We start from the raw sequence: 72,089 nt of genomic DNA on the forward strand, positions 1-72,089 counted from the left end.
TAAAGGGAGAAAAGATAAAAAAAAAAAATCAAGAGATTCTAACCATCTAAATGAGTGGTGGCCAACATCTGAAACATTGTTTACATAAAGGAATCCATAAAATGGTTAAACAAAAAAATTATTAAGTCTAGTAGCCAATAGGAATCTTCCATAATGTGAAAAATATATAACATACAAATTTGAGATTCTATTAAGTGAGAATCACTTTTTTGGGTCACAGGTAACCTTTAAGCTGATTTTTTCCCAATTAATAAAATCACTGGACTACCCCAACACAAGTCAGACAGACAATATTCCAAAGTAGAATAGAGAAAAAAATTAGAGAGCAGGTTGTATGGTAGCATCAGTTCTTGTTAAGTAGATGCAGCTCTTGACATTTTGCAAAAGATTTTGAAGTGAAGTTCTTTAAATTTAGCATTTCCTAGATCTGCAAAATTTGGAAGAGCAACATGTATATCTAAAAGGAATTAAAATTACAGAACATTCTTCAGACATGGAAGCAGAATTCCTTGAAAATTGTACTATAAGTCCAAATGCAGAGATTTGATTATCATAACACAGATTTATCACAATATTCTCAAATAGAATCAATGAATACCAAAAAACATAAATTTATTTGGTAAGATTCATTCATTCCAAACTGAGGAGAGGCTGTAAATTAGTACCATATAATGGCAGACACTGAGATCACAATGACTGAAAGGGCTTAGGTGACTTTTACAATGACTGAGGAAGAGCTTAGCAAGTCCTGTTTCAAAAAAAAAAACGAAAAAAACTGGACATAATTATTCAAACATCTATTCAAAGACTGGAAACTGAAGAAATATATATGGTAAATATATAATATACCACGTATTCAAAATATAAAAGCACGTATTCAAAAAAGTGTATTGTATCACAGTAAGAAAAATGGGAGTCTGTAGTGTTTTGTTCTGGAACGACTTCTGCAATTCTTCTCCCTAGTACAAAAGTTCTACTAGGTTGGGACAGGCAGAGCAGACTAGTAGAGCAAGACGACTTTACTGGAAGCAAAGCAAGAAAAATTATTATATACCCAGAATTGTCAAAGATTATAGCAGTACCAATGTCAATCAGGAAAGACCAACTTTATAACTAGCCATTACACCAGTTCAGTCAAAAAGTACCATTGCAGAAAAGTCAAATATTTAGAATGTAAATGAAAGGAAAGAGACAAAGATTGTCTTAACATTCTACTTATCCCAGCCTTCTATAAAACCTGTGGACACACAAAGCTAATAACCTTAAGAGAGACCAGAAGGGACCTTTGTAATCTACTCTTCCATGGATAAACATGTACCCTTTTGAACAAAGAAAGTAATATGTGTGAAACACTTCTAAAGTCTGAGTTTTTAATAAATTCTCCAACCTAGTCATAACTCAATTGGCCGATGATGAAAGCCATTGTTGACTAGGCAGTGTTTAAGCTCCAAGTGTTAAAGCACAACTTATAACTAATCATAGGCTAAAAAACAAGCTATGCCAATCCAGAAGCAACCCTAAGAAGGCTGGCTAAAATCTAATAACACGACTAAAAAGATAAATAAGGAATAGAGCCAAATTGTGAGATTCACAGATGTCACACAATTAGGCAAAGCAAGTCACTAAACATACAAACACAAAAATAGCAATAACAAACACCACCATGAAATGGAAAATTAGATTCCAGGTGTTTTAGAATATATTACCTAAGATATCCAGTTTTTAACAATGACAATGGAAAAAATGTGCAAAAAAATTATAACCCATGCACCGGGGAAAAAACAAACCCAAAATAAGTCCCATACATTGGACTTAGCAAGATGTTATAACTGTCTTCAAAACCCCGGGGAAACTATTATTAAATAATCAAAGGTATGTCTAACAATGACTCATCAAGTAGAAAATACGAATACAGCGAGTAGAATTTAAAAAAAAAAACAGAACCAAATGGAAACACTGGATTTAAAAATACAATAACTTAAATGTAAATGTACTAGACAGACTCAACAGAAAATATGGGCTTTAAGAATAATGAATCAACAAACTTGAAGATCAATAAGGAAAATAAAAATCCCTAAATTTAATGAAAAAGTATTTATCTGTACTTTTAGCAAGCTCAATAAACTCCAAGTGAGATAAACTTAGGGTATCCCTAACTGGCTGGCCGTGGTGGCTCACGCCTGTATTCCCAGCAGTTTGAGAGACCGAGGCAGGCAGATGAGGTTAAGAGATTGAGACCATCCTGGCCAACATGGTGAAACCCTGTCTCTGCTAAAAATACAAAAATTCGCTGGGCGTGGTGGTGCACGCCTGTAGTCCCAGCTACTCGAGAGCTGAGGCAAGAGAACTGCTCGAACTCTGGAGGCAGAGGTTGCAGTGAGCCGAGATCATGCCACTGCACTCCAGCCTGGTGGTAAAGTGAGACTCTGTCTCAAAGAAAAAAAAAAAAAAGATACCACCAACTAAACATAAACACATCATAGTGTGTCCGGAATTGGTGAGTTCTTGGTCTCACTGACTTGAAGAATGAAGCCGCAGACCCTCACGGTGAGTGTTACAGTTCTTAAAGTTGGCGTGTCCAGGGTTTGTTCCTTCTGATGTTCGGATGCGTTCAGAGTTTCTTCCTTCTGGTGGGTTTGTGGTCTTGCTGGCTTCAGGAGTGAAGCCGCCAACGTTTGCGGTGAGTGTTACAGCTTTTAAAGCGGTGCCTCTGGAGTTGTTCATTCCTCCTAGTGGTTTGTGGTCTAGCTGGCCTCAGGAGAGAAGCTGCAGACCTTCGCAGTGACTGTTACAGCTCATAAAAGCAGTGTGGACCCAAAGAATGAACAGCAGCAAGATTTATTGCAAAAAACAAAAAAACATAGCTTCCACAAGGTGGAAGGAGACCCCAGCGGGTTGCCACTGCTGGCTTGGGCAGCCTGCTTTTATTCCCTTATCTGGCCCCACCCATATCCTGCTGATTGGTCCATTTTACAGAGAGCTGATTGGTCCATTTTACAGAGAGCTGAGTGGTCTGTTTTGACAGGGTGCTGATTGGTGTGTTTACAATCCCTGAGCTAGACGCAAAAGATCTCCAAGTACCCACTAGATTAGCTAGATACAGAGTGCTGATTGGTATATTTACAAACCCTGAGCTAGACACAGAGTACTGACTGGTGCATTTACAAACCTTGAGCTAGATACAGAGTGATGATTGGTGCATTTACAAACCTTGAGCTAGAAACAGAGTGCTGATTGGTGTATTCACAAGCCCTTAGCTAGACATAAAAATTCTGCAAGTCCCCACCAGATCAGCTAGATAGAGAGTGCTGATTGGTGCATCCACAAACCCTGAGCTAGACACAGGGTGCTGATTGGTATATTTACAAACCTTGAGCTAGATACAGAGTGCTGATTGGTGTATTTACAATTCCTTAGCGAGACATAAATGTTCATCCAAGTCCCCACTAGACTCAGGAGCCCAGCTGGCTTTACCCAGTGGATCCTGCACCCAGGTTGCAGGTGGAGCTGCCTACCAGTCCCGTGCTTTGTGCCTGCACTCCTTATCCCTTGGGTGCTGGAAGGGACCGCTGTGGAGCAGGGAGCGGTGCTCGTGGTGGAGGCTCTGGCCGTGCAGGAGCCTACAGCGGGGTGGGCCAGGGGGAGGCTCAGGCATGGTGGGCTGCAGGTCTGGAGCCCTGCCCCGCGGGAAGGCAGCTAAGGCCCCATGAGAAATTGAGTGCAGCGCTGGTGGGCCAGCACTGCTGGGGGACCCTGCGCACCCTCTGCAGCTGCTGGCCCGGGTGATAAGCCCCTCACTGCCTGGGGCCTGTGGGGCCTGCCAAGACCACACCCACCTGGAATTCGCGCTGGCCCGCAAGCGCCCCGTGCAGCCCAGGTTCCCACCCACGCCTCTCCCTCCACACCTCCCAGCAAGGTGAGGGAGCCGGCTCCGGCCTCAACCAGCCCAGAAAGGGGCCCCCACAGTACAGCGGCAGGCTGAAGTGCTGCTCAAGCGCGGCCAGAGCAGGCACGGAGGCTGAGGAGGCGCCGAGAACGAGCAAGGGCTGCAAGGGCTGCCAGCACACTGTCACCTCTCAATAGTTGTGTTATAAGTCAAATAACTAAAAAAAAAAAGAGGCTGGGTGTGGTGGCTCACGCCTGTAATCCCAGCACTTTGGGAGGCCCAGGCGGGCAGATCACAAGGTCAGGAGATCTAGACCATCCTGGCTAACATGATGAAACAAAAAATTAGCTGGGCGTGGTGGCGGGTGCCTGTAGTCCCAGCTACTCAGGAGGCTGAGGCAGGAGAATGGAGTGAACCCGAGAGGCGGAGCTTGCAGTGAGCCGAGATTGCGCCACTGCACTCCAGCCTGGGTGGCAGAGCGAGACTCCGTCTCAAAAAAAAAAAGAAAGGGAAAACAAAAATGAAATCAGGAGAAAAGTAAAATCCTCACATGCAAGGGAAACATCATAAGATTATCTGCATCCTGCCGAGGTGGCTCACACCTGTAATCCCAGCACTTTGGGAAGCCAAGATGGGTGGATCACAAGGTCAGGAGTTTGAGACCAGTCTGGGCAACATAGTGAAACCCCCATCTCTTCTAAAATATAAAATAAATAAATAAATAAATATTAGCCAGGTGTGTTGGTGTGTGCCTGTAATCCCAGCTACACAGGAGGCTGAGGCAGGATAGTCGAGTGAACCCAGGAGGTGGAGGTTGCAGTGCGCCAAGATCTCACCATTGTACTCCAGGCCGGGCAACAGTGAGAGACTCTGTCTCAAAAAAAAAAAAAAAAAAAAAAAAATTGATTATCTGCTAAGTAGAAACAGAAGTAGATGCCAAAAGACAGTGAAATAGAATATTTTAAATGCGTAAAGAAAATAATGTTAGCCAAAAATCTATATTGAGCATACTATCCTTCAAAAAGATGCACAAGGTGAAATAAAGACGTCCCAGATAAACACCGATAGCAGCCTGTTTCACAAGAAATATTGCAGAAAATCATTTGAAATGTGAGAAAGTGACACCAGACGACAAGTCAAATCCACCCAAATAAAGATCATTGATAAAGGTAATTAATTATATACATAAATATAAAGCAGTGGAATTAGTGTTCTCTCTTTTTTGTTATAACTAATTTTTTAAAAATGTGTAAACAATAATTATAAAACATTTATTTACATTCCAAAGGATTAGAAGAACTCAGAATCATATTCATGAAGTTTTCAAGGATCTGAAAAACAGAGAGTGAAGAAAGTTCCCTCTGTCCTACATCAACACCCAGATTCATTTTATGGGGTTTCTTATAAATAATAAACCCCCCTTAACATGTCAGATAAAGCTAGCTGTCACCATATGACAAGAATAAGGATTAATGCAAAGAGGAACTATCGAGTTATTATTTGCTCTATGATACACTGAAAATATGCTCTACTTCAAAAGTCTCATGTGCACATTCAAGAAAATATTAATAAAATATTTTAACATGTTAGAAAAATAATATATAAATGCCCAATAAGCACGTGAAAAGATACTCAACAAATTTAATCAATAGAAAAATATAAATCATAATCAGGTATTATTTTACATCCACTAGAATTGTTACAATCTAAAATTCCGAGAATACCAGGTGTTAGTGAAATCAGCCCAACCATCCTGTAGAACTGATGTTTTATGTTTCTTTTGAATAAATGTGGAAATTGACCCTTTGGTCAATTAGTTGTCATTATTGTATCTAGAAACCCGTGTTGGAAATGTGTGATGATGTTCTGTTAAAATAGCTAAAAAGAAGTTATTCTGTGACTTTTTTTCACTTTGCCCTCATTTTGTTGTATAGTCTTTAAATGAAAGGAGATCATTTATCCTCATATTGAATTTTCAAAACTGATGTTTTTATTTGTCATTTTTTAAATGATGGGGGAAAAGTTAATTGTATTACTTTGATAAGTCTGGCATAACATCTATCACATTTGTGATGTTAGGGTCACAGTTCTGTCACTAAAATGCTAGCAATTAGATATACACGGTAAGTAACTTAACTACTTCAATTTGGTTGTTTGAAGTACTGTGGACAGCGACTACTAGACACTAAATCACACTGTTTTAATTTGTGACATGATAGAGAGAATGAAAAGACTTTATGCAGTATGAATATCCTGCTAACTAATCCTTGTGCTGTTAAGTTGGGCTTTGACTTCCGGGTCTCAAAAAGTCACTGAATCCTGCTAAATATTGAACACTGATACCAGTCAAAGCCTTGTCTTCAGCCACTGGAGAAGGTGACTGTGAAAATGGACTGTTTTCATGAGACACAGTGCCAGATATTCAAACTATTTAATCCCTGTAGGCCCAGGGACTATTGTAAAAAATGTGGGCATGTGAGATTATGAGGGCTGACTTTGAGGGATAAAATTATTTTAAAGTTTTTTTTATAAATTAAACTTTATTATAAAAAGCACATCAGTACAAGAAGAGCATCTGGGCCTCTGTGTCAAAATAACATGGTTTGTGTGGAGCATTGATCTGCTCTTTAATAGAAAATTACAAAAGTTACAAAATGTTTAAAGTAGTATTACCTTATGGCAAAACTGAAAAAATTAAATAGATCTGTTTATAAGGCTTTATTAAAACTAGACATCATTTATAATACAACCTACAAAGGTAAAATTTGTTTTTCTTTTTTGAACAAAATGTGTAATATTAATAAAAGATTATAAAATATTTGTGTTTACCTTTTGAGTAAATTGCAGGGAATAAAAGTCAGAGGAAGAGACAGATTTATTTGGCCTCATATGTCTACTAGGTCTTATTGTTTGGGAAACTGTCTCTTCTATGTCAAAGGGTAAACGTTTTGTTTTATCATTTGAGCTAAATAATTATTTTATAGTGACTTGTGATCCTATTTTGTGATATCAAGTATCCTAAAACTTTGATATTTGACAAGCTTTCCAAGAGCAAATATTCAAGTTCTAAAATCAGCCTTTCTGACCTCAAACTAACTTTTTTTGGATATTGAATTCCCTGAAGTCCAAGAAAGATATTTTAGTCTTATTTGTATGTTAGAATTATAAAGGAAGCATTGTCAAATCTGTGGTGGTGTTTAACTTCCTTTGGGTTATATTTATATAGATATGTTATTAACATGTGTTTCAGGATTGTATGAGTTTCCTAAAATTCTGATATTTTGTAAGGTACATTGTCAGCAATAACTATGATTATAATGTAAAATTGTTATATGCTACAGAAATAACCAAGTTTTCTTGTCAATTATGTCTTTAACTACATCTATCCCAAGACATTTTTCATCCACAATTGTTGTGTTGCTTTGATCCTTCTCAAAAAGTAACATAATCTTGGATACAGGTGTCTGATAACTTTGGAGGTTGTACCATTGGATTAAAGATAAAACTTCCAGGGCACTTGTTGAAAGTCTGATTTATTCATAAAGATTACCAACCCAATATGAAGCAGAGCAGGAGTTTATTGCATGAACTAAAATAATGGAGGAATAAAATACATTTTTATGGCTTTTTTGTTTAAAACATTACTGATTCTTCAGAATCTGGAGAATTGTTTTTCCTTTGGAGCTATTTATAGCCTTTAAAAATTGACTTGTAAACAATTTGAGGCATATTTCTCTCTCACTGCCTAATTTATCCAGAATTCTTAAACTATTTGTGAATATTTTTAATTCATGGCAATGTGGTTGTTTACATAAGTTCAATAAGAATTTTTCTTTTAAAAAGGGACAGATTTGGAAGAATTGGTTATTTTATTAGGACTTTGACTGAAATGGCCTTGTGAGAGATTTCAGCAAACCTAATTTTGGAGAGCCTATATGAACAATGAGTCTTTCTATATTTTGTGTGGGTAAACAGGCCAAGTATATGGGACTGAAGCTTATTTTTAGGTAGGTTGGTCCTGCTGTGATTTGTCTTTGATCAAAGTAGGGGACTGGAAAGATAAAAAAAAGTGTTTCAGAAGAAAACTATAGTATTTGATTAGCCTTTGACCCCTGGGTAGTCATGTGGTCACTGATGGTATGGAGCTGCCCATGATGCCCCTCCTCAGCATGAAGCAGCCAGGAAGATTGATGAACAGATCCTTCATGATTGAGAACTGATAAATGAAAACGGGGTAGAGGGCTGAAACTGACCAAATTTTCTCGTATAACTGATGTGTCAGGTTTCTTTTGAATAAACATAGAAATTGAACCTTCCAATCTTGAAACCTTAGAAAGGTACATGTGTCTTATCTTAGTTTCTTTCTCACGAAACCAACCATCAGGCCTCCCATATTACCACATCTGGACAATGAGCAATCAAGACCCCTCACCCATCATGATTGCCTAAGTGACCACCTCCTTTCTGTTGAGCAACTTATCTTCCTTACCCCTTCCTAATTCCTGTTTTGCTGAATGCAGTTGCAGTTCTTCCCTGCTATATAAACCCATAATTTTAGTCAATCAGGGAGATGGATTTGAGACTGATCCCCATTTCCTTGGGTACAGCACCCAATTAAAGCCTTTTTCCCTGGAAATACTCACTGTCTCAGTGATTGGCCTTTTTCTGTTCAGTGAGCAGCAGAACCTAGACTGAACTCCTGTAGTTTCAGTAATATTAGTGATGATTTGGAGAAAATGGAGCCATCATATTGATTGCTATGCTGTTACATAATAACTATGTAAAATGCTGTAGCCATTTGAAAACAATGCTGATTTTTAAACAATTTAATATTATATTATTATATAAAATATTAATATTATACAACCTAGTAATCTCTACTCCTAAGATACTACACAAGTAAATTGAAAACATATTTCTGTACAATAATGTGTATGCCTCCAGAATCAGAACAGGAACAGAGACTTATATTATGCAAGAAACCCAGGGCCAGAAAATGCTTTTGAATTCTATCTCTGTTCCATCACTATTTAGCTTTTAGTATTGCCAGATTTATAAATTTGATTAATGTAAGAGCACTGGAGTCCAGAAGATCTTTCTAAATAACCACATTTATTGAGCAGCAATTATTTCATTAAAATATTATTTTTTCAGTTTGTGTAAATTAATTGAACACCTTCATACAAAAAATTTATTTTAATATTATAAGAATTTGGTATTAACCACTTCAGAAACTTGGATTTCTGATTAGTGTATTTTAAATACTAATTATTTTATAAATAGTATAAACATATATCATACCCTTTGTATAAAGTATTTTGTAGTAAATTATTATACAGAAGCATGTAATTGTATGCACTATGAAAGTATCCCATATTTATAAATTAATATTTAATTATATTTAATTTGATAATTCAGGGACCAAAGTAAAACATCCTATGTGTCTTCATTTTTCTACCAGGAGAAGTTGTCTTAAATCCCTTGTTCTTGACTTTGATGAAATTATGGCCTTGAACACTCTTTAAAATGGTTTATAGAATGGATCAGAAATATAAGACTGTGAGTCTGGAGTTCAGGGATAGAATGATAAGCACTTCAAATTCAGCACCACTATCAAGAATCCATAGTCTTTCGCTCTTCCTCCCAGCCATTTCTCACAAATACCCCGAACCCTCCCACCACACACACACAGAGTATCTCATTACATGGTCAAAGGTTTACTGAAATGAGGTTTCTACTCAATTTTTACAAGTTTAATTGTTAGATTGTAGCTTACAAATCATATTAACTCCCTGATCCACAAGGAAATGTTTTAAATGCAAAAATAATTACTACTACCGTAGGTTGTAAACATAAGCTTGAAATAAGATAGTATTTAAAAGTCTAAGACACACAGTTTACAGTTATAAGTAATTTATATATTTATATGTGAGTATATATATGTGTATATATTTGTGTGTGTGTGTGTATATATATATATGCATGACTAGACTTAGATTTGCCTAACAACAATTTAAAGTACAAGGCCATCACTTGATAAAATTAAAATATTATATTTTTGAAAAAATGCTGTCCCAGCACTTCCAATAATTTTGTCCAGCCTATTTTTAACTGAAAGTTGGAAATCATAATATTAGCTGTTCAAATCAGGAATTGCATTAAATGCTTGTTTGTTCTGCTATGAAAATATTTAAAACCATGAAAAATGTTTGAAACAAGTTCAATTGTGTTTATTCATTATTCTTCTGAGTCTGTAGGGCTCACAAGTGATTTTCAACAGTAGTTGTGGGGATATTTCAAGATCAGGTTTGTTCTTTGATGATTATGCCTTTGTACATAGCCCACTTCCTAAAGGAGAAGTTGATATTAGTAGGCCAGCTGACATGGAAATGCCATTAAAGTAACACAGTAAAAGATGATTTGTAGCTTACAAATCATATTACCTCCCTGATCCACAAGGAAATGTTTTAAATGCGAAAATAATTACTACTACAGTAGGTTGTAAACATAAGCTTGAAATAAGATAGTATTTAAAAGTCTAAGATATACAGTTATAAGTGAGCAATTTATATATATTTATATGTGCGTGTTTATATATATACACGCACATATAAATATATATATATACATACGTATGTTTTGAGGGGAGATTGAAAGAAAACTCTGAGCTTAATTAAAATCTTCTCAGAAATAAACTATGAAGAAGGGAAAAGGTTTGAATAGGTATATGATATTGATTTGCAAATCATTATACAAAATTTATAACAGATTTTTAATGATATAAAAATTAATATTTATATGAAAATACAAATTTCAACTGAAAATAGATCTGTTAACTACCAATTTAAAAAAAAAAACAGGTAATGAGAGGGAAGGTTCAAAATGGCCTGTTAGAAACTTTGGAAACCAGTTCTCCTCAAAAAAATGAACCAAAAGTACAAAATAGATAATCGTAACTTGAAATAGATGATCAAGAACAGAATACTAAAACTCAGTAGAAAACTCATGGGCAAAAACAAAGGCACAGAAAAAGAAGTAAGTAAGAGGCAAAATCAGCTGACAAATTGGCTAGGAAACCAGAGGGACTTGGCATTGTGTGGAAAAGTTAAGTGGGAGTGTTTTGGCTCCCCACATCCCTGCCGCAGACTGCCAGTGTCCAAACTGTGAGAGATCCTCCTCTGCCATTTTGAATCCTGACTCTAGTGTGGGTTGTGATTTGGAAACTTCTTGAGGGCATTACAACAGATTGCAAACTCATGGTGGGTTGCTCACCCTCTCCCCAGATGCATGCAGCTGCAGCAGGGTACTATTGGAGGGTGCAGCCATCAGGGGACTACATTCCTCTTGGGAACATCAATCCTTTTGTTTCCATATATCAGTATCACCCACTGATATTTCCTACTCCCCACTCAGAGGATTGTGTTGGCACAGTGTTAGCTAGTTCCAAAGAAGCTGCAGCATTCCTAGTAACATAGCCCTCAGGGAGTGCTACCCCTATTGAAGGGAAACTACAGTAAACCAGCGGATAGACCCTGAAACAAAGGAAACCAAGGCACATGCTTTCAAGTACCAAAGAACTCCCTATTTCGTGCTGTGAGAGGTGACTCTGCATCCAACAGGACAAAAACTCTTTGCTTGGATAAAAAGGAGAGGCATGACATCCCATCCCACCAACCTCTGTGCTAGAGCCCAGGCATGTAGAAAAGAACTTTTACACTTCCTCCACACACTGCTGCAAATACAGCCACTACTGCTGGTCACAAGAAATTGATACAAGTGATTCAGAGATCATCCTATCTGGAGCTGTGAATTATGACTGTAACCCCACTCTAGGGGTGTTGCCTCTGGGCCTGTACTTATGCAAAGGGTGGGGCTCTCCCCATTTCTGCACAGAGCTGCAATGTTTTTGCCAAAGAGATCTAGAGAGCAATGTTGTTTGGGGAAATGGGGACAGACTCCATGCTGAAGCCACTACCAGGTGACACAGAGGTTTGGTGCTGAGCTGCAGAGCTGGTGTTCCCTGTGACTCTGAGCTACATTGCATCCTAGAAGTAAACACTAATGTCTAACTGAACTGAATGTCCTGAATGCTGACCCATTGCATGGGATACCAGAGGGCTTACTCTGGTAAATAAAGATCAAATATTAACCCTGGTGCTAAGACAACAATCAGCTCTTACATGCAAGTGCCACCTACTGACCTGGAGGTTAGCCTATACAATCTAATACAAAATTTGTTGACAAAAATGCACAGTGCTTGGGGACAAGATAAGCTTCTCATGACTTTTATCCCCTCAGCTTCTCAGAAGGCCATGAGTCTACTCACTTGCTCACTCCGCTACTACTACAATCAGCACTTGAGAAAAGCACCACACTAAGCCTATCTATAACCAAGGGAATTATACAGACACTATGCCAGTGAACAAACTCAGAAGCAAATCCAAGTGGCCCTTCTCAACGTATGTTATAGTCACATTCTCTAGACGCAAGGAAAAAAAGTCTTATTGAAATAAAATTAAATTCCAGATACAAAGAAACTACTATAGCAACACTGGAAGTAAGCAAAATCAGATTGATATGACAGCCCTCTAAAATGCCACTAACTTTTTAGCAATGGATTCTACAAATATGAAATTTGTAAAATGCCAAATAAAGAATTAAAAATATTATCAATAATTTTAAAGAAGCTCAATGAAATCCAAGAGAGATCTGGAAACCAATTCATAGACTTTAGAAAATCAAATCAGTGTATGAGTAATAAATTTACCAAGGAAATAGATATCTTATAGTAAAACCAACAGAACTTCTGGAAATAAAATATTCATTGAAGGAATTACAGAATACAGTTGAAAACTTCAAAAATAGATCAAGCAGAAGAGAGAATCTCAGAACTTGAAGGCAGGTCTTTTGAATTAATTCAGTCAAACAAACATAAAGTAAAAAGAATTTAAAAGAATAAGGAAAGCTTTTGAGTAGCGTGGGACTAAATAAAGCATCTAAACTTTTAAGTGATTGCTATTCCTGAGGGTGAAGAAAGAGCAAAGAGTTTAGAAACTTATTTAAGTAAATAGTTTATGATAAATTTTTCTATTCTTTCAAGAAATTTAGATATTCAGATAGAAGAGGCTCAACAAACAGCAGCAAAATACATTTCAAGAAGGATTTCACCATGACATATATTCACCAGGCTGTCTAAAGTCAATGTGAAGAAAAAATATCTTAATATTAGCAAGAGAAAAGCGTCTAGTCACACATAAAGAAATCCCCATAAGATTTACGTTTCTTAACAGAAACTTTAAAGCCCAACAAAAATGGGGTCCTATTTTATGAGTTCTTATGGAAAGAAACTGTCAATCATGAATTTCATGTCCTACAACAGTAAGCTTTATAAGTGAAGGAGAAATAAAATCTTTTCCAGATAAGTAAATACTGATAGAATTTTTCAACACTAGACTGGAAGTACAAGAAATATTCAAAGGATTTTAGCATTTCTTATAGTTCTATAAATAAACAGCAATGTCTAACTGAACTAAATGTCCTGAATACTGACCCATTGCCTGGGACACCAGACAGCTTTTCCTGGTAAACAAAGATCAAGTATAAACCCTAGTGCTACCACCACAATTAGCTCTTACATACAAGTGCCACCTACTGACCTGGAGGTCAACCTATTCAATCTAATACAAAATTTGTTGACAAAAATACACAGTGCTTGGGAACACGGTAAGCATCTCATGACTTCTACCACCTCAGTTTCTTGGAAGGCGATGTGCCTGCTCACCAGCTCAGTCAACTGTTACTACAATCAGCATTTGAGAAAAGCCCCACACTATGTCTGTCTAACCCAGGGATACATACAGACACTTTGCCAGTGAACAAACCCAGAAGAAAAGCCAAATGGCCCTTCTCAACATACATTATAGTCACATCCTCAAGAGGAAAAGAAAAAAATGTAAGTCTCATCAAAAGGAAATTAAACTCCAGATACAAAGAGATTAGCATAACAATGCTGGAAGTATGCAATATATAAATTAAAGTTTAATATTCATCATCATAAAAACACAAGTAAGTATAAAACTCATCAGTCTTATAAAACAATTACACTAAGGAGGAAGAGAAATAAATCAAATGGAAACATGACAGAACTTCATCAAACCCAAAAGACAGAGGGAAAAGAAAGCATCAAAGAACCCACAAAACAACTAGATGACATATAACATTCAAATAGGAATGAAAACTTATATATCAATGTTAACCTTGTACATAAATGGATTAAATTTTCTGACTAAAGGATATAGATTAGTGGAATGGATTAAAAAAATCACGAACCAACTCTATGCTGCTTAAAAAACTCACCCTACTGGTTAAGGTATAGACTGAAAGAAAGTGAGAGGAAAAGACAATCCATGCAAACAGAAATCAAATGCAAGCGGGAGTAACTATAATGATATCAAACAGACTTCAAATCAAAAATATTAAAAAAATATGAGGAATGATATTATGTAATAATGAAATAATAAATTCAACAAGAGGATATAACAATCCTGAATGTATGTGCACCCAACATTGGAGCACAAAGATTATTAAAACAAATATTACTGAATGTAAAGACTGGGAAGATCAAAATTCCACTAACACCAATATACAGATTATTGAAATATAAAGTCGACAACAAGAATAACAACAACCACCACCACACAAACCTTGATCTTCAATTGGACTTAAGGTCAAAGGTAGTTAACATAATTACAGAAGATATTACCCCATAATCTCAGAATACGCATTCTTCTCATCCACACATAGAACATTCTCCAAGATAGACAATATATTAGGCCACAAAACAAGTCTCAATACATTTTTTAATCTCAAATAATATCAAGCATCTTTACAGACCACAGTAGAATAAAGTTATCAATCAATATCAAGAGGAACTCTTGAAACTACACAAATACCTGAAAATAACACCATACATTCCTGATAAATCTTTGGGTCAATGAAAACGTTAAGATGGAAGTAACACATTTTTTGAAAAAAAATAAAAAAAAGATTGAGATACAGCATATCAAAACCTCTGGGATACAGTAAAAGCAGTGCTAAGAGGGAAGTTTATATTGTTAAATGCTTACATCAAAAAAATAGAAAGATCACAAAATTTCTCTTCAAATTTTGCACCTCACAGAAATAGAAAAACAAGAAAAAAAAACAGACACAAAGCTGAGAAGAAAATAATTAACAAATTAACAAAGAGCAAAACTAAATGAAAGTGTAAACAAATACAAAGATATAATGAAACAAAAAGTTAGTGTTTTGGGAAGACAAACAAGATTTGTAAATCACTAGCTATACTTACCAAGAAAAGGAAAGAGAAAATTCAAATAAACATTATCAGAAATGAAAAAGGCGATATTACAACAACTGATACCACAGAAATACAAAAGATCTTCAGATATCGCTATGAACAACTACAACAAGAAGCTACAAAACCTATAGGATATGAATAAATTCCTGGAAACATACAACCTCCCAAGATTAAATCAGGAAGAAATAGAAATCTTGAACAGACCAATAATGAGTATAGTGAGATTGAAACAAGATTGAAACAGTAATACAAAATCTGGCAGGGGAAAAAAACAAAAACAAAAACCCAGAACCGGATAAATTTACAGCTGAATTCTACCAAACCTACAAAGAAGAACTGGCATCAGTTCTTATTTTCTAGACTGTTTTGGCTATTCTAGATCTTTTGTGGTTTCACACAAATTTTAGGATTGTATTTTTTATTTCTGAAATAATGTCATTGGAGTATCAATAGAGATTGTAATAAATCTGTAGATGACTTTAAGTGGTATGGACATTTTAGCAATATTAATTCTTCCCCTCCAGGAGAACTGATATTTACCCATTTATTTATATATTTTTTTCAATTTCCTTTACTAATAATTGATGGAGTTTAGAGCACAGGTTTTTTTTTTTTACCTCTTTTGTTAAATTTATTCTTTTTTATTTTATATTTTTTAGCAATTGTAAATGGGATTTTTTTCTTGATTTTTTTCAGATAATTTGCTGTTAGTATATATAAGTGCTACTGATTTTTGTATGTTGATTTTGAATCCTGCAACTATTCTAAATTTGCTTACTGTTTTTAACAGTTTTATTATTTAGTCATAAGGGCTTTCTACATATAAGAGTCTGTCATCTACAATTAGGGACAATTGAACTGCTTTCCCAATTGCATACATTTTACTTGCTTTTTCTGTCCTAATTGTTCTAAATAGGACTTGCAGTACCCAGTTGATTAGAAGTATGGGAAGTCCACTTTTATGTTTTGTGCCTGATCTTAGAGGAAAAGCTTTCAACTTTTCCCTATTGAGTGTAATAATATTATCTATGAGTTTAGCATATATAGCCTTTTTATGTTGAGGTATTTTCCTTTTATACCTAATTTGTTTGGAATTTTTATCATGAAGATGTGTTGAATTTTATCAAATGCTTTTATTGTATCTATTCAGATAATTATGTGGTTTTGTTACTCATTCCCTTAATGTAGTGTATTACATTTAGTGATTTGTATATAGAGAGAGCCATCACACCCTAGGCATTTCTTTGTTGGGTGACTTTTTATTACAAATTCAATCTTTTTACTCACAATTATTGATATGTTCAGATTTTCTCTTTCTTCAAAATTAAATCTTGGTAAGTTGTATTTCTATAAGAACTTATGCATTTCTTCAAGGTTGTCCAATTTGTGGCATATAAGTACTCATAATAATCTCTTATGTTCCTTTTTATTACTGTGGTATTGGTTGTAATGTTTTTCCTTTCATTTCTGATTTCTAAATTTGATTTTCCTTTTTTTTCCAGTCCAGATAAAGGTTTTTAGACTTTGTTTATCTTAAAAATAAACTCAGTGACATTGATCTTTTCTGTTTTTTTTAAAATTTCTGTGTCATTTATTTCTGCTCAGATCTTTATTATTTCCTTTCTTATACTAAATTTCTGGTGAATGTAATATTAGGCTATTTAAGTGAAATCTTTTTTGAAGTACATTCTTACTACTGTAAGCTTTCCTGTTAGAACCGCTTTTGCTGCATCCCTTAAGATTTGGCATGTTGTGTGTTTATGTTTGTGTGTCTGAAGATATTTTTAAATTTCCCTTTTAATTTCTTCTTACCTATTGGTTGTTCAGGAGCATGTTTTTAAAATTTCCATGTATTTGTGTATTTTCCAAAATTCATCCTGGTATTAATTAGTAGTTTCATTCCATTGTTGTTGGAAACAATACTTGATATGATTTCTATTTTAAAAAACCTGTTTAGACATGTTTTGCAGCCTAACAGGTGATCTAACCTAGAGAATGTTCCATGTGCATTTGAGGAGAATATGTACTCTGCTGCTATCGGTGGGGATATTCTGTATATGTCTTTTAGGTTCTAATGGTATCAAGTGTAGTTTAAGTTTAATGTTTTCTCAATCATTTTCTGACTGGACAATCTGTCTATTGCTGAAAGTGGGTTATTAAATCCTCTACTATTATTGCATTATACTCTAGCTCTTCCTTCTTATCTGTTAATGTTTAGTTTATATATTTATGTGTTCCAATGTTGGGTACATACATACTTAAAAGTGATATACTCTCTTGATGAATTCACTCTTATATCATCATCATATATTTTTTCCCTTTAAGTTTTAAACTTAAAGTATTTTTAATCTGATATAAATATAGCTGAGGGGGTGAAGATGGCTGATTAGAAGTAGCTGTGGTCTGTAGCACTCATGAAGAGGAACGAAAGGGGTGAGTTAATACAGCATCTGCAACTGAAGTATCTTGGTACTTACACTGGGACTGATCAGGAAAACAACTGAACCCACAGAGATTGAAGAAAAGTTGAATGGGGTGATGGCCCACCGGGGAGCCACCTGGAGCCAAGGGAACCCCAAACCCCAGCCAAGGGAAGCGGTGAGTGATTGTGTTGACCTCCGGTAACCATGCATCTCCTGCAGATCTTTGCACCTATGGATCAGGAGATCCCCTTGTTAGTCCATGCCACCAGGGCCTTAGGTCCAACACACAGAGCTGTGTGGAGTTTTGGCAGAGCTGCTGCTTAGACACACATAGAGACCCAGGAGCTTTACATCCTTTGGCCTAGGGATCCCCAACAAACGTGTCTGCAACTCAGGCAAGGTGAGAGGTCCACACATACCAGTAGGAAGGAGGCTGAATACAGGAAGCGAAGCAGCATGGTTCTGAGAGCCCCACTTGCACAGCACCTGACAATATAAGACCTACTGGCTTGGAATTCCAACCATCCACCAGCAACAGGTTGGAGCCTGCCTGAGATGGGATGGAACCCCTGGGTTGGGGGTCAGGCCACCATCTCTGCTGTTTGGTTTACTCAGACATTCCAGACTGTGGGCTTTGGAGACTCCAAGTGATTCGGATTAGGAAGGGTTTCTCCAGAGTAGCACATCTGCTTTGCCAGGTCATGGCCAGACTGCTTCTTTAAGTGGGACCCTGATCCATTCCTCCTCACTGGGTGAAAACTTCCGGGAGGGCCCTCCAGGAAGTATTCTACACGTATTCTACAGATAGAGCTCTGATCTCTCCCTGGGATGCAGTGCCCAGGAGAGGGAAGCACCACCACCTTGGCTGATTGAATGACTTAGCCATTCCAATCTGTGGATTTTGGGGAGTCCTAGCTGATGGGGCAAAGGTGGTTATTCAGAACAACATTGTTGTCTTATCAAGGTCTGGCCAGACTGTTTCTTTAAGTGAGACACAGATTCACTCCTTCTCATGGGGCAGGTTCTCCCAGCAAGGGCTTCAAGTCACCCTTTTCAATGTTCTATGGCCTACAGAGCTCTAAATTCTCCCTGGGATGGATTGCCTGGGGCATGGGGCAGGCTGCCACTTGGCTACTCTGGCTTCTCATCCAGTCAAGCCTGTGGGCCTTGGAGAGCCCAAACAGATTGGGGGCAGAAGAGATCCCCAACACAGTAGAGCTACTCTACCAAAAAGCAGCCAAACTTCTTCTCTAAGTGAATCCCTAATATTGTTCCTCCTGACTGGGTGAGACCTCCCAATCACGGTTTCAAGCCACCTCTTACAGGAGCACAGGGGCCAGCAACAAATCAGTACCACCCTGGGATGAAGCATCCAGAGGAAGGGGTGAGCTGCCATCTTTGCTGTTTCACAAGCTTCACTGCTGATATCTCCAGGTACAGGAAAAACTGGGCAACTAGGGTCTGGAGCAAGCCCCCAGCAAACAGCAGCAGCTTTACAGAAGTGAGGCCAGACTGTTAAAAGAAAAACAGATAAACAGGAAACAACAACATCAACAAAACAATCCAACAAAAACCCATTCAAAGGGCAGCAACTTCAAAGATTGAAGGGAGATAAGCCCTCAAAGATGAGAAAGAATCAATGGAAAAATGCTGAAAACTGAAAAAGCCAGAGTGCCCCTTTTTTCTCCACATGAGTGCAACAGCCCTCCAACCAAGAGCTCAGAATTGAACTGAGGCTGAGATGGCTGAAATAACATAAGTAGGTTTTAGAATGTGGATAAAAACGAACTTTGCTGAGCTAAAGGAACATTTTGTAACTGAAGGCAAAGAAGCTAAGAATCATGATATAACAATACAGAAGCTGAGAGCCAAAATTGTTAGTTTAGAGAAACAAAACCAACCAACCTGATAGAGCTGAGAAACACATTACAAGAATTTCACTATGCAATCACAAGTATTAATAGCATAATAGGCCAATAATAGAGGAAAGATTCTCAGAGCTTGAAGACTGTCTTTCTGAAATAAGACAGATATACAAGAATAGAGAAAAAAGAATTAAAATAAATGAACCAAAGCTCTAAGAAATATGGAATTACGTAAAGAAACAGAGCCTATGACTAATTGGAGTACCTGAAAAGGATGGGGAGAGTGGAACCAATTTGGAAAACATACTTCAGGATATAATCCAGGAGAACTTCTTTAACCTAACAATAAAGGCCAACATTCAAATTCAGGAAATGCAGAGGACCCCAGTAAGATACTCCACTTGAAGATCTTTCACAAGACAAAGAGTCATCAGATTCTCCAAGGTCAAAATGAAAGACAAAATGTTAAGGGAAGCCAGAGAGAAAGGCCAGGACACCTACAAAGGAAAGCCCATCAGACTAACAGCGAACATCTCAGCAAAAACTCAACAAGTCAGAAGAGATTGGGGGTCAGTATTCAACATTCTAAAGAAAGGAATTTTCAACCCAATTTTCATATCTTGCCAAACTAAGCTTCATATGTGAAGGAGAAATAAGATCCTTTTCAGACAAACAAATCCTGAGAGAATTAATTACCACCAGACCTGCCATGAAAGACTTCCTGGAGGAAACACTAAATATCGGGGGGCAGGGGGGGTGCAGCAGGGAAATAACATTACCAACCACTACAAAAAACACACTGAAGTACACGGACCAGTATCATTATAAAGCAGCTACATAAACAAGCCTGCAAAATAACTAGCTAGCATCATGATGACTAGATCAAATACACACTTAACAATACTAACCTTAAATGTAAATTGGCTAAATGTCCCAATTAAAAGACACAGAATGACAAGTGGGATAAAGAACCAAGACCTATTGCTATACTCTCTTCGAGAAACCCACCTCACATGCCAAGAAACACATAGGCTCAAAATAAATGGATGGAGGAAAATTTACCAAGCAAATGGAAAACAGAGAAAAGCAGGGGTTGCAATCCTGGTTTCTGAAAAAACAGACTTCAAGCCAGCAAAGATCAAAAAAAGATAAAGAAGGGTATTACATAATGGTAAAGTATTCAATTCAACAATAACATCTAACAATCCTAAATATATATGCACCCAATACGGTAGCACCCAGATTCATAAATCAAGTTCTTAGAGACCTTCAAAGAAAATTAGTCTCCCGCACAATAATAGTGGGAGACTTTTATACTCTGATGACAATATTAGACAAATCATGGAGAAAGAAAATTAACAATGACATTCAGGACCTGAACTCAGCTCTAGATCAAGTGGACCTGATAGATATATACAGAACTCTCCACCCCACAGCAAAATGATATACACTATTTTCTTTCCCTCATGGCACTTACTCTAAAATTGATCACATCATTGGAAAGTGAAACACCACTCAGCAAATGCAAAATACCTGAAATAATAACAGTTTCTTGGATCACAGCACAATCAGATTAGAACTCAAGATTAAGAAATTCACTTAAAATCATACAACTGCATGGAAATTGAACAACTTACTACTGAATGACATTTGCGCAAATAATGAAATTAAGGCAGAAATCAAGAAGTTATTTGAAACTAATGAGAACAAAGATACGATATACCAGAATCTCTGGGACATGGCTAAAGCAGTATTAAGAGGGAAATTTATAACACTAAATGTCCACATCAAAAAGCTAGAAAGATCTCAAATAGACAACCTAAGATCACAACTAAAAGAACTAGAGAACCAAGAGCAAACAAACCCCAAAGCTAACAGAAGACAAGAAATAACCAAGATTAGACCTAAACCGAAGTAGACAGAAACACAAAAAAACCATCAAAACAGCAATAAATCCAGAAGGTGGTTTTTCAAAAAATTTAAAAAAAAATAGACCAGTAGCTAGACGAATAAAGAAGAAAAGAGGGAAGATTCAAATAAACACAATAGAAATGATAAGGGGACATTACCACTCACCCTACAGAAATACAAACAACCATCAGAAAATATTATAAACACTTCTATGCACACAAACTAGAAAATATAAAAGAAATGGATAAATTCCTGGACGCATACACCCTCCCAAGACTGAACCAGGAAGAAATGGAATCCCTGAATAAACTAATACTGAGTTCAGATAATGAGGCTGTAAAATAGCCTACCAACCAAAAAGAGCTCAGGACCAGACAGAGTCACAGCTGAATTCTACCAGAGGTACAAATAAGAGCTCATGCCATTTCTACTGAAACTATTTCAAAAAATTGAAAAGGAGGGACTTCTCCTTAACTCATTTTATGAGTCCAGCATCATCCTGATGAAGAAAAAACCTGCCAGAGATACAACAACAACAACAAAAAGAAAACTTCAGGCCAATACCTTTGATTAACATCGATGCAAAAATCCTCAACAAAATACTAACAAATTGAATCCAGCAGCACATCAAAAAGCTTATCCACCAGGATCAAGTAGGCTTCGTCTCCAGGATGCAAGTTTGGTTCAACATATGCAAATCAATAAATGTGATTAATCACATAAACAGAGCTAAAGAGAAAAACCACATGATTATTTCAATGGATGCAGAGAATGTTTTTATAAAATTCAACATCCCTTCATGTTAAAAACTTTCAATAAACTAGATATTGAAGGAATATACTTCAAACTAATGACAGCCATATATAAAAACCCCATAGCTAATATCATACAGAATGGGCAAAAGCTGGAAGTATTTTCCTTGGAAACCTGCACAAGAAAAGGATGCCCTCTCTCACCACTCTTACTCAACATGATATTGGAATTTCTGGCAAGAGCAATCAGACAGGAGAAGAAAATAAATGGTATTCAAATAGAAAGAGAGGAAGTCAACTATCTTTTTTTGCTGATGACATATTATAGCCAGAAAATCCCATCATTTCTGGCCCAAAATTCTTAAGCTCATAAACAATTTCAGCATTCTCAGGATACAAAATCAATGTGCAAAAATTGCTAGCATTGGCTAGGCATGGTGTCTCATGCCTGTAATCCCAGCATTTTGGGAGGCTGAGGTGGGAGGATTACCTGAGGTCAGGAGTTCGAGACCAGCCCGGCCAACAAGGTGAAACCCTGTCTCTCCTAAAAAAAATACAAAAATTAGCTGGGTGTGGTGGCACACACTTGTAATCCCAGCTACTCAGGAGACTGAGGCAGGAGAATTGCTTGAGCCCAGGAGGCAGAGGTTGCAGTGAGCCAAGATTGTGCCACTGTACTCCAGCCTGGCCGACAGAGTGAGACTCTGTCTCAAAAAAAAAAAAAATTGCTAGCATTTCTATACACCAACAACAGGCAAGCAGAGAGCCAAAGCATGAATGAACTCTCATTCACAATTGCCACACACACACACATACATGCACACACACACAAATACCAAGTAATACAGCTAAGAAGGGAAGTGGAGGACCTCTACAAGGAGAATAACAAACAACTGCTAAAATAAATTAGAAATGACACAAACAAATGGGAAAACATTCCATGCTCATGAATAAGAAGAATCAATATTGTGAAAAGATCATACTGCCCAAAGCAATTTAGAGATTCAACGCTATTCCCATTAAACTACCATTGACATTCTTCACAGAATTAGAAGAACCTATTTTAAAATTTATAAGGAACCAAAAAAGAACCTGAATAGCCAAGACAATCCTAAGTAAAAAGAGCAAAGCTAGCAGCATCACATCAGCCATTTCCTAACTACACTACAGGGCTACAGTAACCAAAACAATTAGTACTGGTACAAGAACAGACAATAGACCGATGGAACAAAATAGAAAACCCAGAAATAAGACCACACACCTACGATCATCTGATCTTCAAAAATCCTGAAAAAAACCCAGTAAACAATAGGGAAAGGATTCCCTGCTAAATAAATGGTGCTGGGAGAACTGACTAGCCATATGCAAAAAAATTGAAACTGGACCCCTTCTTTACACCGTATACAAATATCAACTCAAGATGGATTAAAGACTTAAATGTAAAACCAAAAAGTATAAAAAACCTAGAGAAAATCTAGGCAATACCATTCAGGACATAGTCACAGGGAAAGATGAGAAATTATGAGAAAAATGCCAAAAGCAATGGAAAACCAAAGCAAAATTGACAAATGGAATCTAATTAAATTAAAGAACTTCTGCACAGCAAAAGTAACTAAATAGAGTTAACAGACAACCTACAGAATGAGAGAAAATTTTAGCAATCTATCCATCTAAGAAAGGTCTAATATCCAGCATGTATATGGAACTTAAACAAATTTACAAGAAAAAAACAGTCCCATTAAAAGGTGGGAACAGAACATGAACAGACACTTTTCAAAAGAAGACATATGTGTGACCAGCAAACATATGGAAAAAAGCTCAGCATCACTAAATATTAGAGAAATGCAAATCAAAACCAAAATCAGATACCATCTCACACCACTTACAATGGCTATGATAAAAAGTCAAAAAACAACAGACATTAGCAAGGTTGTGGGGGAACAAGCAAACAAACAACTTTTACACTGTTGGTGGAAGTAGAAATTAGTTCAACCATTATGGAAGACAGTGTGGCAGTTCCTCAAAGACACAGAGGCAGAAGTATCATTTTACCAGCAATCCCAATACTGAGTATATACCCAAAGGAATATAAATTATTCTATTTTAAAGATACATGCACATATATGTTCATTGCAGCACTATTTACAATAGGAAAGACATAGAATCAACCTAAATCCCCATCAGTGATAGACTGGATGAAGAAAATTTTGTACATAAACAGGATGCAATACTATACAGCAATGAAAAGGACCAAGGTTATGTTTCTTGCAGAGACATGGATGCAGCTGGAAGCCATTATCCTCAACACACTAACACAGAAACAGAAAAACAAATGCCACGAGTTATCGCTTATAAGTGGGAGATGAATGATGAGAACAGATGGACACATAAGGAGTGTTTTCATACTGATACAAACATACTATTGGAGGTTGGGTAATTTATAAAGAAAGAAGGGTTGACTCACAGTTCTGCATGGCTGAGAGGTTTCAGGAAACCTCTCAGTTTCCTTCCAATCATGGTGGAAGGTGAAGGAGAAGCATGGCACTTCTGACCACGTTGCCAGGAAGGAGAAAGAGTGCATGGGAAATGCCAGACCCTTATCAAACAACTAGGTCTTGTGAGAACTCTCTGGCTATGATGAGGAGAGCATGGGGGAAAATGCCTCTATGACACAATTACCTCCCACTACATGTCTTCGTTAACATGTGGGGTTACAATTCAAGATGCGATGAGATTCAGCTAGGGACACACAGCCAAACCATATCATTCTGCCTCTTGCCTCTCCCATATCTCGGTGTGTGTTTGTTTTTAACATTTGAGAACCTATTATGCCTTCCCAACAGTTCCTCAGATTCTTAACTCATTCCAGCATTAACTGATATTTAATAAAAGTCCAAGTTTAAAGTATCATCAGAGATAAGGCGAGTCATTTTCCACTATGATCCTGTAAAATAAAAAACAAGTTAGTTACTTCCAAGATACAATGGAGCTATAGGCATTGGGTAAATGTTCCTGCTCCAAATGGGAGAAATTGGCCAAAAAGAGGAACAACAGGCCCTATTCAAGTCTGAAACCTGACTGGGTAGTCATTATAACTTAAAGCTCCAAAATCTCCTTTGACCTCATTTTTCACATTCAGGGCATGTTGATTCAAGGGACGAGCTCCCACAGCCTTGGGAAGCTCCACCCCTGTGGCTCTGCAGAGTAAAGCCCCATTGGCTGTTTTCAGGGGCTGGTGTTGAGTTCCTATGACTTTTTCAGGTTCTCAGGGCATGCTGTAGATGAATCTACCATTCTGAGATCTGGAGGACAGTGGCCCTCTTCTCACAGCTCCACTACTCAGTGCCCCAATGAGGAGTCTGTGTGGGGGATCCAACCCTATATTTTCCTTCTGCACTTCCCTAACAGAGGTTCTGTATGAGGGCTCTGACCCTGCAACAAATTTCTACCTGGACATCCAGTCATTTCCATACATCCTGTGACATCAAGGCAGAGGCTATGAAAGCTCAACTCTTGTCTTCTGAGCACCTGCAGGCCCAACATCACATGGAAGCCACCAAGGGTTGAGGCTTGCACCCTCTGAAGCAATGGCCTAAGCTGTACCATGGGCCTTTTTAGCCAAGGCTAGAGTTTGATTAGCTGGGATGCAGGGCAACAAGTCCTGAAGCTGCACAGAGAATTGGGGCCCTGGGTCCAGTCCACAAAGCCATTTTTCCTTCGTAGGCCTCCGGGCCTGTGATGGGAGGGGCTGCCATGAAGGTCTCTGACATGCCCTGGAGACATTTCCCCCACCATCTTGGCTAATAGCATTCAGCTCCTCATTTCTTATGTGAATCTCTGCAGCTAGCTTGAATTTCTCCCCAGAATATGGGTTTTTCTTTTCTACCACATGGTCAGCCTGCAAATTTTCCAATCCTTTATGCTCTGCTTCTTTTTAAATATAAGTTCCAATTTTAAACCATCTCTTTGTGAATGCATGCAACTGAACACTTTTAGAATAAGCCAGGTCACATCTTGCAAGCTTCGCTGCTTAGAAATGTCTTTCATCAGATAACTCAAATTAGCTCTCTCAAGTTTAAAGTTTCACAGATCTCTAGAGGGGGGGTAAAATGCTAAAGCGTAGAATGAGTGACCTTTTCTTTAGTTCCCAATAAGTTCCTCATCTTCTTCTGAGACCACCTCAGCCCGGACTTCATTGTCCCTATTACTAACAGCATTTTGGTTACAATCATTCAAGAAATTTCTAGGATGCTCCAAAATTTCAAACATTTTCCTGTCTTCTTCTAAGCCCTCCAAACTGTTCCAACCTCTTTTCATTACCAAGTTCCAAAGTCACTTCCACATATTCATGTTATCTTTATAGCTGTACCCCACACTTGGTACCAGTTCTCTGTATTAGCCTACTTTCATTCTACCTTAAAGATACTACCTGAGACTGGGTAATTTATAAAAAAGAAAGTTTTATTGACTCACAGTTTCAAATGGCTGGGAGGCCTCAGGAAATTTACAATCATGACAGAAGGCAAAGGGGAAGCAAGGCACATCTTACATGGCGGCGAGAGAGAGTATTTGAAGGGGAAATGTGAAACAGTAATCCAACAACTAGGTCTCATGAGAACGTCCTCACTATCATGAGAACAGCATGGGGAAAACTGCCCCTAGGATCTAATCACCTCCCACCAGGTCCTACTCTTGACAGGTGTGGATTACAATTTGAGATGAGATTTGGGTGGGGACACAGAGCCAAACTTTATGGGGCAAAACAACACACAATGTGGGACCTGTCAGAGATGGGGAGTTGGAGGAGGGAGAGCATCAGGAAGAATAGCTAATGGATACTGGGCTTAATGCCTAGGTGATGGAATGATCTGTGCAGCAAACCACTGTGGCACAGCTTTACCTATGTAACAAACCTGCACATCCTACACATGTATGCCTGAACTTAAAAGTTGAAAATACAAAAAAAAAAAAAAAATAGCTACTCTTGCTGTCTTTTGGTTTCATTTGCATAAAATATCTGTTTTTCATTCTTTCACTTTCATTCTTCGTGTGTCCTAAATGTAAAGTGAGTCTCTTAGGAACAGCATATATTTGAGCCCTCTTTTTTTATTTTAATTATCTTTTTTTATTTTAAAAAGGCTTTTTTAATAAAAAGTGTTGAAATTAAGTCCCTATTACAACAAAAAATAAACTTTGTATTATATTTCTATTTAGGTTTGAATTATATTCATGAAGTACTAAGAAAAATTGTGCTCACAAAATCAACTAAGTAAATAAATAAATATACAACTTAAATAAATACACATACCAAAAATATATAATGTTCAAAACAATGGGAATGCACAATGATTCCTCTGTCCTACAATTTTACAAAAATGATTTTGAGGTGGGAAGATTAAGCTGGCTTATCTAGGAGGTTTCTCACTGCAATCACATGTATCCTCATAAATGCAAAGCACAGGCAGAATTGGACACACATGCAAGAGAAGTTAATGTGAAGACAGAACATAGAGAGATTTGAAGATCCTGGCCTGGAAGATTAGCATGAAGCCAAAGAATGCCTATGGACACCAGAAACTGGAAAAAGCATGCAATGAATTTCTCTCATAAACCATCAGAAAGATGGCAGCCCCGCTGTGACTTGCTCTTAGAAAAATATATGTGATTGCAAAGATTTTACAATATAAGGTAACACTCATGGTTCCAGGTGGAAGTATGTAAGACATCTTTACTGGAGTCATTTTTTACCCTACCACACAGTTCATAATATGCAGGGTAGTGTCACCTTTCTTGCTGTTAGTGGTAATCCAAAATTTCACATATTAGTACAGATGTTTTGTCTTTCTGTCAGACAAAGAAACTATAAATATAATATAAATATATTTTTTTACATCACTGTCAATCATTCTGTATGCACTTTGAAAGTTTTGTAGACTGGCTTCTCTTTAAATGAGGGGATAGTGAAGAGTTATATAATGCAAATATAATATTAATGTCTCTTAATAGTTTTCTCTTTAATTTGCATGTGGTCACAAGGGAGATGGTATGAGCACAATACTCCCTATTATAGAAAGCATTCTACAAAATGATAAATTTATTTTAAAAATTATGAGAATGAATGCATCTTTATAAATATTATACTCTCTACTCTTTAATCTCCATGCCATACAAAACACAATAATGTTATGTTATATCTTACTCAAATCCATTCTTTTTTCAGTTGAATTTTTAATTCTCAGTGATTAATATTTATTCTCTTTGGCTGCTATATTTGATCTTTAAAATTGTATTTGAATACATTTCAGTTACTTTCGAAGTTAGTATTCAGAAGACCAAAAGCCAGTGAAAAAGTTTTTCTCATTGGTTGCACAATACCAAATCCAGTAACTCTTTAACTTTTCATTTCTGTAGGGTTCAATCTAGGATATAGATGGGAGGAAAAGGCTATTTCACTTTATTTGTCAATCTAAGTTAAGGCTTGTCTGTTGTTGAGTAAACTCTATGAACTATGTTCTAGGCTGAAACAACCCTAGAGTGCTGTTTCTTGATGCATGTTTAGCCATTGGAATGAGCAAAAATTCCCTGGGGTGTGCTAATGCAGAGTATTTATTTTTTATTTTCCTTATTTTTTTGTGGTTTATTTAGACCTAAATGTTTTGTGCTCACAAAAGACACAATTTTATGACATTTTAAAAGTCTGTATCTTTTAGGAATGTAAGACGGGAGTTAATACAATTTCCTAAACACGTTTGACATGGTGATCAATTGAGTAATAAATGTTTGAAGCAGGTTTAATATAGAAGTTCCCAAAAATAAAGAAACTCTTTTACGGCATAAGGCTGCACCTCTCACAATGGGTCATGATACTGACCTAGAGAAGACTGAAGAATATAAATTATTCCATGAATACTGCTTATCTTTCTTTGAAAAGAAAACTTGGAGCGATGTATCATCCTCACTTTCAAATATGGCAAAAAAAAAATTACTCCTAAGTATAGCATTATTGTGAAAGAAAGATTTATTTATTGAAGATCACAATAAAACTAGTGAATTCATATATAAGACCTAAAATTTCTAGAGTTCTATGATTAATAGTAATATATTTAAGTAAATAAGTGATAACTTGATAGAGAAAAGTCCGTAAGCTTTAGAGTGATATATTTTTTCAATTTATAATAATTTGATATTCCTTCACACTATTTAATCCATCTGCAAGTTTTTCACATCTCAGTTCATGGTAACTCAAGCCATACAGATGCTCAGGCTGATAAACACAGAATTATTCTTGATGTCCTTTCACAACACATTAAAATGCTGCCTGCAATCTATGCACAATCTGACCATGTTTCACCACCTCGCCTGATCAAAGTCAAACAAACGCTTCTGTTTTTACCCAGAGTCTTGATTTTTCTGTTTGCCTTTTTGTCCACTGTACATTAGTAGACTAATCCATTTAAATATCAGTTTGATAATTTCCATCCTCTGTTGAAATCTTATCGTGGATCCCCTTTCTCAATAAAAATGAAGTCCTTAAAATGACCAAAAATTATCTACTTATCTGGCTTCCTGAAAAACTCTGAGGTAATATATCCTACTGCTCTGCCAGTTGAACACAACCCTTAAGCCACGTAACTTCTATAGAGTTTCTCCAACATTTCGGAGAAGTGTCACCCTTATTCTAGTTGTACTCTGCCAGGAATGCAATTCTCCAAAATAAATGCTAAACCGTCTATCCCAGAGCTTTCAAATCTGCTTTGTTATTTTTTTAATACATTCACCAGGAAGGCTTATGCTGAACTGCCTGTTTATAGCTAAACCTGATTCCTGCTTCTATCTTCCAACTGGGAAGTAAATATTGAAATATGAATCAATATCTTATTATTTTTAAAGGCTGAATAATATGCCATGCAGTTACATATAATGTTTTTATCCATTCATCCGCTGATAGGCATTTGGTTTGTTTTCATCTTTTGGCTATTGTGAACATTGGTTTTGGAAGTTGTATACACATGTGTTTGCTTGAGTATGTGTATTCAATTTGGGGGGTTGTATATCTCAAAGTGGAATTGCTGGGTCGTATGTAATTATCTGTTTACTTTTTTTGAGAATAACTCCTTTTTGCTTTTCTTAATAGCTAAACAATTTTACATTCCCAACTATAATGTACAAAGTTTGTAATTTCTCTGCATTCTTGCCAACACTTGTTAAATTCTGGGCTTTTGTACGTTTATTTATGTTTTATTAATTACGATGATGCTAGCGGGTGTAGAGTGGTATCTAAATGCAGTTTTGATTTGCATTTCTTTAATGACTAATAACCATAAGCATCTTTTCAAATGTTTGGTGGTTACCTGTTGTGTTAGTCCATTTTCACACTACTATAAAGAAATACATGAGACTGAGTAATTTATAAAGGAAAAAGGTTTAATTGATTCACAGTTCCATCTGGCTGGGGAGGCTTCGGGAAACTTAGAATCATGGCAGAAGGCAAAGGGGAAGCAAGGACCTTCTTCCCATGGTGGCAAGAGAGAGAAGTACAAACAAGGGAAATGCCAGACACTTATAAAACCATCAGATCTCGTGAGAACTCACTCGCTATCATGAGAACAACATGGGGGAACCACTCCATGATCCGATTGTCTCCCAACAGAACCCCCCCTAGACACATGGGGATTATGGGGATTACAATTCAAAATGAGATTTTGGTGAGGACACACCCAAACCATATCACTTGTGTATCTTATTAGGAGAAATAGATATATTGTAGATATTAGACCTTTAAACATTTGAAATACTTTCACCTATTCTGTAGGTTATCTTTTCATTTTCTTGATAATGCCCTTCAATGCCCACAACTTTTTTATTTTTATTAGTTCTATTTCTCTCTCTCTCTCTTTCTTGCTCTCTCTCGCTCTCTCTCTCTTATCTTGTAGTTTTTGTCTCATATCTAAATATCTACTGCACCATCCAAGGTCCTGATTATTTACCCCTTGGTTTTGCTAAGGTTTTTGTTTGTTTGTTTGTTTGTTTTTACAGTTTTAGGTCTAACATTTATATTAATCTATTTTGAGTTTTTGTTTTTCCGTGTGTGTGTGTGTTTATGATATCAGGTAGTGGTCCAAAGTTATTCACTTTTTTTACTTGCAGATTTCTTTTTAGTTCCAGCACAATTTGCTAATGAGAATATTTCTTCTCCATTGAATGGTCTTGGCATCCTGTGGAAAACTGACCATAGATGCACTATTTTATTTCCAGGCTATTGCTTCTATTCGTTCATCTATCTATACTTATGCGAGTACCACACTGTTTTGATCACTGTAGGTTTGTAGCAAGTTTTGAAATAAGGAAGTATAAGTATTCCGAATTTGTCATTCATTTTCTAGGTTATTTTAGTTGTTTGGGGCCCTTGAATTCCATATGAATTTGAGGATTTTTTTTCCCATTTCTACCCAAAATAAGCTATTGGAATTTTGGTAGGAATTTATTGGTCTGTAGATTTTTATGGGTAGTATGACCTTTTTAACAATGCTAAGACTTTCACTTCATAGGCTGTCTCTTCATTTATTTAGATATTTAATTTCTTTCAGGCAAGTTTTGTAGGTTTTAGTGTGCAATTCTTTTACCTTCCTACATATATTTATCCATAGGTATTTTGTTCTTTTTATGCTACTGTTAATGGAATTGCTTTCTTAATTTCTTTTTTGGATTTTTCATTGCAGGTATATAGAAACACTGCTGATTTTTGTGTATTGATCTTATACCATGCCACATTGCTGATGCTGAATTTGTTTATTATCTCTAGTGGCTCTCGTATGTTAATTCGAATTTTCTATATAGAGAAATGTGCCATCTGTGAACAGAATAGTTTTTTATCTTCCTCTTCAGTTTGTAGGACTTTGATTTATTTTTCTTTTGAAAATGCTGTGGCTAGAAATTACAGTACAATGTTAAATAGCAGAGTTGTAAGGCAACATCCCTGTGTTGTTTCAAATAACTTTTTCTTTGTTTTAAGAAACACGGTTTGCTCACTCTGTCACTCAGGCTGGAGTGCAGTGGCACAATTATAGTTTACTGTAGCCTCAAACTCCTGGGCTCAAGCAATACTCCCGTTTAAGCCTCCTGGGTAACTGAGACTACAAGCATGCAACATCATGCCTGAATAATATTTTAAAATACTTTTTGTAGACACATGGTCTCACCATGTTGCCCAGGATGGTTTTAAACTCCTGGACTCAAGTGATGCCCCCACCTTGGCCCTAGCACTGGGATTACAGGCATGAGCCATTGTGCTAGGCCTTCAAATAACTTATTATTTAATAAATATTTTATTAATATTTCTTCAATTAATTTATATTTATTTTAATTTATTAAGGATTATATGTGTGACAAAATATACTATAATTTTATGTTATGTACTTATTTTTAATCTGAATTATGTTTTAGTTGAAGTGGACCATACTTGAAGTGCTATTCTAGAATCCTCTAATATCATGCTATTTGTATTGTTGGTTTTTCACTCAGGCAACACATTCTCAGTCAAAAATGAAAACATCGTAAGAATCGCCCTATTATTTCTTAAATATTGAATTTGAGTTAAAGATCTTTCTACAAAGAAACAGAGACAGACAGAGCCAATTGTAGAATCCACTGAACACTGAAAAAAAACTGTGATGAAATTCTATGCCACCTCCTCCAGAAAACAGAATAGATTGAAATGCCTCTCAAATTACTGTGTATATCAGTATTATGATAGTACCAAAAGCAGGCAAATGTATTACAAGACAAGCAAACTAATATATAATATTCCCCAGAAAATGTATGAACAGATTTTTAACAAAATTTAGGAAATCAATTACAACAATATATAAAACATGAGGTTTATGCCAGAAATGCAAGTTGGTTTAGCATTTAAAGATAAGTCAATTTAATACAATATATTAATAGATCAGAAGTGAAAAAACATTAAATTTTCTCAATAGAGGCAGGAAAACCATTTGAAAATACCAACATACATTCTGGGTAATAACTGTCACCAAATTAGAAACAGTTGGGAATTCCCTCATATTGATTAATGCCATTCTGAGAAACTTAATAGTGACATAATTTTTAATGGTGCAGCTATTAATGCATCTCCTTCCACCCATCTAAGGGTAGGGAAAAAAAACAAGGCTGACTCTCTGACCACTTCTCCTTAATATTATCTAGTTTGTTTGTTTGTTTTGCTTTTTTCAAATTTTATTTTAGGTTTAGGGAGTAAATGTACAGGTTTGTTACATGGGTAGATTGCATGTTGCTAGGATTTGATATGCAAATCATTGTGTCACCCAGGTAATGAGTATAGTATTCAATAAATAGTTGTTTTAACTCCCACCCTCCTCTCAACCTCCCCACTCAAGTAGGCCCTAGTTTCTATTGTTTCCCTCTTTATGTCCATGTGTACTCAACACTTAGCTCCTGTTTATAAGTGAGAGCATGTAGTATTTGATTTTCTGTCTCTGTGTTAATTCACTTAGGATAATAGCCTCCAGAGCCATCCATGTTGCTGCAAATTACATGATTTTATTTTATTTTTAATGGCTGAGTAGTATACCATGATGTATATTTACTACACTTCCTTTATCCAGTCCATCTTTGATGGGCATCTATATTGACTCCATGACTGCGCTACTGTGAGGAGTGCTGCAATGAATATAATGAATGCATATGTCTTTTGGTTAGAATGATTTATATTCCTTTGGATATATACCCAGTAATGGGATTTCTGAGTCAAATGGTATTTCCATTTTAAGTTCTTTGACAAATCTACAAATTTACATTCATATCAGAAGTGTATAAGCATTCCCTTTTATCCATAACCTCACTAACATATAATTTGTTTTGTTTCTTTACTTTTTAATAATAGCCATTATAACTGGTATGACATGGTATCTCATTGTGGTTTTTATGTATGCCTCTCTAATTATTAATGGTCTTGAGCATTTTTTTAATATGCTTGTTGGCCATGTGTATGTATTTTTTTGAGAAGTGTCTGTTCATATCCTTGCTCTTTTTTCAACAGGTTCATTTAATTTTTGCTTGCTAATTTGTTCATGTTTCTTATAGATTCTGGATATTAGACTTCTTTAAGATGTATCATTTGCAAATATTTTCTCCTTTTTTTCTGTGCTTGTTTTTCTCTTTCTTTCTCTTTTTCTTCCTCTCTCTCTCTTTTTCCCTTTCTTTTGAGGCAGAGTCTTGCTCTGTCACCTGGACTGGAGTGCAGCGCCACCACGCCCAGCTAATTTTTTTGTATTTTTAGTAGAGATGGGGTTTCACCATGTTGGTCAGGCTGATCTCGAACTCCTGACCTCAAGTGATCCACCCACCTCAGCCTCCCAAAATTCTAGGATTACATGCATCATTTTCTTTGATATTTTCTTTTTCTGTGCAGAAGCTCTTTGGTTTAATCGGGTCCCACTTGTCTATTTTTGTTTTTGTTGCAACTGTTTTTGGGGACTTCATTGTAAAATCTTTGTCAATACTTATGTTCAGAATGGTATTTCCTAGGTTTTCCTCTAGTGTTTTAACAGATTTAGGTCTTACATTTAAGTCATTATTCCATTTTAATTTTTGTAAAAGGTGAAAGGAAGGGATCTAGTTAAAATCTTCTGCATGTAACTAGCTTATTTTTTTTCTCAGCACCATTTGTTGAACAGAGAGTCCTCTTTTCAATGTCGTCATTGTTGACTTCATAAAAAATCAGATGGTTGTAGGTTTGTAGATTAATTTCTGGGTTCTCAAATCTGTTCCATTGGTCTATGTGTCTGTTTCTGTATCAGTACCGAAACATAGGACTGGGATTGCTTTGGCTATTTGGGCTCTTTTTTGATTCCCTCAGAATTTGAGAATATATACATTTTTTTCTAATTCTGTGAAAAATGACTTTGACAGTTTGGTAGGAATCAAATCAGTAAATTTCTTTGGGCAGTATGGCCATTTTAACATTATTGATTCTTCCTATCCATGAGCATGGAACGTATTTCCAATTGTTTGTATTATTTCTGATTTATTTCAGCAGTGTTTTGTAATTCTCACTGTAGAGATCTTTCAAATCACTGTTTATTTTTTATTCCCATATATTTAGTTTGTATAAAAGTAATTGCACTTTTGGAACATGAATTTTAAATCATTATATCTAGGCTCAAGCATGTCTTTATTAATCAAAATAGGAAACATATACAAATATTAAAATGGAATAATGACTTAAATGTAATACCTAATTATGTTAAAACTCTAAAGGAAAACCTAGGAAATACCATTCTGGACATAGGCCTTGACAAATATTTCACAATGAAGTCCCTGAAAACAATTGCTGCAAAAATGAAAATAGACAAGTGGACCCAATTAAACCAAAAAGCTTCTGCACAGAAAAAGGAAATATAAGCAGAGTACACAGAAAGCACAGAGGATCGGAGAAAATATTGGCAAACGATACATCTGAAAGAAGTCATATATCCAGAATCTATAAGAAACTTGAACAAACTGCAATGCCTGTGGTCAGCATTGGTCAACAGAAAAGGCGCAATTCTACTCCAGGACAATGCCTGACTGCACATCACACAACCAACACTACGAAAGTTGAAGGAATTTGGCCACAAAATTTGCCTCATTCATCACATTCACTGGACCTCTTGCCAACTGACTACTACTTCTTCAACAATCTCGACAGCGTTCTGCAGGGATTTGCTTCCACAACCAGCAGGAAGCAAAAAATGCTTTTGAAGAGTTCATCTAACCCTGAAGCATGGATTTTTATGCTACAAGAATAAACAAACTTATTTTTCACTGGCAAAAATGTGTTGATTGTAATGGTCCCTCAGCTCAGCTCATGAGACACCCACTTACTGGGCTTTTTCAACTTTTCAATTTTCTTCAAATCTGAATGACCATACAATGGTCAACATTGACCATTGAGTTCTTCGGCATCTTCTCTTGTAGTTGTAAAAGTATCAGCTTCGATGATTGCTCTCAATTTGTCACTGTCAACTTCTGGTGGCTGGCCACTGAGCTCCACATCTTCAAGGCTCTCAACTCCTTTGCAAAACTTCTTGAACCGCCACTGCACTGTATGTTCGTGAGCAGTTCCTGGGCTAAATTATGTGGTGATGTTGCGACTTGTCTCCACTGCTTTACAGTCCATTTTGAATTTGAATTAAAATATCACTCAAATTTGCTTTTTGTCTAATATCATTTCCATAGTCTAAAATAGACATACACTAAACAGCAAGTGAAAAAAGAAAAACCCACCAAGTGGGAAATACCCATTAAAATGATGTATAACATAACCAAATTTATTTAAGAATGTATTCAAATATCAAACGGCAAATTCCAACAATGCAAAACCTACAATTACTTTTGCACTCACTTAGTATTTAATTCTTCTTGTGGCTATTGCAAATGGGATTGTGTTCTTGGTTTGGCTCTCAGCTTGCATGTAATTGGTGTATAGAAATATTACTGATTTTTTTACATTGATTTTGTGTCCTAAAACTTTATTGAAATTATTTCTGTTGTAGAAACCTTAAGACAGAAGCTATGGGTTTATCAAAATATAGAATAATATAGACTGTAGTGAGAGACATTTTTACTTCTCTTCCTATTTGGATGCCATTTATTTATTTTTATTGCCTTGTCGCATTGACTAGGACTTCTAGTACTATGTGGAAGAGCAGTGGTGAGAATAGACATTATTATCTTGTTATGGTTCTGAAGGGAAATGCTTACAACTTTTACCCATTCAGTATGATGTTGGCTATGGGTATGTCATAGATGGCTCTTACTATTTTAAGGTGTGTATTTTGATGCCTAGTTTGCTGACAGTTTTTAACATAAAGAGATGTTCAGTTTTATTGAAAGCCTTTTGTGTGTCTATTGAGATGATCATGTGGTCTTTTTTTTTAGTTCCATTTATGTGATGAATCACATTTTTTGAGTGGCATAGGATGAACCAAACTTGCATCACAGGAATAAAGCCCACTAGATTGTCATGGATTAGCTTTTTGATGTGCTGTTGGATTCACTTTGATAGAATTTTATTGAGGATATTTTTCATCTTTGTTCATCAGAAATATTGGCCTGAAGTTTTATTAACTGATTGATTGACTGATTGTCTCTTCTAGGATTTGGTATCAAAATGATGCTGGCCTCATAAAACAAGATAGGGAGAAGTCCCTCCATCCTCCTAAATTTTTTGCAGTAATTTCAGTAGGATTAGTCCTAGCTCTTCTGTCTATGTCTGGTATAATTGAGCTGTTAATCTGTCTGGTCCTGGGCTTCATTTGGTTGGTATTTTTTTATTTTTTACTACTGATTCAATTTTGTAGCTCATTATTTGTCTGTTCATGGTTTCAATTTCTTCCTAGTACAATTTTGGGAGGTTGTATGTTTTCAGAAATTTATCCATTTCTTGTAGGTTTTCTAGTTTGTGTGAATAGAGGTGTTTGTAATAATCTCCAAGTGTTTTATTGTATTTCTATTGTTATTTCTAATTTTGTTTGTTTGGATGATCTCTCTTTTTTCTTTATTAATCTATCTAGCAGTCTATCAATGTTCTTTCTTCTTTCAGATAACTATCTTTAAGTTTTCTTTATCTTTTGTATAGTTTTTTTCATGTCTCAATTTCATGTAGTTCAGCTCTGATTTTATGGTTATTTCTTTTCTTCTGCTAGCTTTGAGATTGGTTTGCTCGTTTTTCTAATTCTTCTCAGTATGATGTTAGGTTGTTAATTTGATATCTGTCCAACTTCTCGATGTAGGCATTTAATGCTTTAAACTTTCCTCTTAACTTTGCTGTAGCTGTGTCCCAGAGATTCTGGAATGTTATGTCTTTGTTTTCATTAGTTTCAAAGTATTTTTTTTATTTCTGCCTTAGTTTCATATTTTAACCAAACATCATTCAGAAGCAAGTTGTTTAATTTTTATGTAATTATATGCTTTTGAGACATCTTCTTGGTGTTGTGCTGTGGTCCTAGAGTTTTATTTTTATTGTGCTGTGGTCCTAGAGTGTGTTTGCCTTTTTTTAAAAATAATTTTTGTGAATTGTTTTATGGATGAGTGTGTGCTCAATCTTAAAATTATGTGCTTTGTGAAGATGAGAAGAATATATATTCTATGGTCGTTGTATGGAATATTTTGTTGATGTCTGTCAGTCCCATTTGGTCAAGCATCAAGTTTCAATCCTGAATATCTTTGTTAGTTTTCTGACTCAATGTGTCTAACATTGACAATGGGATGTAGAAGTCTCCTATTATTATTTTGTGGGTAAATATCTTTGTAGATATCTGAGAACTTATTTTAGGAATCTGGGTGCTCAATGTTGGGTGCATACATATTTAGAATAGTTAAATCTTGTTGAATTGAACCTGTTTTCATTATGTAATGCCCTTTATCTTCTTTGGCCATTGGTGGTTTAATGTTTATTTCATCTGAAGTAAGAATAGCAATCTCTGCTCTTTTTTGTTTTCCATTTGCTTGAGAGATCCTTCTCCATTCCTGCAGTTTGAACCTATGGGTGTAATTGCATGTGAGATTGGTCTCTTACGGCAGACAGTTCAGTCTTGTTTCTTCATCCAGCCTTTCACTTTATGTCTTTTAAGTAGGATGCTTAGCCCAGTGAAAAGTCAATAAATAATATGTGAGGATTTGATCCTGTTATTATGTTGTGAACTGGTTATTATGTGGACTTGATTGTATAGTTGCTTCATAATGTCAATGAGGTATGTACTTAAGTGTGTTTTTGTGGTGGCAGATATTAATCTTTTGTTTCTATGTTTAGCACTCCCGTAAGGACCTCTTGTAAGGCAGGTCTGGTGGTAATAAATTCTCTTCATATTTGCTTGTCTCAAAAGGATTTTATTTTTCCTTTATTTATGAAAGTTACTTTGACTGGATATGAAATTCTTGGTTGTAATTTCTTTTCTTTTAGGATACTAAATATAGGCCCCCAATCTCTTCTGACTCGTAGAGTTTCTGCTAAAGGGTCTGCTGTTAACCTAATGTAGCTCCCTTTGTAATTTACCTGCCCCTTCTCTCTAGCTCCTTTAAGGTTTCTTCTTTTGCATTGAACTTGGAGAATCTGATGACTATGTGTCTTGGGAATGGTCACCTTGTGTAGTATCTCACAGAGGTTCTCTGAATTTCCTGAATTTACCTGTCAACCTCTCTAGTGAGGTTGGGGAAATTTTCATAGATAATATCCTCAAATATGTTTTCCAGGTTGCTTGCTCTCTCCCCATTTTTTTTCCAGGAATGCCAATGAGTCATAGGTATGGTTTCTTTACATGATCTTTTATTTTTCAGAGGTTTTGTTCATTTTTTTAAATTCTTCTTTCTTTAATTTTGTTTGTCTGAATTGATTTGAAGGAATAGTCTTGAGCTCTGTGATTTTCTTAGCTTGCTTTATTCTGTTATTATTGCTTCCGATTGTATTATGAAATTCATGTTTTTTTTTTTTTTATTTCCAGATGTTCAACTTAGTTCTTTCTGGGTATGTCATCATTCAACCCTTGGATTCTTTTGCTGTTTTCCTTGAATTTGATTTCCACCTTCTTCTATATCTCATTGAGCTTCCTTGCTGTCCAGGTTCTGAATTCTGTATCATTATATCAGCTATTTTTATCTGATTGTTAACCATTGCTGGGAATCTAGTGTTATTGTTTGGAGGTAAAAGAAGACACTCTGGCTTTTAGAATTGTGAGTAATCTTGCACTGTTTTTTGTTTGTTTGTTTGTTTTCTCATCTGTGTGGGTGATGGTCCCTTATTCTCTGAAGTTGCTGTACTTTGGATAGGGCTTTTTTGCTTTTATATTCTTTGATGCCCTTGAGGTTCTGACTCTGGTGTAAGTTGGATTTAGTCAATTGACTTCATTTCTGGATGTCTTCAAAGACTGAGCTCAATACTCCTGGGCTGTGTGCTCTAATCCTGCAGTCCTGAAATCAGGCCCATGACTCTTTTTTCTGGCCCCTTGAGGTCAAGGAGATGCTATTTTGGAGGGGCTGAGGTGCTCCCAGTCCACTAGAAACAACACTGATGGATGCTGCCAGCAAAAGCAGCCTGATGAAGTAGTGAACAGGCAGTGGGTGTGTGTGCATCAGTGGAGGCCCAGTGCAGCCATAGGTGATTGTACACTGGCATGGCAGCAGTGAGGGTCCCAGGAGCAACTGCACACTAATGGGGGTTGTGGGGGAGCCAAGGGCATGTGCACTGTAATGGGGTGGTATTGGGTTTTTGCATGCCTGCATGCCAGCCAGATGGCTGAGGAAAACTGAAGACAAGTGTATGCTGGTGGGGTAAGCTATGGAAAGTACTCACCAGTGGGAGTCCGTCTGTGAAACTGACTTGAGAGGAAGGCAGGGGCTGTCAACAAAAGACTTAAGGCACTGATCAGTGTCAAGTGCTTTAATAGGGCAGCTGAGGCTACGCTGTAACCTGGTGTGGCCAGGCAGAGACCTTGGGAGAGGCCAGCATATGGAGAACATTTAGACTAGACTGGCCCTGTCCTGAGGGCAAGATAGCCATGCTCTCTCTAGGTCTGGCAAAGTCTAACACCACTTGAAGGAATATGGAGAGCCTTAGTGAATGGGTACTGATGACTGTGCTCCACTGCAGTCATCCCCATGCCAAACCATCTGGGCTCCACGGCTCCACACAGAATACAGTTCTGTCTCTGCCAACTCTCTGGAAAGTTCTCCCTATCAACTCAGATATCTGTGGTGGTATTGGGCATCTCTCACTTCTAGGATTCCAGAGTTCTGTTGACAGTGGGCTGCTCCATACCTATATCACTCACCCCTTCGCTAGGAGTCACTTGAGGCCAGAAACTAATCCTGGTTCTTGGCAACCCCATCCAGAGCTCTTAGTTTCTTTTCTCTTCAGTCCCAGGGTCTGCATCTTTCCTCTATCAACTCTCAATGTCTTCTTTCCAAACATCAGCTTACAGTGTTCCAGTCCACTTGATACTCTGGTCTCTGTCAATGGGAGGAGTTCTTCCTGGCTGTGTCTAGTCAGCCATCTTGACATTTTCTCTACTCGATATTGTACAAGAGGTTCTTGATATTGTAATGTCATAAATAAATAGCATCTATATTGAAAATAAAGAAATAAAAAACGTCTTTATTCATGGTTGATATAATCATTGATGAAAAAAATTCTATGGAATTGACAAAAAGATTACTAATGTATTACTAAATGAGTTCAATAAGATTACAGGATAAAAACTACTATATAATAAACTATTACCATGAAAAATCAATTATGTTTCTATATAGTAGCACTAAGCAATCGAAAATTAATTTTTGATAACATGAGTAAATTAAGAGGGCCCGGGCACGGTGGCTGGCTGACGCCTGTAATCCCAGCACTTTGGGAGGCCGAGATGGCTAACACGGTGAAACCCTCGTCTCTACTAAAAATGCAAAAAAAATTAGCCGGGCGTGGTGGCACACGCCTGTAGTCCCAGCTACTCGCTGAGGACTGAGGCTGAGGCAGGACAATCACTTGAACCCAGGAGGCGAAGGTTGCAGTGAGTCGAGATCGCACCACTGCACTCCAGCCTGGGCGACAGAGAGAGACTCCATCGCAAAAAAAAAAAAAAAAAGACTAACCAAACCAAGAGTTGGCAAGGATGTGGAGCAACTCGGACTCTCTTTACACTGGTGGTGGAAACATAGTATGGTACAACTAATTTAGGAAATAGTTGTTAGTTTTGTTTGTCAGTGTGCACTTAGAATATGAACCAGGAACTCCAAGAGAAATAAAACGTGAGTCCATGCAAATACTTATATACAAATTACCATTCCCCACTTTCTTTTTAACAGCTTAACATTGGAAACAATACAAATATCCATTAACAAGTGAAGGGATAAAAAAAATGTAGTGTCAATACTACTCAGGACTAAAATGTAAGGGCTATTTAGAAAAATGTAAATGAATTTCAAAATAATTATGCTGAGTTAAAGAAGTCAGGTAAAAAAGAGAGTATACTGTATACGATTTAATGCATTTCTAGAAAATGCACAAATTCATTGCGATAAAGAATAGGTCTGTGCTTACCTAGTTGAGGAAATGAGAAGAGGTGAGAGTGGTGGATTACAAGGGATACATGGAAAATTTTTAAAGTGATGATTATGTTTATTACCTTGATGTGGTCCTGATTTTATAGATGTATACATATGTCAAAATTATCCAATAATACATTTTAAATATAGGTAGTTTCGTGTGTCTCAATAATAATTTAATACAATATATATACGTTAAAAATAAGGGATAAGCAAAGACTTTGCTTTCAATATTGTATGTACTTACGTGTGTGTGTGTTTGTGTACTGTACTATTAATGTGTTTCAGGAATTGAAAGAATATCATTAAGTTATATTCAGAGTAGCTGTTACATTTTTGTCCTCTGCAAACTTCGTTATATGCTTAATATGGTAGAAAGCAACTCTTAAGAGTTTGTCTTTTTTATTTTCTTTTCCTCAAATCAACTTAATGCAAGTATTTCTGTAGTGGGAATAGCATAAATGAACACAATTACTCATAAGACAAATATGAATTATGCTTCCTCATACTAGTGATTCCATTGAAATGATAATTCATTTTAATTCTAGAGCTATACCCTTAATATTAGTCATCACTAACATAACTTGTGTCCTAAATTCAAAGTTATTTTATTAAAATTTATGAAATGTTATTAGCTTTAGCTATGAATTATTTGCCAGAGATATAGCATTATAATAATGCTAATAAATTAAATTATTATTTGCTTAAAGTTTTATTCTTTAAAACTTGACTGCTTAATTATATCTTTATTATAAAAAGACCACACATTTGTGAAAGCAAACTTGCAGAGTAAGATTTTTAATGGTTATTGAATCTGCTCTTGTTTGGAATGCATGTTTGATGGTTGGAGCTTATATATATATATATATATATATATATATATATACACACATGTGTGTGTGTATATATATATATATATACACACACACATATATAGCATCATTTGTGATGCATCCAAATATTAAAGACACATTTAAAATCTCCATTTATTTCCAAAGATACCAGAAAAGTGCAGAGCTAAATTTGCAACCCTATTTTATGATGCTGTAATGTCTGCCCTCCTAATATTTTCTGTCTTATGTATACTTCCTCTGCACCCATTATGTATTTGCATTGTTCAATTTCATTACCTATATTTAAATAATTTTGTAAATTATCTCTATTCTGATGTAATATGGGAGTTTATATATAAAAGAAGAAACATAAAATGTTTAGTACAAAAAAATGCAAAAATAAATGAAGTATTTACTGAGTTATCTGGAAAGATTTCTTAGATGTTTTGAAGGTATATTTGATAGTTAATGATGATGCTTAGGCTATCTGCTTTCACTAAAAAATCAATTGCTTTTGTTACCTAGACACATGTATATCACAAAGATTATTATAAGTATATTAGTTTTGATTAGGCTTATTTTGGCTTACATGTATCTCAGAGTGATTCAAATGAGCAGATGATTATTCTGATATCACAGCACAGTGGTTGGCAAAAAAGAATCTGCAGTGCTGAACATGTGTGCTGTGAAGATGGACGTACTGGGCCAAACCAGAGAGTGCAAAAGGAGAGGAGGAGAACATCTTTGTGAGGATGCCCTGATGAGGAAGTGGCAGTACTGGACAGGTTTGAAATTTTATTGTGTCTTCATCAGATCATCTACTTTTAAATGAAAAGTCCCGATTGTGGTACAGAATATCAATAGACATGGTTGGGGAGGCAGATAAAAGACGTACAAGAGGCAGCAAATGAGGGCCTTTCATTAGCAAAACTTCAGTCTGGGAATCAGAACTTAAAACATAGCAAGATGTGTTGATTTCTTAAAATGTTTTAGTCATAAAATCTTGCTGAGCTTCAGATGACAAACCCATTATTCATTTTTGTGTGATTTTTTTGTTGATGTTTTCTGTTTTACTTTGTTTCAGCAATGATATTTTGCCATTTGATACAATACAGAAAATCCAAACACTTCAAATTTACAACAAATAAATATGTTGTTTTTAGAATACCGTCTTATTGCCTTTAATACAAAATTGCATGACTAAAGTGAAAACATCTACTAAATATTTCAGTCCTCTCTGAAGCATGGTCTAAAATATCAGAAGTAAATATTAATTTCATCAGTATGTAGATTGTCAACAGTTTCTATTTGAAAATGTAATTGCAGAGATCATTGGGATTCTTGTCTACTTGTTTCCCGTCTGGCTTTTGCTGCTGACATATCATGGTATCTATGCAATAGCTTCCAGACAAATCATGAATGAAGTAATATGCTTTCATCTTCCTGTGGGAGGAATAAGCTCATGAACGAAAGATAATGATTTGAAAGGATAAAATAAAAAGTATGTGACAAATCAAAATTATTAAAATGTTATATTTTCCCTTCAAATGTATTTAGCTGAAGTTTCATCGTACTCCAAACTATGAGGGACAGTACTCTGTATAATTTTATAAGGCCAATCCTTGCATTCTTCAGTCTCAATAGATAAGAAGCTATTGAAAGAGGTGGAGATGAATAGAAAGGGAGAAGGTAACATCAGCACACACTTTCTGTAGACAAAAGAGATCTGAAATATTGGTTAATTTGTGCTCTTTCTAAAATTTTTAAATTATGTGCTCAGTTAAATTGTCTAATGATTCTTATTTGTCATAGATATTAGGGATTATTTACTTTGCAGGTTGTTTTACTTATTTCATAAAAGCAAAAGTAATAAGCTGTTGCTTTTTTATAAATAGTGGATAGATATCAATACAGTACAAATCAGTGCATATTTTTAGCCTAAACCTTGTAGAGAGCACAGATATATATATATGTGTGTATATATATACACATTGATATATATTTATATTTACATTTATATCTTTATATTTACACATTATATGTCTGTAACAATATATAGTATATAATATATAATATATAAATGTAAATATAAACATATATGCACATATATTTATACATAAATATATACATTATATATAAATATATGTATATTTATACATATATACATTATATATAAATATATGTATATTTATACATATATGTATAAATGTGTGTATATATACATTTTTAAAAGCAAGAACTTATACCACGATAATAAACTGCTGCCCTAAAATAAAGGATTTTTTTAATCCATTATACTAGAACCTTGCATATAGAATCCCCCTCCATACCTCTACGATGTAGTAATGTGCAAGGCTACTACCATGAAGTCATAGCATATTTTTACTGCTGCTTCCACCACTGAAATGTCATTCCTAAAGTTCATTCCTAAAGGGGATACCATCATAGTCTTGAGATCATTTTTTAAAATCAGTGATTATGTGTTCAGTATTATCAGTATGTAAACACTAGACAGAATACACATGACTACTAAGGCCTACCTAAGGCCTACTCCCTCAGATATTCTTGGATCAAGATATTACATGTTCACATTGAAAAACAAGGTCTTTAGATCATTTAAAATTACTACGAAACCCCTAGAGTTGGTAATACACACAGGAAGGGAAATAAGATCTGAAGGTTCAATAAGGGATGGAGATTGGATAGCTGATAAAGCAGAACAGGTACCTAATGAGAGTGATGCTTGTCTACTTGCTTCCTGTCTGGGTTTTGCTGCTGACATTTCATGATATGTATGCAATAGCTTCCAGACAATTCGTGAATGAAGTAATAAGTTTTCTTCTTCCTGTGGGAATGCATGAAAATAAAATAATATGGAAATAAAAGAAAAAATATCAAATAAAAATGAAAGTACTATGGCATAAAGTATCTGGATTATGAGATCAGAGGTAAATCTAATGAAAAAAAATCACACAGAATTTAAATCTTAAGTTGGGCAAAGCATTTTAGACCAAAGCTTCGTGAGGTTAAGACTCAGATCTGCTTTCAACTCTAACTACCACAATGTTCCATATATCAGATGCTCAATAACTATTTCCTGGATGAACTCATGCTAACTATTAAAGCCTGTCTAAATTCACCCAGAGGTGGAGAAAGCACTGGTTACACTTGCTTCATGGTTCCAGGTACATGGCAGAGCCCGTCTGCTGTAGCAGATGCCTGGGGGTTGATTGGACAACAAACGTGTGTGAGGAAAAAGGCATTTCTTTCTGAGAAGGCTGCCAAGAAAGAGGACCAAACAACTGTGCCAGGACTGCTCTTAACCTCCATCAACACCCTCACCATCATATTGATCTACCTAATTTAACCAAAAAGCTTCTGCAAATGTGTGCAGAGATGATTGGACTACGTTTTACAGTTTAAAATAAACAGCCCCATAACATTTTTGATGAGTTAATTTGCATTATGTCCTTTATGCAAACACTATCTGTTTGCTATGCCTTCCTTGAAACACACTAACACATCGATAGTTTCTGGAAATATTTCAGTATGAAATATTTCTGCAGTAACCCTTAAATTTTCATGTTGTTAATGTGAGTAAGCTATACATTCTCCTAAGTTTAAATTTATTTATTTTAGCTATGATTACAAAGATATAGACATAGGGATTAGAGAATAAAAATTTAATGAATTATTTCCTATTTCACTTTTCCCATCTCTGACTTACCTTTGGTTACAGGATTCTAGAAAAGAAATTGAAACAACTGTAGTAACTTTAGCCTTATTTTCCTTGAAAGAGGAGGTTAACAACATGAAACTTAGACTTTGGTGGTAGAGAAACTTGATTTTTAATGAAAGAAACAAAAACAATGTATATGCAAGGATAAGTGAACTATCTTTCCCTTAAGATATTACCAATTTTACATTATGAGTTAACAAATTTTGTGGCAACCTAATTTGTTTTTCCATAGACTATAAGTTTCTAATATAAAATGGTTAATTTTCCTATGAAGTAGAAAATTCTATACAATAAGATTAGATCTGTATTTAAACTCATGCTTAAACAGGTTAAATATGCACTGGTTTTTATACACCTATGGAAGAACACAGTATACCACCTAAGGAGATTATTCTCATGCACAAGTCAAGATGAAATCAAAAATTATAAATGATCTCTTTGAGTTCACTGTTTTCTTCCCTTTATGCATTCCACATAGACAATTTTTTAATAAAACCTTTCTAAAATACTGCATTTTTACCTTGTTAGGAGACAGGAAAAAAGTAACAATATAATTTACATTTTTCATGACAGTGTATTTTTAAATTCTCTTATAGGCACTGACCCTCTATTCCATATTAACCTTATTTCTATTACTTCTTTTCTGTGCATTATCTAATGCTAATATAATAGAAACAAACATAGAGTAATTCTGACTAATCTTGTATTGTCTTTAGAGTACTAATGCATGGAATACTTTCCAGATGGAAGCCTTAGTAAGATTTTACTTACTTTTAAAATTCCAGCTAAAATAGACATTTTCTATTTGATAATGACATAATATGATTATTTTCCAAGTATCAGCTCAAGTTTCATTACAGTAATTTTCCAGGACATTCGTATTTTGTGAACATCAGATTTTTTTTTTTTCCTGAGAACAGGACCATAAGGGAAAAAATGAGGACATGGCTTCTTTAGCTATCTATATTCACTGTGGATGACTGTAAAGTGAACTGGGTGAGCTGGATTAGCTAAGTGAAACAGCCCTATGGCGATTGCTCTAGAGGAGGAAGATGTAAAGGGGCATTGTGGAGAATGGATCAGAAGCACAAGACTTCTAGCCTTATCAAATCTTCTGTGACAAAATCATGGCTCTGAAGCAGGTGGGGCACTCTTAAAATATTAATTCTTAAATTATTGTCCCTAAATCCTTAGAGAATTATCAGGCCCTTTTAGGGGTTCAAGGAAATAATAATTCTAAGATATTATCTGCCTTTTTATTGTGTCAGTAAGTGCACTGATTGTGAAAAGCAATGGGGGATAAAACCGCCAGTGACTTATAGCAAGACAGTGTCCCCATATTTTATTACTAATTACTGTATTATTCATTGCCATGCACCGCCATATAATCCAATATCAGTTTAACTTAAGAATATATTTAAATAACAAAGAATAGTATTTATAAACAAAAACTTGATCCTTAAGTCACATACATCTATTTTTAACATTCTGCTTGACAAAAGGAGATGTACACTTAAAGCAAGTCAGTCCTTACCAAAATATGATGGTTGTCTCAAGGAATATCAGTGGTTTGTTTTGAGTAGCCAGAAAAACTAACCATTTATTTCATAGATTGGAACTTTTACTAACGACAATGACTTACAGACAAATTATACTACTTCGTGTCTGGGTATTTGGAAGATGTTTCCTCAAAAAATGAACAAAATAAGCCTATCACAGAAGACAGTTGACAATATATGTGGAAAATAATAAACTTTTAGAAAAGAAGAATTAGAATTTTAGAGGTTTGTTTCCATCACTGTGAACTTGATGGTCTGTGACTACATAAAGGAATATTCCAATTAAATTAATAATTATATTAAACAATGTTAATTTTTGATATTGTAAAATGAAATTCATCTACATTTGGAAGATGTTCATAAATCAATGAACTCATGTTTTCCAAATGACAAATGCATGATGTTATAAAATTATCTGTGAATAAAAGATCCATTCAAGGTTCTTCTTAGGTCAATTGATTCTAATGTAACAGAATATTAAATTATTTTGATTTTTTCAGATTCCATTTTGAAACTAACCTTTAAATAACTTTTATCTGTTCTTGAAGAACACTACCAACAATTAGCTGAGAAGATCATTAAAGTTCCCCTCTTTTTTTTCCATCTACATATCTACATGAAACTTTGATTTTCTTTATATACCTCAGCCAATTTATTGTAAAAAATTTAATGAAAAGCAGATGTGAGAATTCAACTGCCTTCTATTAAGGAAGACATTAAATAGATTTGAAAACAATGTAAAACAATTACATTTTTCTCACAAATGCAATTTGACTAAGTTTATAGGTAGCAAGTGGAAGGTCATAAGAGAACATCATATAGCACGTGACATAATCTAATTCGATTTTTCCTATTATTGTTTGGAATAATGTGAAATAGAATAATGAGTAAGAAAAATGTCACAAATCTCAGGTACCTTTCATACTTTCTGTTAGGACAGTGGGAAATTGTTAATATTTGAATAACAACACTATAGCTTATCAACTATTTCTGCTTATTTCTACCACACTTTTTATTTATATATTGTTAGTCAATGAAGATAAATCTCATATAAAAACTATTTATATATTAAACTTGTCTATGATAAGCAATAACTAGGTTCTTAGGACCTCACTTTTGATGTATCTCTAATATTTTGGTTAGGTATGTAAGAAGTTACCTAGATTGTTGTGTTTAGTGTGAATCTTCCTGATAATGAATGTGACAAGAGAAACTATATTATCTTGTGAAAATTTTATCTTTTATTCTTAAAAAGGTGACATTTCTCTTTATTCTTCAAAGATAAAATAATCTATTAGTGCATAATGAGATATATGTGGAAGCTAATCAAAGATAAGCTTCCCCATGGTCATACTTGAAGCAAAATACAAACATCAGAAAGTCATTGGCAGAGCTGTGCTTAGAAATCAGGAATAAAGCAGCATGATTTCAACCATAAAGGCAGTATATTTTTATTGGTTCCATTTTAGATAATAGAATGTTATGATACTTTTGAATGAGCTTCTGCATTCCTTCGTTAATTTCTGGCATTGTGGTGAATATTAATAAGCACATCTTTTATCATCACAATATTAAATTTTATAACACAACGTCTTGTCCTTCCCTTTGCCAAGATTTTTAAATAGATGTAATTTTAAGAATATCCACATTAACATCACCAAAAATAGCTACAAATGTAGTAGGGAGAGTTAGTCTCTGTCAAATAACATACACATATTTTATAAAATTAACTTGCCAATATATGGTTTGAATTTAGATGATCAATATCTGCATATTATGAAACAATGTTATGTCAGAATTACACTGCAATGTACAATTAAAATAAAATGATTAATTTTCTCTTATTCCTCCAATAGCCCCTTAATTCTGTGTTAAAATTTGATAAATCTATAAAAGAGAATGTTTAGTTAATAACTAACAGTAAAAATCGTTGACAATGGAAAAAGCAGCTAACTGGTTTTTAGTTGCCACCTCATCGCATAACAGTGATTTCATTAGTTTCCTGTTTTTGAATAACAAATTACTACAAGTTAGTGGTTTCAAATGACAGAAATTTATTTCACAGTTTCCATGGTACAGGAGTTATGGTACAAGGTAACAAAGTGCTCAGGACCCCCAGCTAAAAATCATCTGGGCTCCCAATTCATATTGGAGCCTCAGCGTACTGCCCAAACTCATTAATTGTTGACAAAATTCATTTCCCTGAAGTTGTATGACTAAGGCATCCATATTCTTACTGACTTCTGAATAGAAACCACATTCAACTTCTAGAGGTCACGCTCAGTTCCTGGCCACATGCCCCAAAAAGGAGTTCAGAGCATGATTCTTTGCTTTCTTCCAGATGAACAGGAGCACATCTCTCTGACTTTTAATGTTCCTCCAGTATTCTACAAAGGAAGAAAAGAAATACTCACAGACACACACACACACAATCCCAGGAGTGACTCTGTCTTCACTATTTGCCTTATAACATAATCTAAGCTACAGAGCAATTATACTTTCATATCTACAGATTCTGCCCACACTCAATGAGATAATATTAATTCAAGGTGTATGTTTATACCAAGTAGTAAGAATCTGAGAGATCATCTTGGAATATTGTTTACAACAGAAACCTTTTAACCTATTGGGCTTTAAATAGAAAGTTTCAGTCCAGGAAAAAAGTAATTTATTTCATTATTTCCAAACATATTTCTTTGTAGAAATGAATGATATTACTATCATCTTATGGCATTTATTGAGATCAATATTTATCTTCAAGTTGATAGTCAGTATTTATAGCCCCTCACTCTAAAACCAGGTATAGAGGTCAAATAGTAAGTAAATGAATACAGAATTTTCTTGCACCCCTAGAAACAACTGTACTGAGAGTAATATTTTAAATATATATAGTTTTTTAATTAACAAATTAAACTCTATATTCCAAATCAGGAGAAACATATGAAGGCAATTGTTGTATATTCCTTTAAAATATTCTTGTGTGTGTGTGTTTTGATTTCATTTGTTGCTTGACACAATAAATGTATTTTCTGCAGAGGGTGACAGTGACAATTGGGAGAGTTAATGTGGATCTTTCTCATTTGAGAATCATAGCAATAACAGGTGCCTAAATTTCATGAAAAGACCTTAGGCTTAATGAGGTGTAGACAAATTCATCATGATCAGGTAATAAAAATCTTAACCTAAAAAATGTTTAAATCTTATATGGTTACAGTTTGAAGTTACTGCTTAATTTTTCCTAATAAACTTTTAACAAGTTCTTATATTAATATATTCACATTTTAAGTAAAATGACACTTGGGTAATTTCCCAACAAGATTTACATTTTGAGGTCATATTTTCATAAAATAGTTGGCCAATAAAATAATAGAATTGCACTATTTTATCAATCATGATTTCAGAGTCATCCCAAAAGAAACAAACTAAAATGTCTTTTAAAAACACAAGGATAGTATTATGAGAAATAGATTGCTTCAGCCTATGTACAGCAGATTTAATATTTAACAATAATATGTAACCTTAATACTTAATAATTAAATAGAATTTTTGCAGTATTGCTTAATGTATGTATTATATAATGTGACATATTTGGATGAATAAAACCCTCTAATTTTGAATACAATTTTTTGCATTTATTTAAAACATTTTATTTCACCTGCAAAAAAGCATCGTCAAACGGCATATGCAAGTTTCACATTTCTTAAAAACAAGTAAATGGAAGATAATTTATTATTGAGATAGCAATAATTTGAGTAGATTTAGAATTCCTGGAAGTAAAACATTTCCCAGTTTCAAAATTACACAAATAACAAACAAACAGCTACAACAGCAACAAAATGACTTGAGAAGAAAAACATAACCTGAGGCAAACTCTTCTATTTAAAGAGTAATAAAAGTACAATGATAGCAGTTAAACATTTCAAAAGGGGCAGCAATGAGGAGAGACCAGTTATATATTGAAGGATTCTCTTGAGTATGCTGTTTATGAATACATATGTGCACTCATTTGCATACACACACAGACACACATACACAAACACAATACATCTATTCTTCCTGGTCCCATTTTTGGTATGCCATTATCTAATATCAAAAATCAATGAAAATGTATGCAAATCTTTCTTGCAATCTTTAACAAAAAATAAATTTAAATCTTTTCTTGGCTGTTTCAATCTCTCATTCCTGGAACATGTCCCCAATCTTACTTCTCTGTGCTACATTCAACAAACTACTCTTCCTCAAAGGAAAAAAAATACTTTTTTCTCTACCTGTTCCTCTGTGACCTATCATATCTGGTCTATTCTTTTTATTAAATTTCCCTTTCCAACTGTAAATCAGCATAAGAATTTTAGAATTATTCCATAATTATTTTTCATTAATACATAATAGATTTACATATTTTAGGATACATGTGATAATTTGACCACTTCATATGATATGTAATGATGAAATAATGATAATTGGTATATTCATCACCTTAAACATTTATCTTTATGCTAGGAACATCTAAATAATTCTCCTCTAGCTGTTTAGCAATGTACATTATTTAAACTGTAGTCACCCTACTGATCTATCAAATACTAAGTCTTATTTCTTCTAGAGAGCTATTATTTGTATACATTACTCAAACTCTCTTTAGCTTCTTCTCCTTCTTATCTTTCCTGGCCTCTGGTAACTACCAATCTGTCTTCAAGGAATCCGCCTTCTTAGCTCCCAAATATGAGTTAGAATATCCTACCTGTAGCAATTAGGCAAGAGAAAAGAAGAGCCATACAAATTGGAAGGGAAGAAGAAAAATTATTTTTGTTTGCTGATGACATGAACTTAGAAAAATCTACATACTCCAGCAAACCAGAACTAATAATTCAGTAATGTGCAAAATATAAAATCAACTTACAAAAATCAGCAGCAGTTATTTGCCAATGGGGAACAGGCTGAAAAAGGAATAAGGAAAGCGATCCCATTTGCAATAGCTAAAAAATATAAAACACCTAGAAATAAACTTAACTAAAGAGTAAAATGTCTCCATGAGGAAAACTATGAAACATGGATGAAAATAATTGAAGAGGGCACAAACAAAGAAAAAAATTCTATGCTCAACAAAAGAATTTTCAACCCAGAATTTCATATCCAGCCAAACTAAGCTTCATAAGTAAAGGAGAAATAAAATCCTTTACAGACAAGCAAATGCTAAGAGATTTTGTCACCACCAGACCTGCCTTACAAGAGCTCCTGAAGGAAGCACTAAACATGGAAAGGAACAACTGGTACCAGCCACCACAAAACCGTGCCAAATTGTAAAGACCATCGATGCTAGGAAGAAACTGCATCAACTAACGTGCAAAATAACCAGCTAACGTCATAATGACAGGATCAAATTCACACATAACCATATTAACCTTAAATGTAAATGGGCTAAATGCTCCAATTAAAAGACACAGACTGGCAAATTGGATAAAGAGTCAAGACCCCTCAGTGTGCTGTATTCAGGAGACCCATCTCACGTCCAGAGACACACATAGGCTCAAAATAAAGGGATGGAGGAAGATCTACCAAGCAAATGGAAAAAAAAAAAAAAAAAAAAAAAAAAAAAACAGGGGTTGCAATCCTAGTCTCTGATAAAACAGACTTTAAACCAACAAAGATCAAAAGAGACAAAGAAGGCTATTACATAATGGTAAAGGGATCAATTCAAGAAGAAGAACTAACTATCCTAAATATATATACACCCAATACAGGAGAACCCAGATTCATAAAGCAAGTCCTTAGAGACCTACGAAGAGACTTAGATTCCCATACAATAATAATGGGAGACTTTAACACCCCACTGTCAACATTAGACAGATCAATGAGACAGAAAGTTAACAAGGATACCCAGGAATTGAACTCAGCTCAGCTTCAAGCAGACCTAATAGACATCTACAGAACTCTCCACCCCAAATCAGCAGAATATACATTCTTCTCAGCACCACATCACACTTATTTCAAAATTGACCACATAGTTGGAAGTAAAGCACTCCTCAGCAAATGTAAAAGAACAGAAATTATAACAAACTGTCTCTCACACCACAGTGCAATCAAACTAGAACTCAGGATTAAGAAACTCACTCAAAACTGCTCAACTACATGGAAACTGAACAACCTGCTCCTGAATGACTACTGGGTACATAACGAAATGAAGGCAGAAATAAAGATGTTCTTTGAAACCAATGAGAACAAAGACACAACATACCAGAATCTCTGGGACACATTTAAAGCAGTGTGTAGAGGGAAATTTATAGCACTAAATGCCCACAAGGGAAAGCAGGAAAGATCTAAAATTGACACCCTAACATCACAATTAAACGAACTAGAGAAGCAAGAGCAAACACATTCAAAAGCTAGCAGAAGGCAGGAAATAACTAAGATCAGAGCAGAATTGAAGGAGATAGAGACACAAAAAAACCCTTCAAAAAAATCAATGAATCCAGGAGCTGGTTTTTTGAAAAGATCAACAAAATTGATAGACTGCTAGCAAGACAAATAAAGAAGCATTGAAAAAATGTAATATTGTTAAAACGTTAATGTTATGCAAAATGATTTACAGATTCAAAGCAATCCCTATCAAAATACCCTTCTTTTTCAGAATTATTTACTTGGCTGTTCAATTAAGGCATAAAAGTAGGGTGGCAGAATAAGATTTTTCAGAGTTCACTGAGCAAGAATGGAGGAGAAGCCGAGAGAAACCATTTAAGATTGTTATCTGATAGATGGAGAACATAATCCATCAAAACACCTCTTTGTGTGAGTTTTTGTCACATGATTTGATATACCTTTTCTCATTATCATAGTAAATGTTCTTGAGTATACTGTATATTGTAAGGTAATATGTTTTTTATACTATAACACCTCCTAATCTCTCAACGGCACTAACATGTGTGAGGCACCTACAAAAGTGAGGACCCAACATAAAGACAGAAAAATATAAAGGTTTTTAACTAATAAAGAATAATTAAATTCTATTGCTTTGTATTTTTAATGAATAGTAATTATGTTTATGAGGTACAATATAGTTATACATTGTGAAATGATTAAATCAAGCTAATTAATCCATCACCTCACTTACTTATAATTTTTTGTGGTGAGAACATTTACTATCCGCCCTTTTAGCAATTTTGAAGTATGAAAGTATTATTATTAACTGTGGTCACCATGCTGTACAATAGATGACTAAATCTTATCCTGCTATTTAATGGAATGACCAACATCTCCCCTTTTTCACACCCTTCCACCAGCCTCTGGTAACCAGCATTGTACTCAAAATTTCTGTGAGTTTCACATTTTCAGATTTCACATATGGGTAAGATCATGAAATATTTGTCTTTCGGTTCCTGACTTCTTTTACTTAGCATAATGTCTTCCAGGTTTATTCATGCTTTTGGAAAAGACAGAATGTCCTACTTTTGTAAGACTGTATAAATTATATTATTTTGTATGCTAAAAGAGAGTTAAAGTCTTACTCACATGTTGGCAACTAAATCAAGCAGAGGACAGATTTCTGTTTAACATGTACTTCCCTTCCCAGATTTCTGAAGTATAGAATTAAATGCAAATATTTTACTTTGAAGTGTTATAAGAACACAAGAAATGACTTTTGGAACTAAAATGTACCCATTCAGATACTGAGTTTCTGATAACATGACTGTCATGTGGGAGACAAGGCAATTTATCTCCAAGAAGTTAAAGTTTAAACATACTTTCTAGAATATCTTTTGTTTATTTGTTTATATAAGATTTTTAGCACTTACCCTGTGCCAGGCACAGGGCCAAGTACCTTAAATAAATGAACTCATTTTATCCTCACTACAGCCCTATGAGCTTATCCACATTTTGCCAGGGGGAAAAAACAAACAAACAAACATGAAAAGCTAACATATGTAGTACTCTTAATTACTATTAAGTGAAATAACTATTTCAAAAGTATTTACTTGAAAAAACTAATATTATAAGAATCTTTCCATATTAAAATTTATCATTACAGTTTAATGATTTTTAAAAAGTTGATGTTTACATAATGACAGACACTAAATGCGCAGTTGGTCTTTTCTTCATATTCTTTCTTTCATATTCTCTTCCTCCCTCACCTTTTCTATACAAGGTCAACTGCCTTAAAATAAAGGTAGAAGTGGAGAATGGAAAGTCCAAACTAAAGAGATATATTACTTTCCTCGACTACAACTGCTTTTGTATGCCTTTGCCCTATGTCCATTTCATATATTTCTAATCTCATTTTGGTTCCTTCTCAAACAGACAAAATACTTTTTAAAAAATTGCAGTTATCTTATTCATGTACTCCCTAAAATAAATTTGAAAGTGTATATCAACATTTACATTTTAGTTGACTTCTGTAATTTTCCATTATTAAAGTTTAAAAGGTTACTAGTAAAGGCTTATAAGAATTAATGATATATCAAACATAAAATTACCACATATTTTCCAGGAAGCCTGGTGAGGAATTGAGGAAGTGCAGACGGGAAAGGGAGTAAATAAGAAGAAGGGAGTGGGGTTAATGAATGAGTTACTGCTATGGACAATTGTAGCTCAGTTCTGCTGAAATTGCTCTTAACGACTGAGTAGTATATACATTTGATATGGTTTTGCTGTGTTCCCACCCAAATCTCATCTTGAATTTCCACATATTGTGGGAGGTACCCAGCAGGGAGGTAATTGAATCATGGGGGCAAGTCTCTCCTGTGCTGTTTTTGTGATACTGAATACATCTCATGAGATCTGATGATTTTATAAAGAAAAATTCCCCTGCACAAGCTCTCTCACTTTTCCTGCCACCATCCATGTAAGATATGACTTGCTCCTCCTTGCATTCCACCATGATTATGAGGTTCCCCCAACCATGCATAACTCTAAGTCCAATTACACCTCGTTCTTTTGTAAATTGACCAGTCTTGAGTATGTCTTTATCAGTGGTATGAAAACAGATTAGTAAAATATAAGCATCTCATTAAAAGAAAATAACTATGGCTTATTTCTTCACCTCCATCCCTTATTGGTAGAGGATTTCTCCTGGAGGCAGCAATTTCAAGGCACTTCCTTCCCTGTCTTTCCAAATTTGAGTTAAACAGGCTCCCATAGCCAGAGGAAACCCTAAGTTAGCAAGATGCAAGACTTCAGGCAAGATACTGTCACTGTACGAGGGCCATGTCCACCAAACTGTACCCTGGGGTGGCCCAAGGGCCAAGAGCCAGATGCTAACAATGTCAAATTTAGCATGTAATTCCCATGAAACTGTGATTAAATGAGTTATTTTATTTAATTATAAAAATCTAATTTCTAAATCAAAATTTTAGGATTCTGCCATAACCACAATTGTTATCAGATAGGAAAAACAAAACTTTAAACATATAATTAATAATTACAAAAACAAAAAATATTATTACAAATGCATCTCCTTATTGAATAACTGTACCTTGTTTTTTAAGCTCATAACTCATGGCTGAATATGATATTCTTGCTAGAAAGAAGCAAGAGTCAGCATCATTCTTCAACTTCATAGAAGTAAGGAAGAATAAGTCTTCTATATGTGCACAAATAGATATGCATGAAGGGAGATCTGTTGTATTAACACAATTAAACTAAACTTCTGTTGAGTTATAAAACAAAACTCACATATTGATAATAGCAAAGTTATTTTAATGAGCAGTTGATTGTTTTGTGTAGTTCTTTTTCAATTGTATTTAGATCAAATTACTGCAAATTACTCAGCTTACAAAATATGTATTATGTTTGCCCTAGAGTCATTAACAATCTTAATTTCTTACAATTATACTAAAGATGTGGTAATAATGGACTATTAATCCTTTTTGTTATTTATTCATTGAGGCAAATTGTTTAACTCAGTATAACCTTGAAATGACTTTCTAAAGAGAACAAATACTGAAAAAAGCAAATATTTCACTCATTGTATTTAGAAAAATTCAAGAGACTCAGAGAAGTATCCAAATGATTTAAATCTAATTTAAATCAGCATTACCAAACTATATTTCTTTGGTTTTCAAATTTTATTTACAGATAATGACACATTCTAGAGATGATTACTGCAAATTGCAAAAAGGAATTGCTTACTTTTCAAAATGTGGACACTCGTATGTGGGTGTATACATGTATGTGCACATTCAGTATGTTTTATTGATGCTCTCTTTGCTTTGTTCTCACAGGCCTCTCTTTCTCAATGGATTTACATTTTGTATTCCAAATGAAAGATGTAAAGTCATTAAAAGAAAATCGTCATTGCATACACACTCCTATACTGCCAAATGTCTTATTTTAGAACAAGATCCTATTTCTATCTGCAGGCTTTACCCTCAGCAGACATATGTAAAACTGTGAAAAAAATAAAGACATTTTAGCTATTCATTAAAAGAAGCATCACACGTTGAATTCTCTGTAGATTTTCCATGGGGCAATTTATCTGATAACAATTAGGGGTAGGTACATATAATAATAGAAAAAAAATGACTCTACTTTTGCTGTTGGATTGCTAACTGACTTCAAGCTCCACCACTCCCTCTTCTCCTTTGCTTCACACCTGAACTAACTGGGGCCCCTTTTTTGATGCCCTCTCTTTTGGGACCAAAACAACACAAGTCCTAGCTCCCTTGCTTAAGAAACTCTAACCACAGTCAAAGCCAAGCTAGTCTCCCTTTCCTACTCTCTCAAGTGAATTTTGGATCTGCTTGGGAGTTCGCCCCTCTCTCCACAGAAAGTCTTATGTTCTGAAAAAGTAAACTTTTCCTATCCTCGTTGTGAGTGTGTGACTCATTAGACTTGACATCTTTTGAGTTCTTCACGTCCCCAACATATTCTGTAATCATCATTCATAACCTTTTACAATAGAAGTAACAGTGATAAGACTATGTGGGACTGATAGTGTTTAAATTGACATGACAAGGGAAGTGACATTTTGCCATGAAGATCCTTGGATACATCCCTGATGCCTGGGTGAGGTAATTCACAGCATTGTACCTACACCCATTAAAGGAGTCATGACATAAAGACAGGTAAGTCATATTATTGCTGTTTCAAAAACAGAGAAGAGTATCACAAATGTGACATTTTCTATTTGAATGTAATATAAAATCTAAACCTATAGCTTGGAATTCTATTAATCAAAAAGTGGCTTGATTAGTTCTATTTATCAAAATAGATGTTTTGAATATTTATCAAAATAATGTTTGATTTGTTCTATGTATCAAAAAGTTCAGAAGGCTTATTTTAAGCATACTTCTTAACAAAACAAGGGAATTTTGATTTCATTCTTGGATTCATCAAAGATACTGATCTTAATCAAAAATTTATATCAGGTGGAGAAAAAATACATCAGTGAATAGAAAAACTGAAGTCCTCCAGCTCATTGGATCTTTTGAGATGTCACTGAGGTCCTTTCCCCTTTCTGGACTACAGTTGTCTAATCTGTAAAATAAAGATGATAATTTAACAGTCAGAATGACACTTGATTGTTCATTTCTTACCTAAGATATAAAGTTCTGTGATATGTTTGTAGACATGAGAGTTTGATGAACTTATGTAACCTAAATAACTACTTAGGGCATTTGTGCTCCTGTGTGTTTTAGTGTGTGTGTCTGTAAATTATAAGCTTTCAGTCCACCAGACTAAAATTAGCATGCTGAATGCTATCTCATGACCTCAGGTTTCATAAAATTTCTAATACTGTCTAAGCTACTCTCTGTTAGAACATTTTTAATGATAATAATATCTATATTGGCTTTTGTAAATATATGTTTTAGAAATGATTTGCATATGCCTCCTGTAATTTACATCATGACCCAGTTTTTCTCAAAGATATGAGAGACACCTGCCATTTTTATTCTACAAAAATTAAGTAACCTCTAATTCAGACTCTTTTATAACCTGGAAGCAAAGAAGTCCTGTCTATGTGAATTTTGTTTGACACATTGGTTGAGTTTTTTAGTTCAGACAGCAATAGCTTAATTATATGAATAGAGAGCTCCACAAATTTCTAATGATTGCCATGATTACTTGTTCACTTTAAAATGGGACTAAATAGCTCTTATTCTATAGCTTTTATCATGATCATCTTTTTTTGTACCTTTCCTACCTTTCAATGGATGTATTTTGCTTTAGAATATATTTCAGCTTATCCTTAAGGGTTCTTTCTGCCGTAATTAATTCCAAATACATTTTTCTTTCTTTTTGACAGAAGTACCTACCCCTAAGATTTAATGGGTCAGGCTGAGAACTGTTCTGGTTTTGGGGGATCATTGAACTACATGATATCAGATATATGACATAGCCTTCTCTCATATGCCTTTTATTTATCATATAGGATATTAGAAGGGACAAGTTAATCTTACATTAAAAGGCTGGACAAAAAGTAAAAGAACGTGTGATAGGAGGTCTAACCCCTGTTCATCCTGCAGTATTTTTCTCAGCAGTTTTAGGTGCTATAGCCCTGACTGAATTTGGCTTTGAATTTTTATCAGTCGTCTTTCATTTGGAGCAAAAGTACAGAATAACGCTTACAAAATAGCAAGAATAATACTTATTATTCTAATTATGGCAAATGTGTGGTATGTTAGGCAAGGTCTGATAATTTTGGATGAATTCTCATTTTTTAATTCTAAAAAAATCCTACAGGATAGTTTCCATTTTTTATAGGCTCACTTAGCACATCAGGAAAAATAAGCCCAGTTAGATCCTCCCATGGTGGCTGCAGTTACCCATATTACATCCAAATATCATTGTGTGCTTTACTGCTTTCCCATTAATAAGGTCCCCCATAACCATTTGCATGGCCTCGTTTTGATGGCACGAGTACCTGGGTTCCATTTTCATAATACCATCAGGTGATAAGAACATTGATAAGAATGATCAATAGTTAGAGCAAAAATAGAAAAATTAGCTACTTTTGGAACTCTTAATTTCATTCTTTCCCAAACTCTCTTCCTGATCATGTCATCTTCGTGATTTATCTTCACTAATGAAAGCCTCAATGTATTTCCAAAAGAATGAGGAGTATGGGAGCAATTTTTGACTCAAAGTCTGTTCATCAAAAGTGCAATTAAGAAGCAATCCTAGAGAATGCTTTTATATTTCTTCCCAACTATTTAAATTGTAAAAACTTTGATTAACTCTTTCTCTTAGTATAATGTGGCATTATATATAACTGCATATTAGTTATTTAAAATATAAATATATATATTTTTATTTTAAAGGTTTATATGTTGCATAATCACATATGCATTTGTATTTCTATCAAAATTTTCTAACTTTTTGCTTTCCAGTCCTATTTTTATTTAGAATGTGTAATTAAACAGCCTGTTTCATACAGAGGTTAAAGCCAAAAATTTTGTTTTCATGTAAGACCAGGAAGATACAAATGTACACACATATTTTTATAATAACAAAAATCATAAATGTGCTATTTTGTAAAAAAAAATCGAGAATACTAAAGTACTTATTGCCATGAAAGGGGTGGGTGATATAAAACAATGGTTAGAAGAACAGATTAGAAATCAGATTGTTTGAGCTTTATTTTTATTCCATCACTTACCAGCTATGTAATCTTCGAAAGGTTATCATCAGTGTTTTCCTTGCCTCCTGTAAAATGGGGAAATAATAATATCTCCTTCGTAATGGCTGCATGGAGATTTAAATAGATGATACACGGTAAGTCTCTAATTTACCGTGTATTATCTGACACATAATAAATACCTAAGGAATGTTAACTTTTACAATTTTTAAAATTTAAAATTTTTGAAATTGTCTTCGTTATTTTAAATTTTAAGCTTAAATGGAGTTGTAATTATTCAGGGTATATTTTAATCTTTAGTGTAATAACAAATCTGTAGTTTAATAAAGCAAGTATTGTAATAAAACAATTTTTTCCTAACATATGATTAAAAATCCTGAAACTTGTCAGTATTTCTATGCTTTGGATATGTGTATTATTATTGCATATCTCTTGGGTGGTAAATTTTTTCTCAGCTTAATTAAATGAAGCCATACTAAAGTTTCCTTCATTCACTGAATTTTCTCTTTAATGTTAAATAATAAAGGACCTTACCAAATTGCTCTTATCGGAAGCAAAAGGGAAGGAAAGAAAAAGCAAATGCATGAAAGGATAAATGAAAGGAGAAAAGCTGTGCTTGGCCTGGCCTTGAGACTCTCTCTGGGAGAGAACTATCACCTGGTGTGAAGCTGGGATGTTGTTAGCAAACAGCACCTGGGACAGGGACGTTCTGTGCAACCTGGCAGGTGCTGTATGGCGGAGGTTGCTGTTTGCCATTTGCAGCTCTGTTGTCAGACATGACTGCAGAGCTGGCTTAATCTGGAATGTACTTCAAACCTGTGAGGTTCATAGGACTGCAATTATTACATTTGTATGGGCACAGAGAGACACTCAATTTTGCGTTTAATTATTTAAAAGGTCAAACCCTTAAGCCTCAATGCAGCAGCCAGGATCTTTGTAGTCGGTACTTTAAACAATCAGTCTCTCTTTCCAGAGATATTGTGCAATGAGTGTACAGGTGACAGGAAACAATGTGTATTAAATGTGGATCACCTCCTCTTTCTCTTCTGATATAAATGTACTTCCCATCATAAAAACAAATATAAACATATCAAACCCATGTTACAATATCAGTTTTTTAAATTTTTAACTTGAAATGATTTTAGAGTTATCAGAGTTAAAAATAAAACAAAAAGCTGCACTTTACCCTTCACCTAGCTTTTCCTCAGATTGATACCTTGAACAACTATATTATAATTATCATAACTAAAAAAATCAAAATTGTTACCACACTATTAATTTCACTATAGGCTTTATGTGAATTTGACCGCTTTTTCCAGTTATATCATTTACAGTTACAGGATCCAGTTTTTTATACCAATTTTCAGCCATCATTACCTTTTTTTAGTAAGCAGTTAATATTATATTTAAAAAATGAATATAGAATTCTACTATCATTGAATTATATGGTATAAATATATGTATTTATTCCCCAAACAGTTTATTTTCAAAAGCCCACTTATGGACTTTTATTCTGGAAGGCTCAGGAATTTTAAATGAGAGTAGATACCAAAATATTAAAAGTACTACAAAGTACATTTCAAATTAATTTCCTTAAAATATTGCTTTATACTATTTATTTTAATGGAAATAATTATATTGTGATTTAAGTAAATCATTCATAATAAATATTATAAGGAAGGATAACTGTTTTCTTCCTTTTTCTTAGCCCTACTGACCCCAAATGAAACCGCTGTTAATATTTTTTTAAATGTTTTTAAAACAATAGAATATTTAGGATATTATTTTATCTTTGTACATTTCCTTCATTTCAATAATTTTAACAATGTGTACACAATCATATCTGATACATTCTACTGAATGTTGAATATTCAATTTATGGGCACACTATGATTTATTTTACAGGTTATAAGTTGTTAACCATTTTTTATTATTTTTATTTTTGTTAGAGCCATTAATTCTATTATGCTGGACTAGTCAAGAGGGCCCTTTAGATATTCTGTAGGGTGAATTCCTCAGAGGGGAACCTTTGGGAAAATGATAGTCATATTTCATTTTAACAGCTATTGGCTAATTGCCCTTCAAAAAAAATTCCAAAAAAAGTTAAAATGTAACCAAACGTGTATGAAAGTACCTATTTTCCACAGCCCTTCCAACAATGAGTACTATGTAAACTTCTCAAAAGTATATTTACCAATTAGGTTGTTGAATGAGAGAACATGGTTTTGTTTGATATAGTGTCTTAATTACGAGGTGAAACATCTTTTCAGATGCTTACTAGCCATTTCTGTTTCTTGACATAAAAACAGTTTTTTAACCTACTGATTTTTGCTACTCTATTTTTTATTGATTTTCTAACATTACGGGACAAACTAACACCCGTTCTCATTTTCAGTGCTATTTTAACTATAATGCTTGTATTCAAGCACATCTCCAGAGACAGCACTCTAATTCCAGGCCTCCATATTACCTTATTTACTTAAAATTGTTGTTGTTGTTAAGCAATTTTGTCTTTATCTGTAACTTTTATAAATGTTGTCACAATTCCTAATGGTTTCAAAACACTGCAAAACTATACATGCTAAAGTTTTTTAGACTATCTGAAATACAGTACAAATTTGATCATTTGCTTCCCTAAAAAAATTATATATACAGACACACACATGCAGTGTTAAATTAGTAACACTTAACTCTTTATCTCATTAGTGCTGCATTGCCACCTCTGACTCCACCCCAAATATATTATTTCCATTTGATTTTATTTAGGGAATTTTCATGCAGAAGCATTTTGTTTTTGTTGTTATTTAAGGGTGTCAAAATTCTCAATTATTTTCTTTCAGGTTTCTGGATTTTTGGTCAGGCTCAAAAATTTTTTGAAAAGTAATTTTGATAGTTTGTGCATTTTCGTGCATGCGTATAGGGGCATTTAGCAGGGTTACTGAAATACAGTTCACATGGTGTAACACTCACTCATTTTTGAGTGTAAAACTCAATACCTCAATCCAATTTGAGAACACTTTCTTACCACTAAAAGATACCTTGTGCCCATTTGCAGTGACTTCCTGTTGTCTTTCTTTCTGTGTAACTAGATTTGTCCTTTCTGAACATTTCATAGTAATGAAATCACCCAATCACACAAAAATGTGGTCTTTTGTGACTAGCATCATTAATGTAGTATAGAGTTTTTGAGATTCATCTAAGTGTTGGCATGTATTATGTCTTCCAATGCATGAATATGGATATCTGTACATTTATTTATATATTTTTTAAAAATTCTAAGCAATATTTTATAGATTTTTATGTACACATTTCTGTACTTCTTTTGTTAAAATTAATCTCAAGTATATTTTATTTTTCATGAGATTGATAATTGAAATATATTTGTAGTTTACTTTTAGATTATTCATTAGTAGTATGTAGAAGGAACAGTGTTGTTATCCATTTAAAATGATTTTGTAGATGAAGGAGACATATTGGAAAGTATACTGGACAAGTAGTCAAAATTTTATATATATCTATGAAATATATAAAAATATTTAAATATTTATATGTAAGTATATAGAGACAGTGTGTATAGTACAGTGTATATATAAGTATAGAGTATATACTGTATTGTAAACTAAGAGTATATATATACTATATATAATTCTGACTATATGTGTGTGTATATATATGCATATATATATAGCTAAATTTATACTTTATAATAAAATTATATAGTATGGTTATTTTAACATATTTTATTATATATAAAATTATAAAGTATAGATTTAGGTATAGAAAATCTTAGCAGGTTTTTGATGACTATGAACATCTGGCAGGTTATTCAAAGCTTTATGGGTTAAAGAAACTATTTAGTGTTTGTGATTCTGGCATATCTAATTCTAGGAATATCCCTCACCAATCATTATGGCAATCACAAAATATCCTATTACTTTAAAAAATTCTTAGAAGATATTATCATGCTCTCCTGCGAATCACTATAAAGCTTACAATGCAGTGTCAGAGCCTCTGTTCCCAGACAGTGAGTGTGTCATTCATTAGTGCCGAGAACAGTACCTGGCATGTAAATCATTCAATATGTCTGTTAAATTACTGATTTTTAATGAAAAACTTGGAGCTTTCCAATGATAAATTCACCATCTTATTGAGATGATTTCATGAATGGGACCGTATCTATATTTACTGCATTATTTGGGTGTTGGTGCTTTCTATACAAGGGGTATAGATTTCCTTTTACAGGTCGGAGAAATGAAGACCAAGGAGTTTAAATGACAGAACTTTATATTTTTAATTGAGGAGAAATCTCAATTTGATTTAAAACATCTTTGTTGATTTTGGTTGAGATCATTTGTTTGAGATCATTGAGATTATTTAGTTGAGGTCATTGAGATTATTTAGTTTATTTTGCCAATTTGAAAACAAGTCCCCTCCTTCTATAGCATCATTCACATGATTACCTAAGCTGCTCAAAAATTTCCACTGAAGTAGTTAATATACTTAAAAGAGAGAAATACTTGTATAAGTAACCCTTTTTTGATGGGAAGTATGCATTTTTAAAAAGTAAAAAGATTTTGTGCCTCGTTGTATCTAATCATACTTAGCTGTTTCTCTTCTGGAAGAGTATAATTTGCTTCCAATATTAAAATAATAGCTTCTTAAATAAGAAAACTCAACTGTAATGTTTCTCTTTTGTATTCATTTCTCCAGGCAAAATAAAACGTAGTTCTTCAACTTTCTTGATTTAGTTTTATTTTTAATCTTTAACCAGCATGGTCACATTCTTTTAAACTGTTTAGATCATTGACAGCCTTTTAAAAATATCATAGCCTTCTTAAAATTAGATATAGTACTCTAAATGTGTTTTTAGTGGAACTCGTGCAATCTTTTTTTAATCAAGAATCACATCATGTTGTAGATGTTTATCTGTTTATATGTCCTTACTATACTAGACACTACTTGATGACAAATACTTTATCTTAGTTATCTCTGCATAAGGAGTAGAAATAAAGTACTGAAATGTGTTAACATCTTTATATCCTATGAGACCATGCTTTCATATTTAGCTCTGATGTTCAATTATGGAAGATGGAGATGTTGACACCCTTTTCAATAAGGCAATGTAAAATTATTCTTGCCATATGTTTTATTATATCAATTGCTTATACTTGTGATGTAATTGAGCACAGATTTGCTTAATTCAGGATGTAAAAATTACTGTTTTGTTATTTAAAAAAAACAAAATGAGTGAATAGAAAAGATAATGTTTCCTAAAACAATCAGTACTCGCAAACCTTAGACGTAGTTGCTTAATCATAATTTTCTTTTTTCTGAACATCACCAGAAATGAATTCATTAAAGTTTTCCATAACATTTGGTTCTGCAGAAAAAAACTAACATAATATCCATAAATTTAACAAACACAAACTTTTTATATATGTCTAATTTTGTGGTGTCAGTATTTCATTCATTGCTATTTATTGCTTTCATTAATTGCCATTTTTAAGACTTCCTCCTCTGAGCCTAGATGCTTGTGGTAAACCTTTTCAGTATTCACCATACTTGTAGCCCCCTCATCTTTAGAACAATAAGAAACTTTCCTACTTAGACATATTGTTCAAATTATGTTTACCTGAAAGCCTCTTGCTTATTTTTAAGGCATCCCTATTTTTTTGGTAAGAAAATTTCTTTTTTATATTTCTTACATTCAAAACTGGCACTTGTTTCAGAATTCACCATTTTGTTATTCTTGGTTTTGGTCGTGGGGGTGCATATTTGCTTTCCACTGCCTTCTCTGTATTCAGTTTTTACATCTCTCTCAGAGCATCAATCTCATTATCTGGCGTAAGCAAACATTTTTTTCCCCTTACTCAACACTAATTGTCATCGGGGGAAGTGCTACTACATTTGTATTCAGGAACCAGGAATTCTGATATCCTGTAAATCCCATATTTCTTGAAAGGAATAATACCAATAACAAAGAGGAAGTGGGGCAGTACAAATGGATCCAGCAAATGAGAATGTGTGGCCAAATGCAAGGTAAGAGGGCAACTTAAATGTATTAGGTTACATATTGAATCAATTTTAAAGCATGCAAAATGTAGTGGCACTATCAATAGTTGTTGAGATGAAGTTTTGATTATATAAACTTTATACATTTTTGCTAATATCAGTGTAATGTCTGTGAATTAAAGTCAGCACGGATTAAATTTAGAATAGTAAGGATAAATGTGAGTCTACAATTTTCAAGAAAGAATGGTTACATTCAGTATTATAATTTATGTACAAAATGATCATAGATATTCCATAGATATTCAAGATACTAACTATAAGTAAGGTTGTTCTTTATAAAAGCCTATTCATCCAGCTTGTTACTACTATGTGTTAATGGCTGATTGTAGCCAGAAAGAAATAATCTTATATTTATGTATTGGCAAAGTTTACAAGAATGAGCAGAAATAAAGTGGAATAATATTTTGAAAAAATAGTAGCTGTGCCATCCCAAAGGCTATTACATCTCATGAGCAAAACACCAAAAAGTACACTGTACACTGAGAATCAATCTAGTCTTAGCAGGAGGATTCAACAGCTTACAATGGGTGACAATATTTTAATTATTTTCTTTAAAAATATGGTTGGCACTTAAATTTATTCTCAGGTGTCTTTCAGGTACCACTTTTTATAAAAATTCTAGTTAACAATTAAGAAAGATAAGATAGTGGTTGGGAGTGAATTATTGACTTATGTAACCCTCAAATAAATTATTCCTTTTATCCATATCAGATTGACATTAATTTTTTTCAAGCATTTCGGAGTAATCACATTTAGTTGTATGTGTTGTTATTAACAGTTATGATATGATTTACACATATGGGAAGATTGTCAATTTACAAACAAATACATCTAAAATGATAAACAAATAATTTTGAAAAAAACTATGCATTTCTTAGTTAAGCCTATCTTGGAAAAATAAAAATAAATTAAAAAAAGCATTTCTGTGGTTTTGTGATCTGTTTGGTTTTGTGCTTTTTGTTTTTGAATTGCTTTTCATGTTGTCTCATATATTAATATTTTTATCCCCATGAGCGAATCTCTGAGGTTGTTCCTGTAGCTACAAAATCCAAATACGGTTTTCATCAAATATAGCATCCAAGCCTCTGTGCAGAGAAACAAGACTACTCAATTTCTTGCCTGATTTGTATTTAGCTTACTCAGGAGGTTTTAAGTGGCACAAGAAACCATTGAAAAAATAATTCCTGAAAAAATACATTATGTATTATTTGTTCTGCCCCAAAACGACTTTACTCACCACAGTATTAGGGAAGCCACTTTTTCCTTATGGTTTCTTTGACTCTGCAAGACCTTAGGGTATAAACTTTTCTTTAAAATATAGGTGCAAATATAAAAGCAAATACATAAAATGAACAAACATGTTTATACACACAAGAGCCAGAGAAACTGGATACTCAGTTGAAGAACACTATCATAGTTATCATAGTTACTTATTGAGCAAAATTAAATAAAGTAGAAAGAATTTTCCTAGATTCTATTCAAGTCAGTTGAATTACAATTTCACAAATGAGCAATGTATGAAGTGGCATCTCAAATAAGACTTTTACTAGGTTACACCAATACATTCAAAATAGTATTATTCAATATGCAATCAACATAGGGAATATTGATATAATAATTGTTGTACTAAGTCTTTGGAACCGAGTGTGTATTTTACACTTAGAGCACAACTCAATCTGAGAGAGCCACATGTGGGTAGTGGGTACTACATTGAACCATAGAATATTAGAATGTTTTAGAAAATGAATATTCATAATTTTCATTTTCTGCAGGTAATTAACAGTAATGCTAAAAGAAAGTGTGGAAGACAAGGAGGTTGTTCTTTTAACAAGGCATATCAGAAGCACAGGGAGATTTTTCAAAGTACATATTACCATGCACTCCCCAAACTCGAGGAAGAACCACTTGAGGGGCAGGAGTTGCTTAGGAGTAAGCATATTAATTTCTACCTTCTTCAACATCTAACATTTAAAAAAATTGCTGGTGCACAGTGTTGCATTTATTAATGGAAGGGTAAAGTATGCTTTAGGTGGTTGTGCAAAAATTCAAGAATGAATAATCTAGTATGAAAACTGAACTGAAAACTGAACTGAAAATGTGTAAATGTATATGAACCAAGAAACCCATAGGATTTAGTTGAAGAACACCATCATAGTTAAGAAAGCACAGGGAGAGAAGGGAATTTAGATACATATCAGACATTTTACTTGTATTACTTGATGGGGTCGGACATACATAGTACACAGAAAATCTTATGAAACCCTTGCTTTGCTCTTCCTCAACTATCTGGCTACCCCAATCCTCTTTTCCCCAGTCTCACTACCTAAAACTGAAATAAGCCCAGAAACACCAGTAGCTGAGCTTACATGGGTGCTCAAAAACTCCTAATTTCTCCTCATCTTTTTCATCTCTCCTTCCTTAATCAATTCCTTCTTTCCTTCCTTCCTTTTCCTTTTCCTTTTCTTCTCTCTCTCTCTTTTTTTCTCTTTCTCCCTCATTATCTTAAGGTATCCTCCTGGTCAATCTTGGTAAACATGTAGATCCCAGCTGAGTAATGACATTATCTGATGCCCTTAATTCTCCATCTTTTGTTTCCTCAACTTCATTTATCAGTTCCAAATCCCTCTTTTCTTCTTCTTCAGATAAAAATGTGAGTAATTCACGTTTGCCTGGAGGTATTTTCAGATACAGGTGAACTTTCGGCAAATGTTGTGTCTGGAAAATGGATAATTTTCAGATGAAAGAGTGCATCACAATTGTCATTTAATCCTTTCCTCCTACCATTCGTGGGAGAATTTCCCTTCCCTCCACAGTATAATCTCTGAAATATGTAATGGATTAATGTCATAATGACTACAGCACTCCTCATTGTGGACCATGCAGGTTACCCAAGAGGCATATTAGAGACTTTTGTCTCCAACCTTCCCTGGCTCTGGCCAATCCTGATCAAGCTCAGGGATCCCCTTCACTCCATTTGCTTGCATCTTTCTTACTGAAGAGAAATGTAAAGAGAAGGAGCCATCCTAGCTTCACAATGCCTTATTTTTCTTGAATGTCAGATTAGTACACTGTTAGCTGATTTGACTCCCTGATCAAAAATTAAGTTTTGTTTTCTTAGCCTAAATCATATTCAGCAACAGTAAGAATTATTCATTCCTGAACTTACACTAACCATATTCAAGTTCAGCTGATGTAGTTCCTGGTTTCCCAATTGTGTCCTAAAACCCCAGGGATATGTCGTGACTATTTTATTTAACAAAAATATAAAGGCAGAGGGCTTTTCACTCTGTTGCTGATGTTGTCTATAAATTGGTCACATCACTTTCAGACTCCAATTATGTTTCCCTGAGCTTTCTCTAGTATAGCCACACAGGCCTGCAATGAGATCAGCCTTTATGCCTCAGATTCCAAAGCAGCCCTTAATGTGGAGTCTTGCACATTTGTAGATAGTTCAGTTCCTCATGCTTCTGTGCAGCTTTCTGCTCTGTAAATGACATTGTCCTTTACCATGAACTTTTCTGTTTTTTAGACTTTTAAAAATGCAGTTTTAGGTTTATAGCAAAATTGAAAGAAAGATACAAACATGTCCTATATAATATCTGCCCTCACACAAACATAGCATCCCCCATCATCACTATCCCCACCAAAGTGGTTCATTTGTTACAACTGATGAACATACCTTGACATACCATTATCACTGAAAATCAATAGTTTGTATTAGGGTTCACTCTGATATTCTATATTCTGTAGGTTTGGACAAATGTATAATGACATGTATCCACCATCATAGCAATATGGACTGGAGGCAGGGAAATACTAGGTAAAAGAGGGTGGACCCTAGGAAGGCCCCACCCTCAAGCTTGGAACTGCAACCCAAAGTGAGAATTTCACATCCTTGTTTTCCCTCTTAAATGTTGCCTTCTCCAAAAGCACCATGGCCTGACCTACTCCCAAGCCTGTACCCATAAAACCCCAGGCTCCACTGGCAGAAGAGCAGCAGAGAAGGAGAGAAGAGAAGCAGCCAGACAT

Source organism: Pan troglodytes, chromosome 6, assembly GCF_028858775.2.
Source record: "Pan troglodytes isolate AG18354 chromosome 6, NHGRI_mPanTro3-v2.0_pri, whole genome shotgun sequence".
NCBI classification, from domain to species: Eukaryota; Metazoa; Chordata; class Mammalia; order Primates; family Hominidae; genus Pan; species Pan troglodytes.